The sequence below is a fragment of the Lampetra fluviatilis genome, chromosome 10, assembly GCF_964198595.1.
Source record: "Lampetra fluviatilis chromosome 10, kcLamFluv1.1, whole genome shotgun sequence".
NCBI lineage: Eukaryota > Metazoa > Chordata > Hyperoartia > Petromyzontiformes > Petromyzontidae > Lampetra > Lampetra fluviatilis.
Genome location: NC_136284.1, coordinates 10,985,816 through 11,041,208, shown reverse-complemented (window position 1 = coordinate 11,041,208; position 55,393 = coordinate 10,985,816). Strand labels below are relative to the sequence as shown.

The 55,393-nt window shown below is 43.9% G+C and overlaps 1 protein-coding gene across 2 annotated transcripts; it reads right to left on the bottom strand.

Annotated features, from left to right (window-relative positions):
• Nucleotides 1–16,808: 16,808 nt before the first annotated feature.
• On the bottom strand, nt 16,809–53,962 carry LOC144934575 (mitogen-activated protein kinase kinase kinase 2-like). Of its 2 annotated transcripts, none has more exons than XM_078860525.1 (17): nt 53,885–53,962; nt 49,059–49,143; nt 41,573–41,703; nt 41,113–41,153; nt 40,827–40,926; nt 40,388–40,489; nt 39,789–39,915; nt 37,808–37,935; nt 36,769–36,851; nt 36,586–36,653; nt 36,232–36,324; nt 29,802–30,011; nt 28,799–28,947; nt 27,939–28,070; nt 25,253–25,382; nt 22,996–23,173; nt 16,809–21,721 (listed from the first exon to the last, which is right to left on the bottom strand). In XM_078860525.1, exons 2-17 carry the CDS (start codon nt 49,060–49,062, stop codon nt 21,496–21,498), a joined length of 1,902 nt encoding a protein of 633 aa, XP_078716651.1. In that variant the 5' UTR covers nt 49,063–49,143; nt 53,885–53,962; the 3' UTR covers nt 16,809–21,495. The 2 variants fall into 2 exon arrangements, with proteins under 2 accessions (XP_078716651.1, XP_078716652.1); XM_078860526.1 differs by lacking the exon at nt 53,885–53,962 and adding an exon at nt 52,959–53,678.
• Between the last annotated feature and the right edge of the window lie 1,431 nt (nt 53,963–55,393).

The following is a 55,393-nucleotide window of genomic DNA, read 5'->3' as shown; positions in this document are numbered from 1 at the left end:
ATAAAACGTCGCTTTCATTTACGGCACTCCTAAGCGCAACACCATCTCAGCTTCAACAAATGCAATCCCCACCCCCGGTAAACCGAGGATGACAATACATCTGATCGAAAGTAGTCAAAGTCCTTGAAATTACATAAAACATCGACCGTATTCTCCAGATTATAAGTCCCTCTCTAAAGTAAGGCGGATTACAAGACGCACCATCAACGCTTGCATCAAAATACAGGGGGAGGGGGCGTTCCGGGGGGAGCACGTCGTGAAATCTGGAACAGGCAAGCTTCCCTCGCTTAGTGGTGCGGTAGTAGATGCGTTCCAAAAAGGGCGCACAAAGAGAAACCGCGCGAGCAGACGGCCGCCTGCCGAAAAGCGTGCACAGCACACACGCATAATACACGTGTTTTGGGTTAGATCGCGCAAATTTGAATGCGTTGTTAAACCCGCCACCACGCAACACAGCTGATCAGTAAGGTTTGCCACTTGAACGAAACATGCCAATTCGTTACTACCACAGCGCACCGGTGTGTTGGAGAGTGCACACACAGTATACACACAGCACGCACACACAATGTTGTACAGTGCAACATCCGACTGCATAGCCGCATTGTGAGTTCTTTCAAGCCGCATTTTGGCGAATTTTTGGTGGAAATAGGTTATCCGCATACACGTGATATTACACAAACCGAACCAGTACATAGCGAGGGAAACCATAATTATATATATCCATACGTATGTGTTCCATCACGTGATCGATGTAGTTATATGAGAGACATGAAAAATAAGAATAGGTTTTACCCTTTCTGGTAATAAAACAGGTGTTGAGATATTCGAACACCAATTAGAAACCTTTTCGCAAGGAATCAAGTCTGCATTAACCACGCGTACTTGTGATGAACATGAAAACTAAACATGCTCAGATAATATATGCATTGTCTTTGAAGATCGCATGATATAGCTGCTCACCTCGAGCGATAAATGCTCTAATACGTGCATTGCCTTCGGACTGTTCGCCTTTTGGCGTTCTCTGGTCTGACACTGGTGAGACTGGGCCATAAAGAAGGCCGTCTCTGGACCAGATGACGCCAAAGCGCGCCTTTTGGCGTCATCTGGTCCAACACCATGTGAGACTAGGCTCTAAGAAAAGCTGTCTCGGGTGTGGACCAATCAATTTCAAGGACAGTTTATACATTATCAGAGTTGTGTTTTTTGTTTGCATTCTGACCGCAGGTATTGTGGTCAATGCAAACATGACTCCTTGTAAAAAAGGTGTCAGTGTTGTTGCCAGATAAAAGGGTAAAAAAACAATTATCAATTCCATATATTATCAGAGCATGCTTGTTTGCATGTTCACAACAAGTATGTGCGGTTAATGCAGCAACTTGATTTCTTGAAAAAGGTTTGTAATAGATGTTTGAACATCTTAACACCCGCTGTTGTATTGCTAGAAAGGGTTAACCATATTCTTGATTTTCATACTTTGATACTGGCATAAAAGATCCCATGATATGTGAGCCATGCTTACCTGGATACAATGTTCGGAAATTCTATTCAATGCAGTGAACATCAGAGCACCAATTCACTGCTGTGCTGGTGGGGGTTTACCCGAGCAGGTCAGGACACAGGAACATTCACGTTTCAAATTACAGGTGTGGTCAGAAAAAAATATATAGGTAGCTTAAAGTGAAAAAAGAACATAAAAGAACATATTCTGGTTCTTTCGGCAAAGTCACGTAGGTAAAAAATAAAATAAACTTCAGATCTAGATAAAAAAACATAATAGTTGATTTAAAGTTTTAAATCAGATCATTTCGAGCCAAATGTTGGTTCACCAAAGGTCAATAAGCAACAGTTTGTATAATAAAAAATGAAGTCCATTCTCAGTTATTCAGTTCCACACTTCAATTCAACAATGCAAAGACATTCAATATATATAATGCCAATTATTTACCCAAGAAAGTCTCACTTCAGGATCGCGAGTTTTGCTCAGGAGAGTCCTGCAACATTGGGATGTTTGGCCAATTCCATTAACTCGCTTTTTTGTTGCTTAAAAAATATGTGGCTTCTCGTGGGAGGAAACTGGAGAAGACAGAGAAAACCCACCACGCAAACGAGAGGAAGATAACTCAGCACTGTCATCTCCTGAACCCCTTGCAGTCCCATGCCTGCAAAACCTGCTGGTCACCCATTCAAATCATAACCAGGCTCTGGACCAGCTTAGCTTACGATATCCCACGTGACCGCTCACATTAGCGGTTGACTTTTGGTCGTGGTCACAAATGTGCTTAGGGTGGACTGAGGAAGCTGGACACGTTGTCGAAGGAATATCAATGCCACACTGTGGAATATTTTATTATATACATGCGTGTGTGTATTTTAATTGCTAGTATTACCTATTAAGCTATACTAATGTAGCCCAGTGGAATAATACGATTTTAATTAGGTTTTATTTCTGGTCTGGTTATAATTTCTTGTTTAATTAAATTTACTGAAGTTCACAATTTTGGATGCACTTAATTAGTTTTTTTAAAGGTATTGGATATTTTGTCTGCACCTGCCTGAGGCTGGCACGCTCACCATTTAGAAGCACGCTGACCTTAAGAGGTGCTTACCAACACGCTCTCACGCCAACAAAACTCTCCAGACTTACAAGGGGTCTTTGTGCGCGTGTGTGAGCTTGCGTAATTTTTGGGTGCGAAATCCCATTAACGCAATGATTTCAACAGGGCCACAGACTTTTTTTTCAAACGAACAAAAAAATGTTGAGCCTATTTATTATGAAAGGATTTGCGAGTCTGACGATGGTGATGATAATAATGCCCTTTATCCAGGAAAATCTCCGAGAGCCTCGAAGACTCTTTATTTCACGAGGGTCCTGTATTGTAATGTATGGACAATTCCAGGAATTAGTGTTTGTGATGTTGGAAGGAAACCAGGACAGATGGAGAAAACGCACGCATAGCATTGAGGGCGGAATGTGTTCAAAGCTTCGCGCAGAATAAATCAAAAATCCGTTTGCTTTTTTTTTTACTGGCCACCTCGCACGTAGTCCAGCGAGTTGGGGAGTTCCACAAATTCGCGTGATCCACCGCTCCTAAATTGCCTCCAGTTTGCTAAATGACACCGGGAGTCGTCACGACAATGACGGTGGCGATGATGACGACGACGACGATAACTTAAAACTCGCGCGGGCGTGCGAGAAATGACTTAGAACCGCTGTCATAATAAAAAAAATGAGCACCCATCTATGCGGACCGTGCCATCCTTCGTCGCAGTGCAACGCTTCCCCCCTCCGATCACAACATCGAGCGCTTATCTCCCCCCGCGACTCGCGGCTGATGAATAAAGAACGGTGAAGGCGTGGGGACCCCGCATGCTCGCCGACAATGCTCCATCAACCACAGTGGGGGTCCCTTTGGGTCCCGTTATCCAAATGCACGCTGGCATCGTTTGCGAGGATTTCATCTTCGTACGCGCCACCAAATTCCACTAAGTCACGACCAGGTGCAATGCATTATTTTTTGGGGGGGTTAATTTTCATCAAATTTTCAAATGATGCCGCTTGGTTTGCCATTTTTCTCAAACGTGTTCAATGCGCATCGAGTGTTTTTCCATACGCCAATCATCATCACCGTGTGTGCATTCTTTCTACGTGCTGCATTGGGCAATAAGTGTTCCGTTGGGTTGCAAGGTTTTAATACACCGTACGTGAAAGAAGTGAGTCGGTTTTTTTGGCGGGGGGCAGGGGGAGTAGTTTAGTTTATTTCAAGAAGAAAATCATTCTTACCCCGACTACATGCCCTGCAGGGTAGATATGTTACAGCGTGTGAGTTACATTTCACTGCACTGGCAGTTTCAGCCATGTGCTTGTTTGTTACATGATTTACTTTTGAAAACACCACCACGGCCAATCAGAGGGCGCCCATGGCCCACACGGCCCACGTCTCTGTGCAAAAACAAACTTCATTCACCTGAGCGTCCACACTCATTCACACTCGCCGCCTCGCCTTGTCCAACGCTGCCTTGGAGCAAGAGGCGTCAACGGCCGAGTCGCCTGCAAAGCATCCCATCTCGCAAGAGCTCAACAGCGAATCAGAGTCGAGCCCGGCTACTGATTGGAAGGGATGACTACCATGCATGCCAGAATGTTCTAAACGGTCACCGGGGGGGGGGGCTTGTGCTACGTGGTGGTCAGCAGAGGGAAGTGGAGCGAAGTGGTGTTGTTGTACTGCACTTGTATGCGCCCACGTCTGTACTCCCCTCTGTCACCAACCCGCAATGACCACTTTGGTGAAGTATGGTCAAATAGGCCACGTGGCGTGGGGGGTTCCGTCATCCAGCAGTGGACTGGCATAAGGGCTGGGCATGTGCACAAGTGCACGCACAAGATGAACAGAGGAGGATTACATTTCAGGCAATGGATATTCTTCACAGAGAGAGAGAGAGAAAGCGCGCGCTGAGAATTTGATATACTTTATAGTTGGAGATTACACGATCATCATTTGAACATGTTTTTACATTTACTAATTGTCAACTTGCAGTGAAAACTCTCTCTCTCTGCCCAGCATCATGATTCGGAATAGAGTTGTGACTGCATGGCGGGGGATATGGTGGCCACTCGTGGATGCAGAGGTCATTAATGTTGTGACACACAACCTGCATGAATCAAACGATATACATTCTTACTCAAGTGCTTTGATGCATTGCATCACGAGCTTAATCATTATTTTGTAAACATCAATTTGCACTTTCCTCTAATTCTTTTTCCCGAGCGTGCAGTTGGCATCGCGTCACGAGAATCCATGAAGCCACTCGTTCAGAAGAGTACATCGCCCCGTGTTAGAGAAAGGTCCGCAGAACTGGATGCCACAGAACAGTTTCTGAAATCTCTTTAAGCGACCTCTACATTATGGGGAAGCAATTTCCTACCGGCCCTGCCACAGAGACGTAAAGGTCTGGTGCTTGAGGCTTAAACCTGACATGTTTAATTATCAGCGTCAGATTCAGCAAAAAAGTAAGTGCGCAACCAAAAAATGTTACGTGACGTCGATTTTGTGCGGGCATTTGGTGACCAGGCTGAGACCCAGTATCTTGCTGTCCTTGGCCGAGCCCGGTTCAATCACGGGCAAATTTTACTGACTTCAAACCCCAGGGTTATTTATCGGTGCTCATCCAGCACGCTAATCTCTGAGTCAACCCAGTGGGCTTTGGGTTGAACAAATTTATATGCGTCGTTACACCTCTCGCTTGGGAATAGCCTCATGCCACTGATTATAATTACCACGTCGGTTGCCGCGATGGTGTTGCGTATCTCTCTGCATCTGTTTTCGGGTCACACGGACATGTCCACTCCAGGGAGCTCCTTCAACCGAAAAAAAAGTCCATCGGAGAGCGATGCTTCTGATTATAGTTACTGGGTCAGATTCACGTGCTGGTAAAGGTACGTACGCACGTACGTTGAACTTCTTTCGCACCACCGTACATAGCCAACCGTGCTAAATCGGAGGTGCTGGATGCCCCCTTCTCGTCGACGTTTGGCAAAATCGTGCAGATTGTCTCCATCTCTCGACAATGGAGCAGATCGCCCGGGTGATGGGATTCCAAATGCAGTCCATATGTGCTTCTGGCTCAATATTCAATTATTGTCATGGCATGTGGATGATAAATGGAAGCGAAGCTGAAACACAAAAGTCAGTTCTAAAGAAACGAGTTTTCAATCGAGATTTATATGCATGTGTAATGACAGGGTGCCACCTGTCGACCTGGAAGGGTAATCACGGTATGGGCAAGGTTATGTAACTAATCAGAGGGGGGGCGTATCTGGGTTAAAGGTAAACGGTGGGGTAAGTCGGGAAGCTCCGGGAACCTGCTCGAAGGTTCTGGAAGGGGGCGTGGCCAGAGGCGGGGCCTGGCCACGCTGAGAGGTATATAAGGGGGATGGAACCGAAGTTTCAGGGTTGTTATTGTGGGGTCCTGGGTCCTGGCTGCGTCGCCGCTCGCCGTCATCTCTCTCCGTCGACCGGCCGCATGGAAGATCCTCCGCACGGCACCCATCGCCGTCATCGTCACACCAGTCAGTTAGCCGTGTGGTTGGATGTAGGCGATGGGACTATGTAGAGAGGTCGGCTGTGCGTAGCTAAAGTAGAGACTATATATATTACCCAGTGTTGTGCCCAGTGTTGAGAATAAATAAGAAGAAGCCCTCTACACGCCGTGTCTCGTAGGTCGCTCATTACACTCGTGTGTGAATGAATGAATGAATGCCTCTTGATAGATTACTACCGAGGAGTTGGAGCAGTGGATTCATCTGGCGCGCAGACGCTCGGTAAATTGTTACTTAGCGGGAATGAGAGATGGCGACAGCCGAGAGGCCTTGATTCAGCAGCGGATTGATCATGATGGCTGATGATAACCAACATGCCTAAACAACAACAATGGCACATCTCCTGTACGTGTCCGTGTGTCACCATCTGTGTCATCTGTGTGTGTGCGTGTCACTTGAAATTTACCGTGTGGGCACTCATGGGTGTCGTTGAGGTTTGGCAGCCAGACTATGCACACACTATTGCGGCGATGGCCGAATGCAAAGAGCCCCAGATCGTGGTTTTGATTTGGCAAACGCACGGGCAATGTTTTTGATGTTTTGCCATAATCCCCCTTGCACAATAGCCTCGTGATCAGTGTTATTCTTTCCCACAACTCAATTGTGGCCTTTCAGCAACCTTTATTATGAGCGTATGATGTAATAAAAATGGCTGAGTCATCTGGATTTACTAGGATCTGCATTCGAGTGTTTCGGTCCGGAGTGCGTCGGTAAAAAAAAGAGAAAGCATCTCTGAAAAATGCGCGTGAGCGAATCACTTCATTTTACTCGGCTTCGTTAAGGCAGTCATCGTCCGCAGCCACGATCAATCCATTGCTGGATGAATGCCCCCAGCCGATTTCATCGCCAGCCGGTGTCATCTCTCAATCCCACGCCGGTAGATGTTCTCTCAAGGCGCGTTCGTGCCCTTGACTTGCACTCCTTCATTGGTCTCGACCCTCTGTCATTGTCCCTTCTAGCGACGTGGCCTCCTCTGCCCCGCGTTATTTGCTTTCAAGTTTTCATGATGCATTTAGCCGGCAAATGTTCTCCAGCCCAAGTTACATTTTCTGTCTCTCAACGCGACTTCATGCGTGCATCTCCCCGTGCTTCTTTGCACGCGTTTTGGTTCTTTGTTTCCATAAGGATGTGTTTGAAATCACTTCAACATTCACGGTTTATACTTGCAAGCCCACGGCTAGCATCGGTGGCGAGTGATACCGAAACCGATCCTGGACCCCATCCCCTTCACCAACCGGCACTGACAGAAAAGCAGTGAATTCTTACTTTTATTATTATTATTATCGTAATTCATGAAAACTTACATAGACATACCGTCCTCGAGATTGAAGGGGATATTCTTCCGTTCGCTTTAAATCGAGGTCGGCGTTTCCCTCGGCTCGTAAGGGCCGCGGTGAAATAGTGATATGTCTTTGCGTGGCCAAACGCACTCCTGAACGTGACAACCGCATCACGGCCACGGAGGCCCCAGTGATCAATCAGCTCCAGGTGAAACTCTGTGCCGTGCTTCAGCAATAGCCAAACGGAATCTGCATGCGCACGCAAACGCACGCACACACACAGCGTATAAAAGAACTGTATAAAGCAAATAAAGCGAAACTTAAATCCCGAGTGGAGGTCTCATCGCTTTGCCTCGCTGTTGACATTGGTAATCGGATAGCTTGAGTATCTGTTCACCGACGTTTATTTGACCTCAATGCATTTTGCAAACTGCCGAATATAAACTCTCCCGTCCTGCTGCCTATCGCCCCGAGGCAGCCCTGCAACACTGCCAAAAGGGCTCCGTGGATCTAACAATCCTCATCACCTTCGATCAACGTCACGAAAATGCACCCGTCAGGTGGAACTATGCGTAACCCCCCCCCCGCCGTGACATCCTTCGTCGCGAAAGTTAGCCACTGACAATACCATTGCACAATTTTTATTTAGTCAAACAACGAAGGGCTTGGACTTGGGACGGGGGGGGGCGGGGGGGCAGAGGAGCCGGCAGCACAGACGCCTGGGGGAAGTTCGTTTCAGATTGTGGAGGGGGCAGCAGCAGCAGAGAATGAGCCATGCTAAATTCCTCATGATATGCAAATTCCTTTGTCAAGGCGCTCTTCCCCCTCCAACCCAGCTTAAATATACGCTGCCAAGCCTGGTGGTGTTCATTCAGACGCTGTCTTTCCGACAGACCTGTTCTTCACCTGAGGACGGCTGCTTGCGTTGTGGCCGAAACGTCGTGAGAATTATTTTATCATGTTTTATTATTATTATTTTATTATTTCCCTTCTACGTGACTTTACCGAATGAACCAAGAAGATGAATCCCTGCAGTCACGAAAGCTTTAAATAAAAAAAATGAGCCATCTGTCGCAGAACCAGCAAGCTGACCCATATGTAATGGGCGTCATTATAAGCCCATTCCCATCACAGTTGCATTCCAAAACTCAGGTCCACACATCACGACGACTGGCTTTTCTCTCCACACTGAGTTTCCCCGATTTCAACAACGGTCGTTGCACATCACGTGTTGTATGGGTGGGCTTTGACTGGTCGGATGGGGATGGTTTAGTTTTATTTGTAAGTGTTTGAGTGATGTTTTTTTTACTTTTCTTATACTTTACACTCCTATCGTGTTTCTGTACTGTTTGTTGTCGTAACTTTCTTACGCGCCCCGACTGGACATCTGTGAAAAATAGCTTTACAGCTCATCGGATTCCTCGGGTATAAATACATACTCTGATTCCGATTCTTCTGTTCTGATGATTGACCAGGAACTATGGTTCGGATGGTGAGGGCTGAAGTTTGAGATGCCATGGTTCAATAGGCCTACCTTACAGGTAGCACTTTTTACTTCAAATGGTAACTCTATAGGCAAACACGTGCTCAGCTGACCTGACTTGGATCTAATCAAATAATAAAAATAAAACATAATAAGAATTCTAACGACGTTTCGGCCACAACGCAAGCAGCCGTCCTCAGGTGAAGAACAGCTGTCGGAAAGACAGCGTCCTAATGAACACTGCTAGCATTGTGGCCGAAACGTCGTGAGAATTTTTATAATATGTAATTTGTATTATTTTATTATTTCCCTTCTACGTGACTTTACCGAAAGAACCAAGAATATGAATCCCTGCAGTCACGAAAGATTGAAATCGAAATTTGACTTGGATCTTTCGCATGTGACACAGCTGATGGTACAAACGGATTGGTAGGTCCCACCTGGGGTGACAAATGCTCTGGGTGTGTGCACCATGGGCAGTGGCCACCACGTGTCTATCGTCTGTTTTATGTACACATTCGGGTTTTCTTTTTCTTTCCAAAAATATATGAGCAACCATATTCTCATAACAAGCTACCACTGTGCCCTTGCTATCAGAGCGTGTTTGTGATTACGGATAAAGGTGTCACAAACTATTGGTGTTAGCATTTGCCACCGCGGGTGGTATCGATAGGAAATGTATGTGCTAATGGCTCAAAAAAAGCAGAAGCGTTTTCGATCAACAGCTGGACAGAATATCTCTACAATCACACACATCACACACATGTACACTGGAGTCTCAATTTTCTTTCTTAGATCGTGGAAGGAAGCAGATAATTATTGGGGCCGTGAACACCACTTGAAGGTGACGCATTCTCCCTGCCTGCCATCTGAGTTCCATCAACTTGGAACCAATGCAAAACTCGAGACCCTGGCACCGACGTTGATGGCAAAGGTGTCGACGTTCATCGCATGGCTGCCAAATAAGGCACCGCCACTCGACGATATCCACACCGTCGTTTCTCAAATCATGCTCGGACGTGGCCGCGCCGCTGATTATTCACCTGGCAAATCTTTCGTTGAGCGAGGGCTGCTTCCCAGACCGGTTCAAATTAGCGCAGGCAACACCGCTCCTGAAAAGAGCCATAGTGACCTCACAAACTATCGCCCGATCTCAAACCTGAGTACGATTCCAAAGGTCATTGAGGGACCTTTGTGTGCAGCTATTACTTCCCCAGGTCGCTGCGGCGGGCAGATTCAACCCATTGCAGTCGGTGTGCCGGGAAGTTCCACAGCACTGAGACAGCTCTACTAAAGATCACGGATGACCCCTACAAGATCACGGATGACCCCTACAAGATCGCGGATGACCCTTACAAGATCACGGATGATCGGTGCGCCGCAGCGTCGGTTGGCCTCAATCTCTCAGCCGCCTTCGACACCGTCGACCGCGAGATACTTATCGAGCAGCTACTGGTACAGAATTTGGGTGGATCGAGTCATACCTACGTGGTCGGGCTGGATAATGAACAGTCATTGCATGTGCCGTGCCGAGTTGGTGGACCACAGGGGTCGGTCCTTTGCCCCCCTCCAATGTTTCAACGTGCGTCTCTCCGATCGACGATGTCATCTCATCGCGTGACATCAAGTTCCATCAATTTGCCGATGGTACACAATTGTCCACCGGAGTGAAGTCGACCAGAATACTTTCTTTGATCACCACGTGCAAAAATCTAGTCAGGTCCTGCAACTGTCATATCAGGGCTCTACGACACATTCGACCACTATTGAGTCGTGAGATGTAGCATAGTAGCATAGTATCGACAAGGCTCTATTATTGCAGCTCACTACTCTACGGCACATTTGGCAAAAAACATTACCAAGCTGTAGCGTGTACAACATTCTTTGGCACATTTCGTGATAGATACTGCAAGATGAGACCATATTCGTCCAGTGCTCGCAAAGCTGCATTGGCTTCCGATGGCCGAACGAATACATTATAAGGTAGCACTCATTACACACGAAGTTATTGCCACAAATGAACCACAATGCCTTGCTGATCTCAAGGAGCATAAACCATCACGCAAACTCCGATCATCCTTGCAACGGCTTGTGGTTAACCATCGAGCACATCACACGCTTTCAGATGTGGTTCTGCGGCCGTCTGGAACGCTCTTCTTTCCAACATTAAGAAGTCACTGGAGATACGCAATTTTAACTTTAGATTGAAAACTCATTTCTTTCGAACTGCTTTTTGGTTGTTAAGTTTGATGTCCTTCACCTGCACCTCCGAATAGCACGGTTGGCTACGTACGCTGCGAAATAAGTTAAACGTGCACACATGCAAACTTTTTGGGCCAGTGGCACAGTGGTTACCACACGCCCGAGCTCGACCTCGGGCCACATTTTAACATCAGCGGTGAATGATATCCGAACCGCTTCCTGGGTGCCCGGCCCTTCACGAACCTGCACTAACCAGCATTGGGAAGCATTGTCGAATGAAGCCTCATGACCAGGCCAACGTGGGGCAGTCTTTTATCCTGCAATGGATTGACAACGGGCTGGTCAACTATTATTTTGACCTTCTTGGTTCTTTCGGTAAAGTCACGTACCGAAAGAACCAAGAAGATGAATCCCTGCAATCAAGAAAGCTTTAAATCGAAATTTATTATTTTGACGTGTAAATTAGTTTTTTGTATGTCTCCATCGACGGTCACCATTATGGACGTACGCAATTGTGCGTACGTCCATAATCGTTTGCCAAAAAAAACCCCACAAACTATATACCCCTCTCACATCTGCGTCTGCTTTGCCACATTCCCCCTGTTTTGTTTTAATAAAACCACACGCGCGCACCAGCCATTGTTGCCACCGAAACGACGAAACCAAAATCCCATACACCGAATGCGCATTGGCCCAATGTGTATTTAACTCTTCATCTGTATTGGGCACGAGGTTCTGATTAAAACATTCCCGATTTTAAAGGACAATTTCAGATCTTTATCAGATTTTGGCATCATTATCGTTGCGTACTAATTTCTGAATGCCCCGGGTTCTAACATCGGTTATGCCACTCAGTGCCAAGTGACATCACTTTTGGTGAGGAAAACATGGCAGTGACGTCATAAAACATGTGACGTCACGCTTTTAGATTGATCTGAACATAATATTTCGATCGCCTGAAATTTTTATCTGAACTCGATGTTCAGATTAAACAGATTCATTTTTTGAAAATCTGGGACCCATCCATAGAATATCTCCTTCATGTACATTATGGATATATTCAGTAACCAACTGGGCAAATATCCCGGTCATGCAGAAACCACCTGAAAAATAGCCTTCAGATTCATTGATACTATCCTGAATACATTGCTTTCATAATTGCCTATCACCAAATCATTCGAAATGCGCGCAACTCATATCTAAAACTAGGGACTATTGAGCCCGGATCGTGCTTGAGTGGGTGACCACGCATTCACCTGTGGCGCAAGACACTGTGGGGCGACGTTGTCAGCATAGCGCAGGCGCAGCAAAGCCTATTGTACCGTCCTATGATGCCCCAACACCGACGCTCCCCGCCTTCACCAACCCACACGGACAAGCGTGGCAAAGTGGGGTCATGACCGCACGGCGTGGCGAGGCCCTTATCGGGCAGTGGATTGACTAAAGGGCTGTGCAATGTGCACGATTACCCTCAGTGTGTGATGTTAACGTTGTACACATTTTTTTAAACAGTTATCGGCTACTGGACTGAGTCAATCGACTCGAATCGCCGAAGAAAGGAATGCGCTTTAAACACGAGCAGCTGCCGTAAAGCGCTCGGCAGTTCGCGCGATAAACTTGCGATCCAGAGCTCCCGGGTTTCATTCCATCTCCTGGCGCGGCAGTTGAATCGATGGGCGAGTTTCCTCAAATTCGCCCGCCTCTCCTCGCCCAACAGGACAAATGGGAAAGGCCAGGGTTCATGTCGACCGGCGGGGTCGCGTTTGGTGGGGTAAAGTGTGGGTGGCTCTAACCTTTTCCAAGAACATTCGGTCAAAATGGAAGAGGTTGGCTCGAGGTGCCTCTATAAAAGGCATCGCCTTCCGGCCAGGAGTGGCATCAGCAACTGGACATGTGAAAAATAACTTTATAGCTCATCTGATTTCTTCCAGTCTAAACATTCTGATAACACTTAACACCGGACTGCTCCAACGGTCATTGTCCCTCTTTGCGAACAGACGCTCCGTGAGGTGGCGCGTGTTAGGCGGCGGTGGAGACGGGCGAGAGGGGGGGCCACGTGAAGTCCAACTGTTGACACAACCGCAAAGCCGCCCCGTGTCCCACGTGCGTTTTACCCGTCGGCAATGCGCCCGCCGCACCTGTGGTGCCACTGTGGCTCGAGCGCCGCGGACGCGCGCACGTGGCCCCAACAGTGTTTGAATTGCGGTGCACTTTGGCGCTGACCACACGACTACAAGGCCACATGGCCTCACAGGCCCCCCCGGACCCTCCACTTTATCGATCGGATTTATTAGTGCCGTTACAACATACCTCACCCCCCCTCCAAAAAAAATCTGCGACACGTGTCTGATTTTTTCCCCCCTCGGTGTTTCCTTCCACATAAAGAAACATGCATGAAGATTATTTAGCTAATTTTGGTGCTATAAATGTCCAAATGATGGGCCACTTTGTCGAGCTATCATTTGTGGCCAGGTCGCTTCTGAAAAATAAGTTAATACCTGTGGGCTTTGTCTGGTATGATGGGGATGGTTTAGTTTTATTGGTATGCGTTTGGGTTATTTGTTTACCTTCATGTACCTTGCACTGTTTTTTTACTGTTTATTGTTGTAATAACGTTCTTACCCGCCCTTACTGGATCTTTGAAAAAGTGATGTATAGCTAATCGGATTCCTCCAGTATAAACATTCTGATTCTGTTTGCTCACGATTCCCAGATTTCGTACGCAACTTGGTTCAAAACCGTTTCATGTAGCTGCTGCTTTAAAGTTTTGGAACCGACCCTGGTGTCTCTCTCTGGGAATCACCGCTCTGCTATCACTGTAACCCTTTTAAACAAACATTATTGAGGTCGAAACAATACAAATGCGAATTTTCGTAATTTTTTTAAGGCCATTTGGTTTTATTTACTTCATGTTTTAATATTTTAGAAGTGTATTAGCACTTGCAGCCGCGTCTGTCTGCTGGCAATCACCCTTGAAAAAGGGCTGTTACAGCTCAATACACTTATTCTGATTTATGCCGCGTTAATGACGGCAATGTAAGCTAAGTGTACTTGTTTTTAAAGTCCACAGACACCTCGTAAATCCACTGCTGGATGAAGGACTCCCCACGCCACGTCAGTCACGGGGGAATATTTCAGCGAACCTCACCATGAAGGCCGACAGTGGGTTGCGTGAAGGGATGCTTCCCCGGGAATGGTTCAGATAACGCTCGCAACTGATGTCAGCCGTGGCCGGGTAATCGAACACAGGTGGTCGGGGTTAAAGCGCGGTGAGCTTCACCACCACCTTCAAGAGGCTAAATATAGTGTAATAATACAAGCTTTTGGGGGGGGTTAGATCGTGTAAATGTGTCGTTAAACCCGCCACCACCCGACACATCAAATTAGTAAAGGTTTGTCACGTAAACAAAACATGCCGATTGTGTGTGAATGCAATTGGTCAGAAAGGTGCATCGACAGTTGCGACTTGTCTTTATTTTGTGGTCTATCCTGTTTGTATTGCACGTTCCTGTGGTGCTTTTCTGTGCAGTCATTAATGACCGTGCCGAATCCATAAACTCATTACACTTGAGACGCAACTTTATTCATCGGTGCTACCTGGATTCGAACCCAGGGTCTCAAGCGGTGCCATCTCTGACCCCGTGCTATAATTCACAAGTGTATGCTAAATATGAATAACCACCAACTATACAATACTGGTGAAATTGATTTTGCATGCCCCTTTAAAAAGCATAAATTATATCAAACTCATGTTTGTCAGTAATTTTAGCACTGAAATCCCACCGCAAAATCCTGAAAATCTAATTAAGTTGGAATGCATATATATAGATGCTCAGGACGCTATGGTTCTTTGTGACATTTTAACCAAAACCGCCGCCACTTATATCGGACCGTTGCATAATTCGACATTGCCGCGTGCTGGCCTTGAAACCCCGATGTGCGAGGGCAGATTATGAAACTGAACACCGAAACACCAAACATGTACACGTTCCCCAGCGGCACTTGTAGCGCGCGCGCGCGCCTGCTGAAACTATACACGCGCACACGACGTGACTCCACCAACATGCCCAGGCGAGTCGCATGGTTGGCACATCTCTTGACCCTCGATCCGCTGACGCTTGCACGATCAACGAGAGAAAAAAAGACAAATGCCCCCACACACACACAAGACAAAGATCCCTCCCGTATTGCCTTTAAACTTTTGGGACCAAGTTCTGTTAGCGAGTAGCAGCTATGAAGACCGGCACGGCACACGAGGGGGTGGGTGGCCAGCACCACGCCCGGCCTTTTCCACATTGGCGATGTTTTTTTTCACCGCTCCAGATCCTCATTTGAGGCCGAGTCGACCTAGGGGAGGCCCAGGACCGGTTCAGATAATCGTCACTGGTGTTGGCCGTCAGCTGGAATCGAACTTGGTTCGCCGGCGGGTTCGGAACGCAATGCGCTAACCACTACACGACTGCTCCCCACACACACCAATAATATCCAATAGCCGCTATTCACCACTCATTGAAGGTGACGTCACCACGGCGCCTGTGCCAGGCAAGGTGCACTTTGAGGCCACGTGAAGTGTCGAAGACTCGCTTCGACACACACTCGGCTATCTTCTTTGCACCCAATGTCAATAAACACAAAATGTGTTTTCATTGGCTTGGCGAGATCGTTCTTCCATTAATATGCTTTCAATATAAATGTGCTGATGATTTCTATTAGTAAAAAATTAAAATATCATGAATTAAAAACAGATTTACTTCAAAACGATCTTAAAGGTGTGACGTTACGGGGAATGCCGTCAAATACGTCACGTCGACTTTGTGCTTTTCCCACCAAGTGGTAGTCGCATTCGCGAAAGGATGGGGGAAAAAAACCTCGTTGAGATTGTACGCGCGATGTCGAACTTCTTTCGCACCGCACCGAAATTGGCGAGACTCTTTCTCACGAGGTCTGGTTGTTCGTCAGCACGCTGCATGGCCAACTCTTTGTGAAGTAATTCCAGCTCCGGATTGTGATCCTTCAAGCAAGGTGCCACGAAGCAGGAGAGCGAACTCCACTGAACACACGTTTAAGATGATTTCATTTGGAGATAAACATTATCGCTAGGTGGCATATACGCACGTGAACCAGTGCTTTCGAAGAAAGGTCAAGTGGGCCAACGCAGAGACTTAGTAAACTCCCAAAAGTTCCTGGGTTTTGAGGCAACCAAAAGTTGGCAGCCACGGCAAGTCTGCTTATGAATCCATCTGTGTGGACCTTTGAGCGTAATCCCCTCGTGTGCAAATTTTCTCTGGGAAATTTGGTTTTATCCGACGTGCAAAAGACTAGTTAAATACACGATAGACCGAACATCTCAATTGAAGATATTCATTAAATATTCTTGTTACACGAGGCTTTTCTGAAAAAATCTAATTCAGAGTCTAGGAGCCAGGAGGCTTGCTAATGTGTCGGTTCAAAACATGGTTAAAGTTACTTAAACAGGATATGCAGGATTCACTAAATACTCAACCGGACAAAATGCATTTTAATGTTTCTTTCTCTCTCGAAATTATCAAAAACAATGTCTGTACACAATGACCTTCTGGGCAACCGCCACCTTTTGAATGAGCCCTGATTTAAAAAATCACTTTCAAGAACATTTTGTATCGGGGACGTAGCTTGAAAATTAAACCGGGAACGTTTGCAACCATGTGTTCATTGCATAATGGGATTTGCGACCACAAAGCATGTTAAAAATTCATCAGGAATAAACTTTCCATAAAGGCCGTCCTGCCAGAATCTTTATTAACACTTGGCTTCAAACATCCGGGATAAACCTGCTGATGCATTGTTTCAACAATGACTCGCATGTAATGCAGTTGGCTGCATAGGTTAATGTCAAATGCAGAACCGACATCCACCCCCGCCCCAAGACAAGAAAGTATTCAACAGAAACATACCCCCAAATGTGTCATAGATACACTATTTTGATATAACAGAAAAATCAATATGCGCGCCTTAGCAAAATCTACTTCGAGGAAGATATGCAAGTTATATTTAAAAAAAAACCAGTCAGTGCATTGTGGATTTGGGAGCCCTCTGCTACAGATAACATTTTATTCAATGGTCAAACGATTTCCAATTCAGTGGACATGCCGAGTATCCATAGCCAAGTAGGCGAGACTGAATGCCTTATGACAGTTTAAGTTGGCAAGTCGTTGCTGTGTAGCTGTGGGCATGTGGCACATGGGCTAGGGAGCAATACAGATATGGTTGGCAAGGGCTTTAAAGATGAATTGTACCAATACACTTTACCCCATCCCTCACCCCACCGATCGCACAGTGTGTTCACTGGCACGAACATTTGTTGCAAGCTGTGACCCAGTGTGTCACTGGTTCGTAATTGTCTCGTTAGAGTACCATGTGCTCCATTTCAGCTCCAATTGTTCATTTAAGAAAAATACTCCACTCCCCTTTGTCACTTTAGGCATATTTTGTCATTGATCAGTTGTTTTGAGCACATGTTGTACGGACAGTTTATTTTTGGTATTGTAAATTGGATATTCCGAAGCCACCACCACCCGGTACCTCTCACAGAACACACACAAACTCAAACCAAAATCTCTCCCATGCCCTGTACCAAGGCATCACAAAGGTTATCTGCGAGTCTCAGGAATGTCCACTGAATCTTAAAACAATATGCACAATGCTAAAATGTATTTCCCGAAGCTCACTTTATAGACGACAGACATTAATAAACGTTGAAAAATTAACCATCGGGGTGTAAAAACGGTGCACAGTGAATGAAGACTTTTGAATACATCATATTTAGCATCAACTTCCAAACCCATCGCCGACTGCTCAGCTGATTACTAAGGTTTTGCTTGCTTATATCCCCTATTGATAGAATTGAATCCCAAGATTTTTTTCTACAAGGCCGCTCATCAAGTGCTGCAGTGCAATCCTATGCAGAAATGCGAAATGAACTCCCGGTGCATAAAATTTACAATGTGGTGTCCTATAATTTAGAATCTTTTTTTTTCTCCTAACTCGGCAGTTCTCTCGTTATGTTTTTTCACCCGATGACGATTGCTTGTGTTGCGATCGAAACGTCGTGATAATTTTATTATTTTTCTATCTACGTGGCTTTACCGAAAGACCCAAAGAATATAATTTATAATTTGTTTTAATACTTACAATACCAAGGGGTTGATTTCATTATATATATTTTTAAGTCTATAAAATATATTACATTTTTTAAAATCCAGTCTCATATAAACACACGTATTTGCGGGCACACAAACATGGTTTGAGTAGAGCGTGGCTCAATGAGTATTCCTCTATTGAGCAACGACTGCGCCGAAAGGACAAAGCTCCTTCTAGAGATGGGAAGAGCCAGCCCTAAACACAACATAGCCGAGCTACTGACTGCACTGCAGGCATAATGATCAATTTAGCATCATAAATACAATGGTATACAAATAAAGCCCAGATCACCAGAGAAACAACACGTGGGCACCTTTAAGGAGGCACTGTCACGAGAGGAAATGTGCAGTTGACACCTGCTTGTGATTCATCAGGTTACAATGCAATTAACGTTTCTTGCAGCAACGGTTGGAATGTAAGGCAAGGCTGCAGCAGAAGGCACTGTTTACCTGCCATCTCACCCTTTCCCTATCCCACCTGTAGGGATAACAAAAACAATACACACATCAAATGTAAAGAACGGAAGGGCTGAAGTGCGTTTAAAAAAAAAATCTCAGCTCAAAATCTCAATTCTTTATCTTTGGAAGGAATTAGCATTATTCTCATTTAAAAATGCAGACGAGAGATACAAATTCTCAGTCAAGTCATGGGGAAATGTTTAGCCCCAGGTGAGCACCAATTTGCAGACAGCCTTAGTCAATGAATCAAAACAACTGCATACGGTTTAATGTTTTCCTTTCAGAGCACTGTATATGAAAAGGAATGAACATAATGCATTTCGACATGGTCGTACCACAAACATCACTCTGTACCTTGTGCTAAGGAGAGAGCACGTTCCAAGGTTTGTTTTAATTGTGCTTTACGTCATTTAAATGGATTCCACCTTTGTTATATGAGAGGCTGTCCTCGGAGCACTGCATGCAGATTGGATGCATCAAGAGAAAATGAGAATCTGCCTGCAGAAATGAACATCATCACTCGGTACACCCAGGGCTTCAGTGCAAGTCAAGTTTTAACAGAAGAAAATTACAAAACTGAAGTAAATGTATGTGGCACACTTGGTTGTGTACAGCACTCAAGAGATGAAGCTATGGCAAGAATGCAAAAAATAGTTGTGGGTGCTAGCTGGCAACAATGACAATATATGAATATTGTGACAATATATTAATATTGTCATTGTAAATGAATATTGTAATTGTTCATATATTGGATGAAATTCACAGACAACCTGGATACAAATGCATACTGACCTCGTTCAAAGGTTACATGAGTATCTGCCACTCAATAACTTGGTCCCTCGATATTTATTAAAAGAAATTGCTTAATTCACCTGAAGCCCCGTTTGCATATCACGTTTTGCTCTTATACCGATGTTGCATAACGTTCAATAAATGCAAAGCAGCACTTTCATTTTGATGTTGACCAATACCGAAAACCTTTTCATGATCACGCCATTTGGCTTTGAGAGTTCGAAAAGCGGTAATGATCTTATCCGTTAGAACGTTCCTCAGCAAAAATAAATGTTTGATGGGCAAGGCACCGGCCTTGACTGCAGATAAGATTTTTTTTTAAATAACCAGCCTCAGACAGAGCACGAGCACTGAGTTAAAGGTCAGTGGGGCACTTTGTACAAGACCAGAAATAACCAGGTCACGTTTGATCACATATACAAAAAAAAGTGACAACACGAGACGTTTGCACACAAGCTATCTGCATGCCCTGTGATTGGTTTATCCATCGGTGGTGCAGAGAGACACTTCACCACCTGGTGAAGAGTTCAATCGGCTTGCTAGAGCATCAAGTGTTTCTTGGGTTTTCATTCCAATACTCCACGATACCAAACGCCACTTATGCCATTCGCCAACATCCCACGGCCACCTCTCTGTTGGTTTATACTCCCAGTGCGAGCTGCAGAAGCTTTTGTCCTCAACCTTAACTTACACAACACTTCCTAAGACAGTATAAAATAGCTTGTGAAATAAAGTGCCACAATTGGTACATATACGAAATGTATATACGAATTGCAAGCACGAATAAGCCATCCTTGGTTTGCATGCAAACCTGTAGAAGAAAAAGTAACACAAATGTATATTTTGGGTTCAAGCACTGCTTGTTTTGGTAATTAAATATTCTTGTACAAGTGGTCTCAATTATATTCTGTACCAAAAAATGCCTCCAGCATCTTATTTAATGTAAAAACAGAAATTTACAATAAAAAAGCCAACTTTTTTTAATTACCCTATTACAAAAAGGATATCAAATTAATCATTAGCAGCAAAAAAAACGTCAATTATCTTTCTTTAAATAGTACAGGCCTTTTTGAAAGTGCACAAGAAATACCGGTAGCATTTGGGGTGGCACTGCTGTCCCCAGCCCTGGCAGAGTGCTGTCGAGTGGTGGCCAATTATATTTGTGCCAGCTAATGTTTCAGAAAACTGATACAGCAACCGCAGGCACATACGCAATGGACAACAGATCCACTGGCCGGCTTCGTAATTAAATCAAGTTTCAATCAAGTAGCAGTAAACGGGACTTGTGGCTATATGGTAGGGCACTTGACAGTATTTTTCTATGGCTTGAAAGGCCATATATATTACATCACACTTAAGAAAACAAACGATTTGACACACAGCGCCACCTACGTAGAGGCTGCGTGACAACAGCTGGCAATCGACTCGGTTTAGAAACGTGACGGCTTACCATTTTGTTTGAGTTGCACAATCAAATACCACATGAATCACATTGTGCAGTTTTGTAACTGCACCCGATTCTTCAAACCCCGCTGAAGACATTCCATAGAAAACTGACACAAAATGTTCAACATGTACTGCATTGTGGACTAACAATTTAAATCCAGCACATCTTAGGAGGTGGCTGTCTTCTTAATGGTGATAAACTTTGGCAGATCCAAAACACAGTACACATTTCTGATGATTACTTCCTTTGAAGGAAAACTCAGCTTAAATTCCCGCTTGCAATGTAGACCTTGGCTTACAAAGAGGATCGTAGCACATTTTTAAAAAAACGTCTTTCCGGGATGAGTCAAAAAAGTATCCAATGAACAAGTCAGCCCAAGCAGCCCCTTGAGGAGCTGATGATGATGTTCAATATGGTTGTGGGTGCACATGATGGCACCGTAGGCGAGTTCCTTTCAGGCTGAAGTAATTTTGAGGACTCGATGAACCGGCAATGCCTGCTGCTGCTGCTACTACTGTCCCAGCGCCCGTCGTCACACAGCTTAACCACCACCCCGCTTAGTGGACGTGGACAAATGGATGTCGCAAAAGATCCTCTGCTGACGGACGAAGCTTGGCCTCGACGAAGATGCGGCGAAGAAGATCGCGCGCATGCTCCGATGCGTGCAGGGGCAGCCGAGGGTCTGTGGGCTGAGTGGCGATCTTGAATATGGCAGCCATGGCCTCGAACTCTGCCCACGGTGGCTTCTCCGTCAGCATCTCCACCACGGTGCAGCCCACGCTCCTGCCATGCGCACAAAATCAAAGGAGCCACCGCATTGTCAATGAACAAGAGCGTGTCGAGAGTTCTGAGCTGGAGCTGCGACCAATCCTGGTAACAAATATAAACAGCTCCTACCCCAACTAAATATAAAACCAGTCTCAGCATTGAAAATTCCCTTGGTTACCAAAAAACATTATTTTTTTCATTTAATTTTCACATTCACCTATGCATAAAAGCAGACGTATTTGTTGTTACAGGATACAGTATCGACTTCAAAGGCCTGCCATATACTTGTGTCACGGGTTCTCTACTAGTAGATAGTAAATGTTAGGGCCGTAATTAATGTTACCTTTTGATTCAATTAATTATTTCGATTAGGGACAGTAATTTGGTTCAAGAATGTGTTTCTATTTTGGTCAATGTAGTGCATCTAAGCGACTGCTGGGGTCACCGGAACTACTCGCATTCAAAATATACAAATTACCGCAAATTACACACACAATTCGATGCACGTGTTGAGGTGCAAACGACGACTCTGAGGCAGATCTTCGTGTAAGGGCTTACGCCGGTTACTTATTAAGGGTTAAAGTAACTCTTCCCCAGGGGTAGGGGTCCTGCACTAGGTCCTTCACCCGGACCTTCACTCTGTCTGTCCCTTAGCTCAGCTAGCGCCCAGGCTCTCTCCTCTGAGTCGGATCGGGGGATCAGCCAACACCGACCGACCGAGGAGAGCAGCCACTCCTATCGCTACCGCCGGCTTCTCTCCAGACTCCTCGAGCCCTACCCCCGGTTCACTCTTCCACCGTTCACCCAGTGACCCCGCTTTTGTCACGGGGTCGCCCTTAAGTACCTCAAGGAGACATGACGTCACTACCCATGACGTCATCACACCGGAAGGCGCGCGTACACACGTATTGGCAGTATAAGAACCGATATGAATTGAGGACTTATCTCAATTATTGGAAGCATGCCTGATATATACTCAATACTATAAACAATTTTTATTTTACCAGGTAAGGCCCACTGAGCTGTACAGCTCTTTTTTAGAAGCTACCTGGTCACAAATGATAGCTCGACGAAGTGGTGTATCACATAGAAGTGTATAGCAGCTAAATACTATAAAAGCACGTTTCTAAATGTGGAGGAAAAATCCACCCGACCACAGAGAGAACATGCAAACTCCAAATATACAGCAGGCGTCAGGGTCGGGATCGAACACACGACCTCCTACATACCAGGCGAGGTAATTAACATCTCGTGCCTTACACACGCAAGCGCTCACGAGCGCGCCTCACCAGATGTCTGCCTTGCGGCCGTAGCCCTCGCCATTGATGACCTCAGGGCTCATCCAGTAGGGCGTCCCCGTGACTGAGCGCATTGCCGTGCCCTGCGAGCAGATCGTCTGCAGTCGCTTGCTCGCGCCGAAGTCTCCCAGCTTCACGTTGCCCGTAGAGTCGCGCAGGATGTTGGCACCTGCACGGATCAGGACAGACGTGCGCACACGTAAGCATGAGGGGACGAGAGCACTTCCGTAGGCGGCTCATCCACGTGCAAAGAGCTCGTCGATAATATTCTCCCTCTCAGCATGCACACGATACGATGTGCTAAATTCACCAACTGGTGAAAAATATATATATATATACTCTCCAGTTTATTCCTTTGTAATAAATAGTGCTTGAAAAGTGTTTCGAGTGCTGGATGTGAAATCTTATAATGAAGCGCAAAGACAGCCGCCATGCAAAGCACAATTTCTACGGCGCTCTGTTGCCCCCTGGTGTTACATTTAAGAAAACAGCAGGCATTTACATTGAGAGAGATGAGGGCGGACTACCCTCACGGTGCATGTGCTGAACAGCATTACAACCTTGAAGGGAAATGTTTCAAAGGTAAATGGGAACTAAATGATTCTTGAAGTATTACTACTACTACCATGTACTTGTTACTTTGACTTACATCCTTAGAGCTCGACCGGCTTGCATTCGGTGCCTAGACTCTTATATTTCACTCATTACCAGACTCACGAAACAAATAAAGGTTCATTTATCCAAGGGAAGCCATCACCAGTCAGAGATTTGAGTATAAAACCAAGGCAAAAGTGCACTCGGGCCCCTGGCAATCCACCATGAGCTGCACGTGACATTTTATGATCAAGCAGCAGACCAGATAAGCGACAGACACAAACGGTAAAAGTTCATTCAGCCCATTCTAATCAGTGTTTATTTTTGACAGCTTTTTTTTTATTATTCCTCAGTCATAGTCTAGCCGACGAAGACCTATTGGAGTTTTAGTCTCTTACTTTTGTCGACTAAAGCAGTTAAAAATGTAGTCCCCTCTTAACTTAATTTACGGCACTGACCTTGAATTATCAACTTTAAAGTCCAGATAATTTAATGTGTGCAACTATTAGAGTTCATTTTTCACACATTTATTTCATTAGCTCAAGCATACTTTCACTGTGCAATGTATCACATTGCACTTTATTCTCATTAACTGATTAACTTCCCCTTTCAATTCATATCTCAAGTGTATATCATTCTACTCTTCCTCATCCTAATTCATGATAGGCATGGCATTAACTTCAGACAATATTGAAACCAATCATTGTTAGAAATGCAAAGTTTAACCTACTTGTTATACTGGGGTAGCAAAAAAGGCATAATGAAGATAGTTAAGTTTCGGAAAATAGACTGTACTTTTCGATTTAAAGCTTTCGTGACTGCAGAGATTCATATTCTTGGTTCATCTTCTTGGTTCTTTCGGTAAAGTCACGTAGAAGGGAAGTAATAAAATAATGAAAATAAAACATAATAAAACAATTCTCACCAAACAATTCTTGTGAGAATTGTTTTATTATGTTTTATTTTTATTATTTTATTACTTCCCTTCTACGTGACTTTACCGAAAGAACCAAGAAGATGAATCCCTGCAGTCATGAAAGCTTTAAATCGAAATATATTCTTGGTTCTTTCGGTAAAGTCACGTACTTTCATATTTTAAGAAAAAATAACAACTCTTAAGCTTGAACTTACAAGGATTTCAACATCCATACTACATAAGCCAATCATATTCTTGGATGTAAAAATACACAGACATTGACCACTTTGGTATAAAAAAATTGTCACTTGCATATTAAGTGCATTTAATTTATACTTTATATGCTACCTAACTCACGGTCTCCTCCTTCATTTAGATTGTATAATTTTGTCTCGTCATAGTCAGTCATGCTTGGGTCTTTGGCAGTCATTTTCACGTTTGACAATAATCAACCACTCAGTCAGTGTTGACCAAACTTAAAATAACGCTTTGTTGACAAATAATTTCGTCATTAATTTAGGTAAAATATTAACACCGATGCAACATAGGAAAGTCATTCCCATTTACAGATTCAACACATGGCAAAAACCAAACGAAAGGCACTGCATGCGATAAAGAGGTCACAGTGCCGCCCCTGGGCAGTCCCACCATCCATCAAAACCTAATTTTAGAGCCTTTAACGTAAGACCGAGGAGGGCTCCCAATATAAACGCTTGCAAATGCACAACCCTTACTCACCCTTAATGTCACGATGAACAATCATGTTGCCGTGCAAGAAAGAGACACCCTCCAGGATCTGCCGCGTGTACTTGCGCGTCACGTTCTCCGTCAGTGCCCCGTACGCACGCAGCTGGTCCTTGATGGAACCCTGCACAGAGGTGAAGGAAATTTTTGTAATGCTAATATCAATTGCTGTAAAAAAAAAATTACCATTCGTTTGTAACGCACGACCATTTGTCAAAAGGTTTAGAATGTAAAGGGGACACTAAACAGGTGCTGTGCATTGTCTTGCATGGGGAAGATGTACAGAGTGCATCTAGTAGATTGTTTTTTTTTACAAAGGCAATGGAAAGCTTCACTTGAGCTGCTAAAACAAAAAAAGATGTCATGCCATAACATACTCCATTCATATGTGAACATGTGGACTTCAGAAAACTATACCCATAAGTGTATTTAAAAAAACTCAGCCCAGCAACCAAAACATAACGGTGATGTTAAATAACAAATTCCATCTTAAAATAACAAACAACAATTGTACAAAAACAAGTGCGCCGTGAATATCAACGTTCACGATTAATTTCAGAATACATGTCATTAACAAGAAAGAAGCACAGCATGCTTCCAAATCAATGCGAACACTTGGGTAAAGGTGCAGCATTGCTCCACATGGCCTTCATACTTGGCATATTTCCACCTGCAGCCTGGCCCATTTCCACAACGTGAACAGAAAATGGACACGATCACGGCCGCCTTTTTCTTTTTGCGTGGCACAAAATATTACCGACGCGCGCAGCAGCTACTCGCGCATCTGCTCTCAGGCACTCCGGCCGGCTGTGTCTGAGGAAAACCCCTTTTGTTTCCCGAGAGACTTGAAAATCGCTCCCACGCCCACGTCAGATGTTAGGCTTCTACTCGTTTCGGCACGCCTCCTTCCGAGCCGCAATAACAAACCGCAGACTTTAGAAGCCGTCTGAGTTTTTCTACTTTTTTTTCTTTTTAACCCTCAAAGTTATGGCTGTCAGTCAAAAACAGGAGGAACAACAGGAAACCAAAGGCCTCCACAGCCAAGACCCACACTGCCAGCATTCCTGGCTCCATTAAACAATGTGCTGACACGTGCAACCACAGTGGAACAAAAAACAGCTCAATCTGTGATGTGCAGATCCCCCATATAAAGTACAATTAATGGCCCGTAAACGTTTTTCTCATCATGAACTGCATCTAAACTATAAAACTAAGCGATTTTTATTTTACTAATTATGGCCCACTGAGCTATAAAACTATTTTCAGAAGCAACCTGGCCACAAACGATAGCTCCACAAAGTGGCTTATCATGTGGAAATTTAGAGCAGCCAAAAACTCTAAACACACAATCACAGGTAGAACATGCAAACTCAAAATATACCGCAGGACGGCAACAGGGTTGGGATTGAACCCACGAACTTCTGTATAACAGGCAAGGTAGTTAATATCTCGCCACCGTGGCGCCCATTAAGAGCCCCAGATAATAAATTACTCCTTAAAAAAGAATAGTAATCAAATGTAGCTATGCCAAAAAGTAATATATTAATGTATGGGTGTTGACACACAGAGCTATTATAAGGTTTTATTTGCACCTTGTACCCTGACCATGTGGCAACGTTTCATACATTCCTCGTTTTGATTAAGCTTATCCAGAACAAACCCATAGCCTCAGCAAGGTTTACACACAGATTTCAGCTTTTCGTGCGAGTAGTTAAATGTATATACCCTGAAGAGAAACTTTATAAATAAGCCTTATTTATTTATCGTAACAATGACACTTCAAAATAAATGAAGACACACATATACCTTATATTTCATATTTGAGGTTCGGTATACAGATACTGCCAGAGCCAAAATGTAATTTTTGGTTTAGGAGTAATTAATTTTCTCAAATGGTCTTAGGAATCTATATTTTAAACACTATTTATAAGCTGAGTAAAAGCCAAGAAACACAAAACTCTGCAAGTTCAGAAATTGGCATGGATTAAGGAGTGTTCACCATAAATTTGTGATCGCAGCATTGAATAACGATGTATTAAACACTGTCAAAGACTCGCAGAGCCAAGAATATCAACTAGATGCACACCGGGAGCTTCTGAGGCTGTCATCACAAGAATATCATCCTTCCTGCATGATATTCCATCTTCCTAAACCTAACAGCTGCCAAAAGGGAATTCTCCCACGAAAGAAAGCATTCATGTTAACCATCCAACACCACACAATCGAAGTAGTACATACCTGCTAACTAGAGTATTCCCTCATTATTCGCGAGGGATACATTCCAGAGTTGCTCATGAATAGCACATTTTTGGTTAATATTGATATTACCTTAAATAAATACATAAGCATTCTCTCTCATCACTCTATATCTCGTTACTTGCTTTCTCTCTCTCTCTCGCTCTCAATACAGTCGTGTAGAGTTCCAGATGCGAATCACGGATAGCCAAAATCGAAAATAGCAAGTCCGTGAATAACGAGGGGATACTGTAGTGCTCTGAAAAGCAGGAGTTGGTGGATAAATCTGTGAAACTCACAAACTTGCCGGGCAGCAAGATGGCCCCAGAAAATGACAGCGAGTTAATAATCCCATTTGTATGGACCCACGTGGAATTTATATGGCTGCTCCCCTTTGCAATAGAGGGTCTCTGAATGAGAGCGGCTAGGATTCGCCAGGACATACCCCAGGCATGTACTCCATGAAGATGGACAGCGTCTTTTGCTGGGGGTCACGAAGGCAGCCGAAGTACTGAACGATACGCTCGTGCTGCAAGTTCTTTAGCAGCTGGATCTCGCACTCCAGCGCATTCACCTCCTGCCATACATACACAAAAACAAAGGACAAAGATCCCCCTTACAGCTTTAACAGACTATCGGGGCAAGTGCTGTTAGCGAGTACCTATGGAGGCCGGCACGGCGCACTAGGGGGTGGGTTGCCAGCACCACGCCCGGCCGCCTGTTTCCGCATTGGCGATGTTTGTATACACCGCACCAGATACTCATTTGAGGCTGAGTCTACCTAGGGGAGGCCCAGGACCGGTTTAGATATTCGTCTCACCAGTGTTGGGCGTGAGCGGGAATTGAACTCGGGTTGCTGGGTTCGTAGCACAGTGCGGTAAACCCACTATACTACCGCCCCCCACAAAACATATGCATACACAGAGACGCAATAGTTGATTAAGAAATGCAAGCTTGCATATCTATCAGAAACACTTATTTTAAACTAATAGTTAAAACTCAAAATCACACGCCGATTTTTTTGTTAAGTTTATTTCACCTGGCCGCATTTTTTATTTGTAATTATACGACTTTAACTAAAGTATAATTTGCATGTAATTACTTTAGAATTAAAAGCAGAATTTTGTGTCGGATGTACATTTTACGATTACTAAAATGTTGTTGCTGACATGAACTGAATTACTTTTAAAAAGTAATTTAATTACACGGCACTTTTCCAGAGAAACATTTGTATCTTAAGACTCTTTCCAAAAAAAACCACAATCTCTCAAACATGCCCACAGGCCCCGGCGAGATCGGACCCACCTTGCTGGTCTCCACGCTGCCGGGGTCGAACTGCACCTGCTTGACGGCGAGCTCGCGCCCGGTGTCCGCGTCGTAGCACAGATACACGCGGCCGAACGCGCCCTGCCCCAGCAGCTTGCCCCGCTGCCAGTTAGTGGGGGCACGCGGCGCTGCAGACACACAGATCAGGAGCAAACGGTAACCGTCGCACGATTAGCTTCAACTAAAACTCTTTTTTATTTTACCCGGTAAGTAAGGCCCACTGAGGTAAGTAGCTCTTTTTCAGAAGGGACATGGCAATTAAAAATAGATCAAAGAAGTGGCTTATCACGTGGAAATTTACTGCAGCCAAATACTCTAAATGCATTTTTCTAAATGTGGAGTAAAACCCACACAACTGCAGGGAGAACATGCAAACTCCAAATATACAGACATCAGGGTCGGGATCGAACCCACGACCTCCTGTATAGCGGGCGAGATATTTAACATCTCGCCACCGTGGCGCTTAATCATGCTTGCATTCCTGAACGCTGTTTAATGGTATAATTACTTAATGGTTATTGACGATTTAAGCGTTTTATGTAATTCTATTACGTGTAAAAAAAGCAAGCCGTGACATATTTAATTTCCACTTAATGAGGCTATATTACAGCGCAGATAATTGAAAAATATCGGTATGACTGCAATGCTTGTAACATTTTTCAACAGCAATGTATGTGGGAAAGTGTCTAGCCTAGAAAAAAAAATGACCTGAGAACAATTCGATGAAATGTGCTTCTGCGGGACATTCTCTAACACACCACTCTGTGCAAGTTCCGTACAGATGGTCTTGTTGCATGGCATGATGCACATAGCATAAGTTGAACAAAACTGGTAAAAAAAAGACTGTGGGCTTCATTTAAATCCATTCAGGCATTGTTTTTGACTCCGAGTTCACATTACGATGAACAGCACGAAAAAATGATGCCAGGAGGATGGACAAAAGAAGTTGACGGGGCACGAGCGAGCTCAAGCTGGACCTCACATCGAGAGGGTGGGCTGACGTCGGCGTTCTCCGCTAGCTCCCCCCCTACGCCTCCGGCGAGTCGCCGCGCCCGTCCCTCATCTGGCTCGGGAGTGAAGATGCCGCTGCTGCCGCTGCTCGTGCTCAGCGAGACGTCCGTGGGGCTGCAGCCGAACGGCGAGAGCAGCCAGCTGTTCTGGGGGCAGCGCACGCGTGGGAATGTCTTGCGGCCTGAAAATAAATGCACGGAATTACAGTTTTCAGTGTCTGTTGTTGAACAGAGTCCAATGAAATGTATTATCTATCAGAGGTGTGGACTCGAGTCATGTGACTTGGACTCGAGTCAGACTCGAGTCATGAATTTGATGACTTGCGACTCGACTTGGACTTGCATAACAATGACTTTGTCCCACCTCTGAGATGTGGACTCGAGTCATGTGACTTGGACTCGAGTCAGACTCGAGTCATGAATTTGATGACTTGCGACTCGACTTGGACTTGCATAACAATGACTTTGTCCCACCTCTGTTATCTATTATGCAAGGACTATAAAAGTACTGTAACTATCCATAACAGATTTTTTGGGTTAGATTGCGTAACTATATAAATGTGTCATAAAACCCGCCACCACCCGACACAGCCAATTAGAAAAGTTTGTCACGTAAACAGAACATAACAATTCGTTACTAGTACAACACACCGGTGTGTTAGAGAGAAAATCCACATTTGCAATCTCAGATTTCTCGATATTTTCTGGAATGCTGCTAGCTCGGCTGGTTTTGCCATCGCAATTAAGTAAGGCACGATCACCACTCGAGAATAAAAAGATACACCTATCGATTACAATCCTACGTTATTGTACTGTACACAAGAAAAATATCCCCCCTGCATAGCCTTAACAGACTTTATTGGCAAGTGCCGTTGGTAAGCACCGATCAAAGCCGGTATGGCACACGAGGGGGTGGGTGGCCAACACCACCAGGCCACTTTTTTTCTCCCGATTGTAAATGTTGTGGATTTGCTCTCCAACACACCGGTGTGCTGTTACTAGTAACGAATTGGCATGTTCTGTTTACGTGACCTTACTAATTGGCTGTGTCGGGTCTTATGGATATTGGTCGCGAAAGCCTACGTGTTATACTGTAATTATGTAGACTATGAATAGGCCTTCCAATGTCGTATTCGTCATGGGTGTTGTTTGAATATTCTTCACCACACTGGTCAGTGTGGGTTGGTAAAGGGGAGGGGCCGAAGGAAACCGGGTATGGTATATATCACTCGCCCCCATTGGTTAGCTGTGGGCGGGAATTGAACCCTGGTCATTGGCTTAATAGTTGTCCTCCCCCGCACCTCCGATTAGAAATGTTGGCTACGTACGTGCAAAAGAAGTTCAACATACATACAGTGTAGAGCATGAAACTCTCATGCCAACATTCCCCAAATATCTTCTTGGTTCTTTCGGTAAAGTCACGTAGAAGAAGTAATAAAATAATAAAAATAAAACATAATAAAACAATTCTCACGACGTTTCGGCCACAACGCAAGCAGCCGTCCTCAGGCGAAGAATGAGAACATTATCAAGCTAGGAGCTTATATAGGTGTAGCGAGGAGGAGCGCCTTAACAAAAGAATGTGCATATGAAGAGGAATTTAGCATACCAATGGGCAATGCATAGGAGGTGGGCGGAGGGGTTTCAAAGTCCCATTATGCCCATGCATTATGCAGGATCAACAGCACCACGGGGGGGCGCAAGGAACAGCGTTAATAAAGGAAAGGAATGTTAGTGATATGTAGCTGCATTTGCCAAACAACCACGTAGAAAACCAAAGTGAAAACTACATAAAAAACTAAAATATAAACTGATACTTACTATACTCTACAATAAGCTGAGTTACTAACAACAAATAATAAATTACAATTCTACGTCGTAAGAAGTATATAATATACTTCCATCTAAACTTTATTCTCTTAGCATATACAGTACTATATACTGCCATAGATAAACCCAACATTAAATTATATACTTTATTGCTGTAAACCACCCTATACTTTATACATTTTAATATAACACTATGTATTATTCAACTCACCCTAATGTGTATCGAAATGGTTTATTACGTCCTTCCAATGATTGCTAAGCCTGAATCCATCTTCTCGGTTAAAATTGTCTCTGTGTTTGTATATGTGGATCGCCTCATGAACGAATCTCTCATGATAGCCAGATGGCTTGCAGAGAACCTCCGTCTTGGAGAAGTCAATGTCATGTGAGCCCACTGAGTTATAACAGTGGTCTGCCACGGCTGAGGTGTTTGTCCTACCGTGTTTTAGATCAGCTTTATGTTCACGAATGCGGTCTGAGACGTGTCGTTTGGTTTCCCCAATGTAACTGCTACCACAGAGGCAACTTAGTTTGTAGACGCCAGGGTACTGTATGTCTGGAATCACATCTTTTACAGACGGTACCAGATCACGGATTTTATGTACTGTGTTGAATCGGACCTGGATCTTGTGTTTAATCAGGATTTTGGAGATCTTTTTTGTGACCCCAGCAATGTAGGGTAAGGTGATGGTCTTGAAAGGCTCCTCAACAGGATCTTTCTTGATGGTTGGAGTGATGGCTTTGCGGATTGTGTAGTCGGAGTAACCATTAGCTTTAAGAGCTTGGCGTACGTGTTTGAGTTCACTGGAAATGTGTTCATGGTCGGAGATGCATTGGGCTCTATGATATAGAGTCTTGATGAGGGAATTCTTCTGGGATGGATGGTGGTGGGAATCCGGTTTTAGATAAGCATCCGTGTGGGTGGCTTTCCTGTAGACAGAGTGGCTCATTGAACCATCAGGTCTCCTTTTGATTAGGACATCCAAAAAGGGTAGCTTGCCATCATTTTCGACTTCCATGGTGAATCTGATGGCTGGGTGTATGGAATTGATGTGGTCGAGAAATTGGTCTAGAGCAGGCCGGCCATGTGGCCAGATGACAAAAGTGTCGTCTACGTATCTCTTCCATAAGGTCGGGCGTAGAGTGGCAGTCTGGATGGCGTCCGTCTCAAATTTCTCCATGAAGATGTTGGCTACAACCGGAGATAGGGGGGAGCCCATTGGGGTGCCCTCAATTTGCTTGTAGAAGGTTCCATTCCAGGTGAAGTATGTATTGGTTAAGCAGTGTCTCACCAGGGGGGGTACCCCAGCATTTAGTCCTTGATGAACCAAGTCTTCAATGATTGCGATGGTGTCAGGCACAGGCACCTTGGTGAACAAGGAAACCACATCAAAACTGACAAGCAGGTCGTCTGGGGACAGGGCAATCCCCTTGATTGTCGATACCAGGTCAGTAGAGTTTAGTACTGCAGAGGTGGTTTTTCCAGTGAAAGGCCGTAGGATTTCGGACAAAAAACGAGCCAGTTTGTAAGTCGGGGAGTTGATAGTAGAGACAATGGGACGAAGAGGTGTATCTTCTTTATGTATCTTTGGCAAGCCGTACAATCTTGGTGGCCTGGCTGCAGAAGGTTTCAACGAGAACTGTTTGGTCTGATCAATTAATGCGGTTGAAGCAGAAATGATGTTGTTGGTTTTGGAGACGAGGCTGTTGGTGGGGTCTCTTTTTATTTTTGTATAGCTGCCATCGTTGAGTAGTTCTTGAATTTTGTTGTTGTATTCTATTTTGTCCATGATGACAGTGGCATTGCCTTTGTCGGCTGAGAGGATGACAATGTCATCCCTCTTTTTTAATTGAGCTAATTCAAAACGCTCATCTTTGCTGATGTTGCTAGCTGGCATCTTAGCGTTTTTGAGGGTTACAGAGATTTCAGATCTTGCTACGTCTGCAGCGATGTGACTCAAGCCCTTGAGAGCTACATCTACTCGGGCAATTATATCATTAACTGGTATGTGTCTAGGTGTGACTGCAAAGTTTAGTCCTTTAGCTAAAACGGATTTCAAACCTTCAGAAATAGGACTGTTACTGCGATTAATTACGACTTTGTTAACATCTAGCTTTTCAATGTGTGGGTCCGGTTTCTTGTTTGAGAGGCGGTTGAATTTGGAAATCAAGTTGTCCTTACATTTAGTCGACATAGCGGCAGCTGAAGAGGCAGTCATTTTTTCCACGTGTTCCCAATCCGATGTGGACATTGTTGCACTCAAAGATAAGTGTGATTTGTAGAGTGTCTTGTCTAACTGATCTAGTTCGGTGCGCGTAAGTCTGATTTTCTCTGAGATAAGAGCTAAGCTAGTTCTAGACAGAATTCGTTTCGCATTAGAAGAAGTTACAGCAGCAGATGTTAGTGTAAATGCGTTTGGTATTACCTTAGAGTCGCGGCATCTCTTCAGAAAGGTGAGAGACTCGATTAGCTGAGCCTTCTTATCCCGGAGCTTGTTGAAGGATCTCAAAGTTATGTGGAAACCCTCCCCGTACTTCTTACGACGTAGAATTGTAATTTATTATTTGTTGTTAGTAACTCAGCTTATTGTAGAGTATAGTAAGTATCAGTTTATATTTTAGTTTTTTATGTAGTTTTCACTTTGGTTTTCTACGTGGTTGTTTGGCAAATGCAGCTACATATCACTAACATTCCTTTCCTTTATTAACGCTGTTCCTTGCGCCCCCCCGTGGTGCTGTTGATCCTGCATAATGCATGGGCATAATGGGACTTTGAAACCCCTCCGCCCACCTCCTATGCATTGCCCATTGGTATGCTAAATTCCTCTTCATATGCACATTCTTTTGTTAAGGCGCTCCTCCTCGCTACACCTATATAAGCTCCTAGCTTGATAATGTTCTCATTCTTCGCCTGAGGACGGCTGCTTGCGTTGTGGCCGAAACGTCGTGAGAATTGTTTTATTATGTTTTATTTTTATTATTTTATTACTTCCCTTCTACGTGACTTTACCGAAAGAACCAAGAAGATGAATCCCTGCAGTCACGAAAGCTTTAAATCGAAATTCCCCAAATAGACTATTATGTGTTTATTAATAATAACCAGGTGTGGTGGCACATGCCTGTGATCCCACATTATGGAGGCAATGGTTGAATGGATCATGCAGGTGTATGCAACTTCAAAAAACTGCTGGGTTGTGAAATGGCCAAATATGCCAGTTCGTCTGACTCTTTGAGCTACAGTAAAACCTTCGATTGTGAGTATCTTGATCTGCGAGTGTTTTGCAAGACGAGCAAAAATTTCAAATAAATATTAATTTGATAAACGAGCGAGGTCTTGCGAAACGAGTACTGTAGTACGTACAGTATACGCTTTGTCTGCCGAGCGTCACGTGATCACAACTGAGCCGATGGTTCTTCTCTCTCGCTGCGGGATTGTGGGTAATCGTCTCCCATGCTCGGTCTCAGTCGGCGTGCCTCACTCGTATAGTCAACATTCGTGCGAGTGTATACTGTTTACTATAGTGTTGTGACCACGTGTGTGTGCGTAAAGCATGTTTTATTTTGTGGCCAAGTGTAGTGACTGTTCTTTAGTAACTGTACTGCAAGTGAAAGTCGTCCTACACAATAACCCTCCTCTCCTCTCTCTCGTCTCCATCACACCAGCCACGATTACATTTAATTAATTAATTTGATTACTTTATATTAAATTTAAATAATAAAAATATAAAAAGGTATTTTGTATTAATCATTTTTATATGAATACAGTATTTTTGGGTTGTGGAACGAATCACCTGAGTTTCCATTATTTCTTATGGGGAAATTCGCTTTGATATACGAGTGCTTTGGATTACGAACACGTTTCCGGAACGAATTATGCTCGCAATCCAAAGTTTTACTGTATATCCGTAGATCAGTAGGGTTGATCAAGCACTCTGTTTTCTTGCGATATGCAAACACTCCTTAAAATGGAATCAGCCAAATTATACAAAAGTAGAACTCTCTTGGATAATTCTTGATACTCAATTCGTGTTCTTTATGGATAAAGGATAAAGCATGAATATATAAATTAGATTCTAATACGAGTGCACATATACAGCTCTTTTGTCAATATACTAATGGCTGAAGGCCTCTTCATCACCAGGGCTGGTTTGCATGGGTTGTTAAAGGATATTATTTGGGTCTTTCAGTAAAGTCACGTATTAGGTTCAAAGAAAATAACAAAAAACGACGTTTCGATCGCAACACGTCCGCTTGTGTTGCGATCGAAACGTCGTAGTTTTTTGTTATTTTCTTTGAACCAATCTACGTGACTTTACCGAAAGACCCAAAGAATATGAATTCCTGCAGTCACGAAAGCTTCAAGTCAAGTTTTTAAAGGCTATGAGTATAGACTTGGCAGCATAGAAGTATAGTACAATGGATGTTGCTGCAATGCCTCCGATCGCCCGCAACGTCTAATATGAAAATAAATCACACGAAATTACAAATACCTATATTACAGAATATCTCAAAAACAGCTGGCAAGAACATAGAAGAGACATTTTTGATCACCGGGCATGGAAGCCGCCTCACCTTCATTGCAGTCGTGACGCTGGAATGTGGAGTTGACTCGCCTCGGGTAGGTCCCCCCTTTTCCCACTCGTTCAAAGTACGGGAGTTCATATTCTGCAAGATCAGGAGGCACCCACGAAAATGGAATATAACACAGTGAGCACTACAAAACGCGAGTGGAATTACTTCCAGCCCCACAGCTAGGAACTGGAGGCAGCATTGTCTTCCCCGAATGCCTCCATTAGAGGTGTGCTCGTTTCATCTACCCTTTGACCACACTGCGTAAAAAGGGCAGGTGGGCCGACGAGGACGCGCACACAGAAACACTGACACTGACCATGCGCAGTCAACGACGGTGTAAATAACGCAACTGACCTGAGAATTCTTGGTGGTTGTCAGGGTAGCTCTTGGTACGAGGGATCCAGCCTTTGTGGTGAGAATCGCTGAGAAAACATGAGCAAACAAAACTCTTTTGTCAATATTAGACCTTCAATTTCAATATGCTTTGCATTGTACAACATGTGCCGTTGTTATATTTCAAGTGCTTCAGGAGCTTACCCTGCCAAAGGGCTGTCCAGGGAGTGGCAGCTTCCAAACGTGGAGTTCTCAGGGCTGCTTGGTGAAAGTGGATCAATTTCCACCTGAAATAAGCGCATAACATTAGTTACTGCAAATAAACAATTGAGCTGGGAGAAGTGTATTTTATTCATTGAGTCTTCTAAATAATTACGTTAAATGAGAATGATAACTTATTGTAAAAGCTATCACCAGTGTCAAGTGAAACATATGTTGGGCAATTTTTTAAAATCCTTTTTCTTTCACTTACAAAAGTATCACATTCACCTACTGTAAACATGGCTATGAAAGCTCAACGTAAACCAAAAAAAAAACTTCAAAAGAGAAACCAAGACAAACTGGAATTTGTCGAGGGAAATAAGAGTAGCAGTGTATGCACTTTCAAACTAAAGAACGACAACATTCACCGTTGGTCTCCCTTGTCTATGGCTACATCTTACAAACTCGAGGCGAAGGAATTCCGTTCGACTTTGCTCCTTGAACGCTGACAAACATTACCAGCAACAACCGCCTTAGACTAACAACCCCCAAGCACAAAAGCACGCACACACACACAAGGCATGTTATGAGCACGGCCCTTTGACAATCTACAGGGGTCGAGTTACCAACAACAGCAACATATTAATGAGCATTATGGCAGTCATGAATTACCCACAAGGTGTTGACTGTGATGTTGCTTAAGCAACAAATTGAGTAAAAAACCTGTATTTTGCTACAAGGGTTTTGCCTAAAATTAATATATTCGGATTGCACACATGAAGTAGGGTCAAACAAACCTTATGACGAATACAGTCTGGCAAGACCTTTAATCAGGAATGTATGGTTTTTTTTATATACATGCATAAGTAATGGCTTATCGCATGACCGATCACATTGGATGGGGCCGTACAGGTTAGAATGCTCTTGAGTGTCGATCATCGCGTTTGATTCGTCACTAAGATGTAACTGAATGTGGTTATCAATAACCGTGACCCTGTAGAGCTGATAATTGATTACGGGTGTGCCGTGGGGCAGAACCTACGCATGTGTCGTCAGGGATGAACTCCCCCTCGCTGTGGATGCTCGTGTAGGAGCCGTGCCGCGCCGCTTGTCGCTGTCCAGCTGGAATGTACCCGGGCGGCGGGGAACTCCGCTCTGGTGGGTACACACCTGCAAGCAGGGGGAGCACATACACCAAGACAAAGATGATCCCCTGTATAGCCTTCACAGACTGTTGGGGCAAGTGCTGTTAGCGAGAAGCACCTATGAAGACCGGCACGGTAGACGTGCGGGGCCAGCATCACGCCCGACCGCCTTTCTCTCCCCAGTGGCAATGTTTTGTACACACCGCACCAGGTACTCATTTGAGGCTGAGTCAACCTAGGGGAGGCCCATGACCGGTTCAGATAATCGTCACTGGCGTTGGCCATGAGCGGGAATTGAACACGGGTCACCGGGTTCGTAGCTAACCACTGCACTACCACACATGTACACACACGCTCCTTAACATCAACCCCAGCTGTGGCCTCAAGAGAGTTCAAATCTTCAGCAAAACATCTGAATTGGCTAAAGCTGAAATGTTTCAATTGGTGGTCTACGGGCCACACCTGGACAAATAAACCATTTGGAGTGGCCCGCTGAGCTCGCAGAGAAGTCGGGCTAACCAAGACTATGAAACCGATGATCGTGAAGAAAGCTAACCGATATGCGAAATTTAGATGAAAAATAGAGGAGTTAAATGAAAGTGAGATAAACAAGAGAGTGTTGACAGACTGGAGATAAAAATGTGTAGATTAGTGGTTACGTGTACACATGCATAGGTTATATCACAGCTCCATGTGATAACATGTCACGTGGTCCAACAGCACAAGGTAACGTTATTGTGCGACCTGCCGGAAAATATTGTTTAACCAAAACCATGAACTACAATTGGTTACACTTGCCATGGAACCAAGACATGTTTTATGCCACTCATAAGAGCAGGTCAAGTGTATTGAGGTCATTGTCAAATGCCAAATATCAAGAGTGAATCAAAAAATGCAATAAGACATGAAGAACTGTAAGCAGGCTATCACATGGTTGCATAAACACAGATATGTATTTATCCGAATATATTTCGTTATGGCCACTGGCCAAAGTCATGAGCATTGTTACTGCTTGCATCTGCAAGAACAGCTGAGCAAAGCTAAAGTGAAATTTTTTTGCAATGCTGTTGCTAGGAACAACATTATTGCCTGTAACTCCGTTTAGCATAGTATGCCAACACTGGAGAAATGAGGCTGTATTCAGGTCCACAACAATTAAATATGTTCACAGTCTTTGAATTATAAAATTGTATTGCTTATGTATTCCAACTGACTGGATAAGGGCAAGTATTCACCAAATATAAGCTGATTTTTTATGCAAATGAAAAAGTAGAGATGTTTAATAGAAAATCTGGATTAATCCACCTTTTACAAATGCTCCACTCACTTGAATTGCTTTTTCTGTATATTCCTGTTTGTGTTTTGATTCTTTTCATAAAAACCCTGGTTGTTATTAAAAGGCATGAGAAAGTGCCTATTTTTTCTTGTCCAGTTTCCCCGCTGGGTTCCCTATGCCTGGCCGCAAGGCTGAGAGCAGAATTGGGAGATAAAGCCTCATCTTATACTTTATTATACAGTGATCAACGCATAGATATCCCACTGATATCTAATAACTTTGTTACTTTCTTCTCAAAGTTGACGCGTCGAAGCGATGGCTCAATATTTTACAGTGGAGAGTGTAGAGGCATTAGAATAAAACATTGTTTTCTCTATAAATTCTCCATATTATTTTAATGGAGTATCTATAAATAGATCACACTGTATAAAGGTATGGGACATAATCCCATTGAATGTCTCAGAACGATGCGATTGCATTGCAAAACCGAAGCAACGAAGCTGTCGCGTTTAACATGGAATGTTAGGAAATACGTGAAGATTTGCATCGGAGTTACGTGCAAGAAAAGTTGCACCCTATAAACTCGGAAACTAATATCTTACCGAAGTGACCCTCGGTGCCCCTCTTGCGGGCTAGAGGGTCGGCTGGGTCAGGCGGACACGGGGGTGAGTGCAGCCGCAGAGAGGGACGACAACTGCTCGGAGACGATGCCGGTGAGGTTGCCAACACCTGTGCACAAGCAACGCACCATCATTACGGTGAGCAACTTCATTGTTGTTATACGCGATGCCAAGTAGACCCTAATCCAAACATACATTAATATGCCACATGCAACTAGCTTAATGGTAGCTAACACTGTCCACTATTCTACCCAGATGTACAGCACAATACGGCTGTATACATATAAGATTTCCTGAAAGGTGGTAGTCAATCGCACACTGCACTACGAACTCTGGGATTGAGTTTAATTCCCAGCCACGGCTAACAATGAGATATCTGAACGCGTTCTGGCTGCCCTACTTCACCACCCCAACCTGACCAGCATTGTGAAGTATGGTCAAAATATCCCAATGATTGACAGAGCAAGCGGTTGGTCTTCATTCTGCAGTGGATTGTACATTATTATTATATATATTATTATTACAGGCTAAATGTGACAATATTACAAAAAAAATAGTTATTGAGCATCCACAAGCCTCACGTGCAAGTGAAGAGCAATTCTTAGGCACTTCATGTGAGGATTCCGATCCATGAGCTCTACCGCTTGATCCAGCTCCTCCTGGCTCCTCAACGGGATCATCAGCTGCAACATAAAACCACACAGGGTTACCAATGTCAGCAAACAGACTACAACTTCACTATAGAACGGAAACTGCAAGTGAAAACACAACATATTAGGCGCGTGAATATTCATCGATTCATAATGTAGACGTCTGCATGCATAGAGTTACGTAACATATGCCGAGTTTCTTTCGCACCATACGTAGCCAACCGTGCTAATCGGAGGTGCAAATAATAACCAATTATTTTTAATGTTTACATGTTACAAGTGGTTCACACAATCCCCTGCACCCACGAGAGATTCCACAAAAGACTACGAAATAATGGTGTAACTGGCTATAACCATAATGCAAGTGTACCTCATTGCCAGAGTAGTAGAGATCCATAGGCTGTCCAAACGCCACCTTGGCCTTGAGCAGGACATCCTCCAAAGATAGCGGTCTCAGGAACTGTAGGATCCTGGTTGGAAACATTTTTGACTTAGCAACCTGGCATGCACAACACCTTCAGTTATGCGAGTTGGGTTAATTTGTCGTCTCTTTAGCCAATTGTAATTTACACTGAAGATCAATTAAAAGAAAAGAAAACGCAAACATCACAGCAGAAGCAACAGAAAGCTAACAATGCTAAATTGAATTAACTTACCTCTTTTCCCCATTATATTCAAACTTCACTCGAATATCAGACTGAAAAAACACAACATAAAAAAGTTAATTAAAAAAGAATATCACTGCAGCAATTTTTTTTGTACTCATGCAATGACACTGTTGGCAGACACCGCATGATTTGGAGAAATTCCAGGATAAGAATGCAATAACATCATGACACCAGCACGGCATTATTATGACGGCGACTGAGCATGTATTTTTTTTTTAGAATTTGTTTCCTTGTTAACACTTTAAAAACTGGTGTCAAGACAGCCTGGGAAACACTGGTATGGATGTATGTACGTTCAACTTAATTCACAATGTTACGTAGCCAACTGTGCCGGCGGGTATGCGACCACAAGTTACTCGCCCCTTCACTGTTTGGGTCGCGTCTCCCTTCAATAAAATATCACCCCCCCCCCCAAGCGTGAAGCGTGCACAACGTAAGGAGACAATGCCTTTGCTCGAGAAAACGCGACGTCGGCGGCCTTGGCTCGATCGTCCTCAGGCTGCGCGGACGAACGGACACGGTTGGAGAGCTGCAGAGCCACCAGGTCCTGCATGATGGAGTTGAGCGCCTGCTGTTTGTCTGTAACGCGCAACACACAAAGGATTGTCCGACTGAAGTAGCCACGTGAAACGGCCCGACTCAAAGGCCAATGCTGCTTCAATCGTTATTCAAGGCGCATTGCGCTGTGGTAGGCTCAGCCGTGCAATCAAGTTTTTAAAAAGCTTTGTCTGCATTGCTGTTGCGTCCAACCGTACTGAAACGTGTTTTGTCTGGGATATTTTTAATTAGTGTCGCAGCAACGTTCACATACACAATAATTTGGAAAAAGGCAGATTTGCAAGCGACAAGAAGCGTGTCGTGTTATCTAACCATCTGTACTAAAATTATCAAAGCGAACATGAATTGCCCTCTAAATAATTCTGCAACGATTTTCCACGTGAAAATATTCCAAAAACACATCTATGTTGTTACATGCTTTACCGTACAAAAAAGATATAATGCATAAATATTGCAAAACAAGCCCATTTATTACCAGAATCTAAATTTAAACCATATCAATAAATTACAGTACAATAAACTAGATTACACAATTTTCTAAAAATCCCAGTTGCTTAGCTATTAACACACAGTGTCATGCCAGGTAGCTGTGATATCATTCTGAAACATGTCTCTTATGGTCTTCCATAATATACTGTACACATCTGCTAACGGCAAACATTTTTACATTTATGATTTAAATATGCAGACGGATATGGTATAGATGAAGTAAAAAAATTGTGGAAGGGTATTTCTATTATTTGCAAGTGTTACATTCCTGTATAGTTGTATAAAATTAATCCTACAAGTGTTGATGGCAACAGTCAAAATGTTGCGTTGGGTGGACAACGTAGATCTTAGATGAAGCAACCATCACGTGTTAATGTAAAACATCTGTACTTTGCTGCTAAATATGGCCCTACAATGCCACCTGTTCACATTCCTTTGGTTGTTTACAAAAAAATCCTATGTTAAAGCTCTCAAGATGGGCCCCTGGCTCTAATGCACATTAACGTTATTGATAGTGAAGAAGTAAGAAGCATTCAATACAACAGTACACCAACAGTGTTACTGTAATGAAGTCTATTAGAGGCACTAATACAATTCTTAGTAAACTCTGTGATAGGAAAAGAGAAAAGCCATGGTATTGTCACGGGAAGATCTGCTCACGTGATGTATGGATTTTATATATTATACATTTACAATTCACCATATTGACATGATGTAGAGTGTATTGCATTGAACTGTGCCATTTAAAATATCATGCCATTGAATACATAAAACAGTACATAACATCAGCAGCTTACAGAACATCTTGAACTTTAGTGTGCACACGTGAAAATGACGACATACTTAGAAACTTCAAAACACATTTGCAGCAGTTGACATCCAACTCCATTTTGTTAATAAAATTATAGATGATTCTACTTCTTTCAATTAGCCAGTATGCATATATCTTGGACAGCAGAAAATCTAATCTTTGCCTCAACAATAAAGCAGACACGTGACCAATTTCAAAAAGTCAACCAATGCTGTGGACACAACTTAAAGGGCGGTGATGGTGTACAGGGACTCCTCCACTAACAAATATTCGACTTATGAACTTTCAGAGATACGAACAAACCTGTCCGTATGTCCAGTTGCCTGTTCGGACCGAGAGTTGCAAGTTCAACCGCCGCGCAATAGATGGCGTTGGTGGCATCTACATCTGCAGAACATGAAGAACCGGTGGCTTCTACATCTACAGAAAATTCTAAAACTTTTAAAGCCATTCGCCGTGTTGAATGTACATGCCATACAATGTTTGAAATCGACAGGAGTAAAGTTGGACTTACGAACAAATCGACTTACAAACAAACCTCTGGAATCTAACTCATCTGAAAGTAGAGGAGTCTCTGTACTGTTATGTTGAGGCCCAGTCCACCAGCGATTGTTGCAGTCATTTGAGGTTCCACCACAAAGCTCTCTCTGGTCAAGGGTCTGGCAATATACACTTGTGACAAAGATAAAGAAAAAAAGTTCCCCCATAAAGCCTGAACAGACCGTAGGGGCAAGTGCTGTTAGCGAGCACCTATGAAGGCCAGTGCGGCACATGAGAGGGTGGGTGACCAACACCACACCAGTGGGGATTCTTTCACACCGCACCGGGTACTCATCTAAAGGCTGAGTCGACCTAGGGGAGGCCCATGTTGGTGGCCATGAGCAGGAATCCGACTCGGGTCGTCAGGTTCGTAGTGCAGCGCACTAACCGCTACACTACCGCTCCCCACACACTTGTGACAGGCACGGAGGCTCAGACACGTTTACTACACCTCAGGAATGTTCTGCTCTAAAGCAACATGTGTGCTTTACTTTGTTTTAGCGCACCGAGTAAATGCTTATCTTTACAGCGAGTGACACAACGTGCACGGTGCTAAAGAGTTACCGTACTGTATGGCCGGAGTCCCTGCAATCAGTTCTCCCTCACAGACCTTTGACGTTACAGAAAGAACTTGTGAGTATGTTCGAATGTGCAAAATAAACTAAACTTCGCAATAAAATGTATGCAGAACAAAGGCCACGTAATTTTTTTATTCCATAATATTTAGAGATTACGGCCTTCGGGGATTAATGCTCTGCAGCTTTAAGCGTGAATTATTAACAAAGCACTACTAACACAGCCCAGGCCGAACACCTGTTGTTCTGGCGTGCCCAATGCAACGCAGTGCACGCTACAAAAAGGGTCATCCTCTCTCTCCTCCGCTCATTTCCCCTCATTTCTCCCTCTTTCCCCTGGGGCTCAGCATTAAGTAAGCTCGCGGTACAGTGAGAGGGTTCTCAATGTCACATCTAAGATGCTTAGAAAATGTGCAGCGCAATTGGTGGCACTGCATGGCGGCTTAGTGGCTGGCGTGTTTTGTGGGTTAATAGAACAAGGGGGGTGGTGGTGGTGAATAGCAGAGAAGAAGCATATAGCTGCTGAATGGAAGAAAACAAAATCCAGATATTCAATCTTAAATGTGCCTGCAATCCACTCGATAATGTTTTTTTGGTTTACAGATAATCAATCAGCATTCTAAGTGCATTGGCAAGTGAATAAATCCATATTATTATTAAGCAGACTTAATGAATATGAATACAATTACTACTGTACAGTGACACATCATGCACATCATTTAGAGAGTACAGAAAGCATGATGTGTAGCAGCATGCCATATACATGAGCTTTTAAAATGCTTACGAGCGACCTCTCGAGCAAGGAGATGTTTTTGTTTGCTAGAAATTCAAGTATAATTTGAGAGAACGTTTGGTCAAAATAACGTTTGAATATTGTCTAGTAATAACAGCACTTTTCTTTTACAAGTGAGAGAGAGAAAAAAAAACTGCTTGTCGTTTCAAATCAAAAGCAATTTGGCTGCATTATCAAATAATAATAAGTATTACACCAGTGCACAAAAACCCAACTGCTGTTTAAAAGTGGCTAATCCACAGCGAATGGTATGTGCACAAGGGTAGCAATGTGGAGGGTTTTCATCCGAAAAAATGCTGAGCATGTTTGGAAACCTCAGTTATGCAAACATTTTATGGTCACACTAAACATGCTAGCTTGGAGTTACTGCGTGAAACATTACATGTCTTAAAACTAATCATTGCTGAAGATGCATTCGGCAACATAACAACATTGCCGGATAATTCGGCCGGTGTGCCGTACGCAAGTCATGCTGGACTCAAGAATTATCCCAATGAAAAAGTCCGTTGCAAAGACGCCACACGTGATCTTGATCAATTGCAATTCTGCTGAGAAATGCCTTCATAGAACGAGCGAACGTGTCATTATAGTACCCAGAATTAAACCTCACCGGATATCACTGAACTCAGTTGCCTAACAACAATAGCTGAAAAGTGAACTCCGACTGAGGATGTGGGTTCATTTCTGAGTCAATGTTTGACAATAGCTGTTTATTTACAGGAAGTGCATTGTTATTCAATTGCTTTGACCTGCCCTCTTTGAAGGACTTAAAAATTGAATCAAGGGGAGACTGACTTCTCTCCCTCCAAGTGACTCCGCCGCGTCTGTTTGGGCAAATGAAAACAGCGTAAATGTTCTGATTCAAGAAACGACCGTTTGTGTTTATAACCAATGGTATAACCTTTAAAGTACCCGCGTGCCAATTTTATCGCACGCATGTCTTTTCCGACTAACGCATCACTAACACATTTTACATTTAAAATATTAAAATCAGCAGTCCAATCCACTTGTATGAGAAAAGAATAATCCTATCCTATATTTATTAGACTCTGAATTCTGCCTGCGTCAGCTAAAACCACAGCCATGTTGAAATGGCTCTTGCGCCTTCAAGTTTATTAACTAAAACCTCATGCAGCTTTCCCCACGACACCCTTAAAACCCATCTCTACAAATGCTTAAGAAACCCAACAAGACGATGCTGTGTGGCAAATATATATTTAAATAATGGCGACCGTAAGCAGGGGCATTCAAGCTGTCAATCCAGTGGGAAGTTCAACCCTCTCTGCACGAGGTCATTTCAGGTAAACCAATTAAACGTCCCCCGCTGTAGGGCCATTAGAGAATGCCCTACAGTTTATACAGATCTGGTTGCAATTGTAACAGCTCCAGAGCAATGCTTCGCTGTTATAGAACAGGAAATCTGGTTCGGTTTTTGCATCTTTGCTTGGCTTACTTTTCGAGGGACACCCTTAAACTAGGCTAAATGTTCAGAGTATTGTTACACGTGTGTACGGTGTGTTGAAGCTCTCCTCGCACCGTATGGAGCCAACACGTGCTAGTTTAAGGTGCGGGGAAGGACTACAAACTAGTTGGAGTTGGTGTATGAATATGAGCAGTTGGGTTAAGGCCGCTCACTCATATTTAACGACCATATGCATGGCAATACATCTGGATATTTTTAGAGTTTTCGGCTAAATTTTTTCAATAGGAAAGCCATGAAAACCCACAAAGGGTAACTGTTTGTTCGACACAGATTTCAACTGTAAAAAGGATGAGGAGATCGAGTTTTATGTAAATCACAAGTTCATGTTTTTAGCACAAAAGCACCGCACATAAACAGAACCATTAGTGAGTCAACCAACACTTGTTTTAAATAAACAGTCATTATAAACACTGTCAAATGAAGAAGGAAAAACACAGAAGGCAATATTTAAGAATGAAAAATGACGCGATGCACAATATATTGCACTCGCATTTTCTCATATTGTAATTAATATCACATTTTGCATGTGTAGCACAAATGTGACAATGCACATTACATGCGGATGAAGATTTTCACAGTATTTTGGCACAGCTCCTGAGAAAATGCACGTTACAAACACCTTGCCATGCATATTCCATGCACACTAAACTATATTCCATGCACACTAAACTAAAACTATTAAAACTCTTTCAACTTTACCAGGCAAGGCCCACTGAGCTATGTCGTTCTTTTTCAGAAGCAGCCTGGCTACAGATGATAGTGGCATATCATGTAGAAATGTATAGCAGCCAAATGACTCCAAATACGCAAACAGCAACTCGAGATATGCAGATCTGTGTGGCCCTGGTCTCCTTATTTCCCTTTGAAATGAAAATAAAAGTACACATGGGTGGCAATACAAGTGATCTGCACTGTAGCACATTTTTGCTGAGTTAAGGGTAATTAAAGATGTGTACAGTAACAGAATCGGAATCTTCATTTATCCTGGGGAAATCTGATGAGATGTGAAGCTCTTTTCTTCACAGATGTCCGGTAGGGGCAGGTCAGAAAGTTACCAACATCAGACGATATAAAAAAAACCGATAGGAGTGCAAAGTATTGGAAAGGTAAGCAAATCACTACAAATAAATAAAATTGGTACGGTATCTAAGTTCAAATTGCATAAGTGCACACATTCCCAAAGCTTGGGCAAGAGCATAGCAGGTAAAACCATCAAGTAAAGGCAGACTACAGTCCTGAGAGCAGGAGTATTCACTAACATGGGCTAGGATTGGTAAGACAAAACAAATTTTTTGCAGGAGGAAGAAACGAGGCTATTTTTCTGACTGCAGTACCAGCTCTACCTACTTTGTCACCAAAAGTCAGCTCAGTGATGTTCCATTTACAAAGTTCGCATATGCAGCACACCATTATAACCTCACACACATGAGTCTTTTTTAACCAACAGTTTGACGTAGAACAAGTGTGTGGTGTGTGTGTACAAAATGTAGGTGTAAACATGTGAGCATAATACAATATCAAATGCAACATAATTCCACAATTCTGAATTATTGTCTGTTTTTCCATTCTTTGGGTATGAAATGCAAGTGTGGATGCATAACCTCAACATGATTTTAATATTTGGCTTGATAAATATAAACACTCGGACGAGTGGTAAATTCCAACGTGACGTAATTCTACGTGTGCCCTTCGGGGTTGTTCTTGCCCACAGTGCATTTGTCATTAATTGCATATTTTGTTATTTCATTAAAATGTGTTCAAGGGAACAAGTTCTTGTATGATTTATGTTACTGCTGTCTCTGAACTCAGTTGAATCTTAGTGAGAGACAACAATGTATCTCTCTTAACATTGGAAGCCTAACGTGAAGAAGCTATGCGAACTTTGGAAAATTACTTTTTTTGTTGTTCAAGTTAATTATTACATCGAATATGGGAAAGCCCCTTGCAACCCGTCAGGGTTCGTTAAACATCTCACAACAAGGTGTGCTGGGCATGCACAGGTAAATTAAAAGTGCCGCATGGTTTTTAAGAGCAAAAAGGCAATTTACACAAGTCAACGTTTCAGCATTAGGTTTTACATTGTTAAAAAGTGGTTTGTGAAACTATTGCACCGGTCTCGCTATGCAACTGTATATGCAACTGGTAGGTGGAACTTTAGAAATTTGGAGACGGTGGCATGTGAAGTCACTGGAACCTTCAAACTCGCTGTAATATTTTGGCAAGTGACTGGTTGGAATGCCGACAAGCAAGTATAAGAAAAAAAAAGTTTAAGTAGTTACGCCGGTCTTGTGTCCATGTATTTAAGCTACAAACACAAAACACAAAGGGTAAACTAATACAATGGCCAGCACGAATGTGATCCCCGCTATGTGGCAGCAAAAAACCAGACCACTTCCAAATCAAACATCGGTAATATTTGCCAGACAAATTGTACCAGGCAAGGGAAGAAACTCTGTAATATGCAACTTTATCAAACACAAACACTTTGTAATAATTTCCTGTAACGTCTTGATTACAGGGAGACCATACACTATCACGGTCATCTGAAACCTTGGTTGCTAGGCAAAGCAGCCAAACAAGGCTCTCCCGGTTCGTGCAAGTTACTTACAAATACCGCATAATTCAACGAAAGTACAATCGCACTCGATGCAATCTACACTGCGTGCGGGCCATTTTAAAACTTACCCATCTTTAAGAGCTTCCAAGCTCCCACTCTTGCAATCCCAGGTATGTCACGTGTGCGTCATTGAATATGCACTCAGCCTCCCACCTAGAAAGAAAAAGGAAATAAAAACGTCAGCATGCTAGAACTTTACCAGTGCAACTAACCTAAAGATGGTCCATGTGTTTAACACCAAACAAAAAAACCTGCGCATATGTCATTTTTTTCCCAACTTAACATTCAAATTATGTCTCACAACACTGACCTTTATCCAAACAGAATACAGCATCTGTTTTTCAGAATATCCACTTAATCATAAGCAGGCCTACTGTAACTTGCCAGCACAATTTCCATGGTGAGCTTTCAACAAAGCTTTCTCACCACCAGGGACCAAGCGGAGAAGGGTACGCGTCAGAAGCAGCTGCTGCTGCTGCCTTAGTGGTGATGCCCAGGCCCTGCAAAGGCCGTGTGTATCACTGTCAAAACTACGCTGCATGGATTCTAAAAGGGTCGCTCCTCACCAAGTTTACAAAACTCTTCATAGACCGACGCAGACTAAACCAGGGGGCGGCAACCAAAATAACGAGGCGGCATTTTCTCAAATTCGCTGTAAAAAAATGTAAGATTTCAAGAGCCGCAATGCAATGTGAATACGAGACGGTGCACCTAATTTTTAAAAAAGTAACGCCACGAAGCAGTCTTTAAAGAACTGCGTGCTGCTCCGAAGCCACAGGTTGCCGACACCTGGACTAAACCGATTTTCTAAATTGGCCCACAAAATCTCACATATACAAAACTCATAAACTTAACACGAATCAACATAGCCCTTGAACTTGCTGTTAAATTTCAGCGAGTTGTATCCAGAATATTAAAATCAATTAGGGATTAAGTTAAAAGTTATATCTTTGCCTGATATTGTGATTAGATTACATTGCTATAGTCGTGCACGTCACGTTACCAACCCATCGCCTGTCCTACCAAGGTACGAGCCATTTGGAAAGAATTCACTGACAAGACAAAACGACAAACTGAAATAGATGTTCATCGCTACATAAGTTAATTCATTCCCATTTTTCTTGTGATGTTCAGTCACCAGTACAATATTCTATTGATGAACCATTTATTGTTGAGAGCCATCTTAACTGCAGGTAATACTGTAGCACAATTCTATTGCAGCACACAAATACAAAGTCCTTCACCTTAAAGGATGCAATAAACCAAGAGGCAACCGCCACCCATATTTTACAATTCTGGATGCATGTTTCCCCCCTCCTTGTAAATGCAGTTAACTTCTTTCTTTAATGCACCAGTTTTACCCACATCTTACAAATCCATCCTTCGAGGATGCAGTTTAGGGATACCAACTTAAACTAACACCGATTTTACAAAGAACGTACAGTACTTATTAACGGCCCTGCAAAAAAAAATCAAAACTCACCACAACCTGCGAACATAACTGAGCTGGTTGCTATAAAAACAAAGCACTCGATGCTGTCTTTAAATAAATATTGAGTCAGGTGAAAATTCGAGCAGAGATTAATGTTTTTATCCATTGCTATGTCCCCTGATAAGCCAATGCGATGCAGACAGAAACAATGACAATCTGTGGAAAAGCTAGCCACCAACATCTGCAAAGGTAAACTTGTGATACAACTATTAGAAATCAGTCCACAAAAGTAGATTGTGGTGTTAAAATGTTCAGTTGGTGTCAAGACCTGCAAGGTCATATACAATTTCAAAGCCTTCCACACCAGCTATAAACTGGCCCCAAGCCTAACATCACTGCAAAGGTCTCAGATGTCCAGCATCTGCAAGGCAAGTCATTTTGCACATGCTGTTTTCTATCAGTTGACAACTGAAATAGTCGTGTTTTTCTTATATCAGTTGCACTTAAATCAAATAAACGCGACGCGTAAAGTATTATTATTGCTTGAAGACTTAAAAAAAACACACACCAGAGACCAAAACTGAACGTGACAAATGGCTCTGGTGAAAACTGAAATGGTGTGAGATTAACAGGGAACCACTTTCATATCACGTGACAAAGCACGTCTGAAGTGCGATCACGTTTCACAGACGCACAACCGGCAGTGGGACGGACCATCCCATACACACAATGTGCCAGTCTCATCCTCCTGCAAGCTTAATATCATCCCGCATTCAGTTGCAGTAATAGTCCCAAAGACGAACGAACACTGTGCAGTGCATGTAACATTGCAATGTTACTGTCATTTCTTGCAGTGGCCCTGAACCAAGTGGTTGTAATTCGATGTTCCTATGCTGGAGGCAGGTGTATCAATGGGGCAATTACGTTGACTGTAGTTGCTTCCCCACCAGCTCTGGCTGTTTACTGACCATGACCGGATGACGATCGGGGTAAAGTTGACCATGGTCGCAATTTAAACACCTTTCCTCACAAATGATAGCTCTGCGGGTTAGACTATTGTACCGTATATAACTTGTATGAAATGCGTATCGCCAGCTTTAAACGCACATATAACAACCGTATTAATCGATGTCAATTGAATTGTTGCATCCCAATAGGCAGAGGACAGCGGCGGAACACATGACTCGAATCAACTGCACAATTGACTAATTTTAATCCAGTGCAACATTGAAACTCTAAACTGCAAATTAAACCACAAATAGACTCGACCTTAAAACATTCAATCGTTGATGTAATTAGTTGTGATATTGCATCTACCATACTCCACGGCATGCAAAAATCACCAGGAATCTATCCAGTCTCGGAAGCTGAGCCTCATTGGATGGGCGATCACTATGCATTAAACAGGCGTCAATAGGCTGCTCAGACTACGTTGGTCAGCAAAGGCAATTAATCCGCTGTCAACGGCGTCTATGCTCCCAGTCTTCACCAAGCGTGTTTAAATGTGATCAGATAACCCACAGCAAGCCGGGAGGCTCCCATCCAACAGTGAGTGGGATTCACAAGCGCTAAAATGTGATTCTAAATCAAGTTCACGACACATTTGTGCTGCCGAGAAACATAAATCGCGTGCGCCTAACTGGGCCCCTTAGCAGCGGACTGCAACATTGAAGTGTTGCCTAAAGTTCGGAGAATCAATATGAATATTAAACAATCCACGTGTTTGCAAAGTTAAGCTCGACACCAAAGTGCTTCAATGCGGCAAATGGCTTGGAACACGGTACTATACGAATGGCAGCAATGTGAATGATGGTAAAGCAGTACAGGTTGACCAACATTTAAGATATCAATCAACGAATCAATGGATGTACAATTCACTTTTTTTGCTCAAGTGCTAATTATTGGAGTAAAATTATTCGTGAAAATAAATTGCAGATAAAAGGAAATATACAGTACTTCCTTAAACAATATACTGTACTCCACTCAAGATCATACCATCAAATGTATAAGTTAATGTATTAACGACACATTGCACTGGGATGCCATTTAGGACTAGATTAAATTATCAACACTATTCGAACAAAACATCCTTCTTATCGATTAAATGTCCAAGTTGCATTCATATTAAAACTATTTGCAAACGTGTTGTCTGGTCGTGAATGAGATAACGTGGCATTGTATAGAGGCCGTATACTTTTGCAAGCCGCTTAATCGCCTGCAATAAGTCCAGCCCTATATAAACCTAATGGGTTATAACTTGTGTCATTGATGGGGGGGGGGGTTGACCATACCTCACCAGTCTGGCCAGTTCGCATCGGTGAAGTGGAGGGGGCCCAGAAATATCACTCGCCCACTGATGCCAACCGTGGCCGGAAACTTCACTTAAAAAGAAGCCAACAGGGTTCAAAGTGCGACCATTGCAACATCACGGCTCCCGCCGCCAACCTTTCGGACCGGGAAAAACACGACGAATTCGATGAAAGCATCCACAATGTGTGGCTCCGAAACGTCGGCGTTAGAAACCTCCTTCACTCACCGTGTTGGGGGCGAACATCCCAGATGCTTCCTTCTCTTCTTCGGGCGGACTCGGTTGCATGAACGGGATGAAGGAGTGCGGGGGTGGCTGCACGAACCCCCCCAAAATGTAAGGCCAAAGCCGACGCCAAATAAATAGCCTCGATACGCTTCTATGACAATCGAAAATTAACACGGAAAACAAAAAAAATGAGAAAATAATTGGCGCACAAGCGACTCCCACCCACCGCAAAACCTCCCCTCTCACCACTTTTAAAACATGCAAACGAGCAGACTGCACGGCTAAAGTTTGTAGAGGGATGTGTGTGGGGGGAGAGAGAGGAATAAAAAAAACCCAACAACGAGATGCGAGCGACTTGAAATCGTCAAAACTTTTAAGCCGCCAGCGACCGTCGTCGCACTCGGCCGCGCGCGCGCCTAGGCCCGAGCCAGGCTCGCGAACCCAACTCGCAAAGTCGAACTGCCGACAATTAAACACAGAAGCAACAAAAAAAAAACAACAAAACAACAACACCAAAACAACAACGATGGATTTCAGTCGGCGGCAAGGGGCGGCCCACGCACGCCCGCCCGCGACGAGAGACCGCGAGAGAGTTTCTACGGCGGCCGCCTTGACGATGTTTGTTTCCGCGATTGAGAAAGCAACCAGAGGCCGAGCTTCCCTCAGCACCAACAACAACAACCAACAACAACAACCATCAACAACCACAACCACCACCAAAGTCTTTCGGAACGGGGCGGCAAAACTCGGAAGTTGCGCGCATCGCGCCCACCATCGATTCTCGTCGCGGATTACGCGGCGGCGGCGGTGGCCGATAATCGAACACCCGAGGCACGTCGATGTCCCGATGGGGTTGCGATTGGTTGTTTTGTGCACGCAAACAACAACAACAAACAACAACAAACAAACAAGAGACGCGCGCGGACCTTGACGTGAAACGTCTCCGCTTGGGCCGCCGCCGTCGTCCTTCGAATCGACGCGCGTCCTGATCGACTCAGAAATCGATACTCGATTCCCACTTCTACTGTGAATCGAATCGATTGCTGAAGGAACCCCCCCCCACCCCTCAATCCCCCCCCACCTCCCCCCATGTAATGTTGTTCCTTGCATGCTAGCCAGTTTGAATTTTCTAATGCGGATTGACCCGGAGGCGCGAGGCCCCCCCCCCCACCACCTCGGCGGTGATTGGCCGGTGCGAGCGCGCGACCCTCGCAGCGGCCAATCGCGCGCGTCGTAACCCGCGCGGGCGCCGCTTACACGCTCTGGGATATTGGAAAAGAATGGGGGAGCGCCCCACCCCCTTCGTCCCCCCCCCTCCGCCCCCTCGAGGCGTGCGGCTGTGACGTCACTCGTTCCTGGCACGGCCGCGTGCAAAGGGGCATCGTGGAAGTTGAACGGGGCCACATTCCAACCTCGTTGAATTCCCATCCCACGGTGGCCAGGAGATTAGCTGAATAATTGGCTGTGTGGTGGCGGCGGCGGGTTTAACGACACATTGATATATTTACGGAGTACTGTATGGGTGATATTGGTCGCGAAAGCCTGATACGTGTTCAACTAGCCAGGAGATGTTAACTACCTCGCCTCCTGTACAGGAGGTCGTGGGTTCGTGGCCGACCCTGTTGACGTCCTGCGGTTTATTTGTAGTTTTCATGTCTCATTATCATCACGGTGGTTAGGAGATGTTAACTACCTCGCTTGGTATACAGGAGGTCGCGAGTTCGATCCCGACCCTGTTGACGTCCTGCGGTATGTTTGGAGTTTGCATGTCTCGTCAGTAAATTAAATTAATTCAATGTTGTTGGCACGTTAATATTGAACTATCGATACACAGGTAATGATCAAAGTTACAAATAACATTTGCAAATGCGGCTGTATCCAGCACTTAATCCTCACCACGCTAGATAGTGCGAGTTGGTGAAGGCGGGGGTGCATAAATGTGAGAGCAGATGAGTACAGTACAACAAATAATTTTCATACTTTAATCATAAATGTGCAGCCCTAGTTGCCATTACTTGCTCATACCCACTGCTGGTATTTGGGTCTAAATCACGATGTCCAAGACGCATAGGAAGTGCTGAGGGTACCCACACTTTACCCCACCATACGCTTTCTGCGATGTACTCATGTATAAATACTGCACTGGACTGGCGGACAGAGGCGAGGTGGATTGAATAAACTTTCCCATTGTTTGAACTGCCGCGCCAGGAGAGCGAATCGTCCAGTGTGTTATCCATTACACCATGTTAAGCGTGTACATGTTGAAACTAGCATTGGTCATACAGACATTAAAACGTGCACAATGCTACGCGTGTGCTTTGTTGCCTTTTCAAATATTTAACATACATTGTATGTAGGTGTGTTAAATTTATTTCGCACCGTACGTAGCCAATCGTGCTAATCGAATTGCATCGTATTCAGATTGTTGGGTACCC

Coding starts and splice junctions, on each gene's coding strand:
- LOC144934575 (XM_078860525.1), bottom strand. Junction 41,154..41,572: donor TCGCGTTTTCTCGAGCAAAG/GCATTGTCTCCT, acceptor GTGTTTTTTCAG/TCTGATATTCGAGTGAAGTT. Junction 36,654..36,768: donor CTGGACAGCCCTTTGGCAGG/GTAAGCTCCTGA, acceptor ATGTTTTCTCAG/CGATTCTCACCACAAAGGCT.